The sequence below is a fragment of the Cibotium barometz genome, chromosome 21, assembly GCF_041138505.1.
Source record: "Cibotium barometz isolate CiBa-2024 chromosome 21, ASM4113850v1, whole genome shotgun sequence".
In the NCBI taxonomy this organism is placed as follows: Eukaryota; Viridiplantae; Streptophyta; class Polypodiopsida; order Cyatheales; family Cibotiaceae; genus Cibotium; species Cibotium barometz.
In genome coordinates, this window is record NC_141066.1 from 9,939,187 (window position 1) to 10,011,275 (window position 72,089).

The 72,089-nt window shown below is 43.1% G+C and overlaps 1 protein-coding gene across 2 annotated transcripts; it reads right to left on the reverse strand.

Annotated features, from left to right (window-relative positions):
- Positions 1-3,903: 3,903 nt before the first annotated feature.
- On the reverse strand, positions 3,904-54,959 carry LOC147626825 (protein RER1A-like). Of its 2 annotated transcripts, none has more exons than XM_086815368.1 (4): positions 54,328-54,917; positions 4,538-4,718; positions 4,389-4,421; positions 3,904-4,095 (listed from the first exon to the last, which is right to left on the reverse strand). In XM_086815368.1, the coding sequence occupies exons 1-4, from the start codon at positions 54,678-54,680 to the stop codon at positions 4,021-4,023; spliced, it is 642 nt and encodes a 213-aa protein (XP_086671494.1). In that variant the 5' UTR covers positions 54,681-54,917; the 3' UTR covers positions 3,904-4,020. The 2 variants fall into 2 exon arrangements, with proteins under 2 accessions (XP_086671494.1, XP_086671496.1); XM_086815370.1 differs by having other exon boundaries at positions 3,924-4,095; positions 4,310-4,421; positions 54,328-54,959.
- Between the last annotated feature and the right edge of the window lie 17,130 nt (positions 54,960-72,089).

The window sequence follows — 72,089 nt, forward strand, 5'->3', positions numbered from 1 at the left end:
ATGTAAGGCATTTCACTCCAAAGCATTAGAGAGAAGTGGGGATATATTTATTTACGAAGGAGTGCATTTCTAACACTGTCCATGGTATGAAGAGATATTTTGCCTCTTTTAAGAGATACTCTATACCAGAGACCTAGGTCTTATTCACTACATATAGAAGTTTCTCCTTTCAATATGAGTTCTTTTATGACACTTGCATAGCTTTTTTTGTCTTCGTTTGTGTTTAGTAAGATTAATTATAATAGATTTATAATAAATTTTTTAATTAATATTTTATCAAGAATTCTTTCTTTTGTGTGTGTAGGTCCATGAAAGAAGAAGACATCCTCACTTTATGGTCAATGTAGTGGAGAGGTGTCACTAGCGTACCATGTTGCGTAGCGACTTCATACATTGCCCATGATTGATGGCTCTTGAAGCGGAAGGTTCACTTTTCTACTCATCACTAGATCAATTGATTGATTCTCACTACTCTTACTATTTTGTTTTCTTTTTAATTGTTTTTTTTGTTGCTATATAATGAGGATGTTCTTTGCATGTTTATTTGGATATCGTTACTTATTTGATGATATTAGTAATACATACATGTGTTTGTGCTTATTTTTCATGGAGAGAGAGAGAGACAAAGAGACAGAGAGAGAAAGGTGTATGTACATGTATGTAACATAGAGAGAGATGCACACATTCGTGTAGGAATACTCATTGTACGTAACATAGAGAGAGAGAGAGAGAGAGAGAGAGAGAGAGAGAGAGACGCATACACATTCAAGAACATGTATTGTACGGTATAAGAACACGTGTGCAAGTCCACGACTTCTATATTTGTATCTTTTTCTATACTATCTATTAAGCACAGAGGAAAGAAGGGACACATGGCAAGACAAGGGAAGGGGGCACTTGGCGTCATTTGTTTTTTTGTGCAACTAGCAATGCACAGGTTAATGACTTGTATAAGTTTATACACCAATAAGAGAAAACTATTGAAACAAAGCAAAATTTTAAAAAATACCATAATTTTATCTACCTTAAGTTGCTCGGTTACATAGGCCAAACCAAAGAGGGGATGGAGTAAGAAGGGAGGTTGCTAGAGAAGCGAGCCCACAAATTCCATAAGGTTATACCTTATCAATTAATGGTTGAAACCTTATGTTCATCATCATTAATTCGGACGAGAGCCTTAATTACTGAAATAGACACTTTAAAAGTTTTATTTGAATAGGCACTTTAGAAGTACACATCAAATCTTTTATGAAATAGGCACTTTAGAAGTTTTATAGCCAATAGAGACATCAAATCTTTTGAAACCATAGGTATAGAAGAAACTCGTGAAAGTAAATATCCTTTTAGCTACACAAGATTGGACATTGCAGTAAATCCTCAACAACTCTAATGAACAAAGATACACCAATATCCTTAGCATAGGAGGAACCCTAGAATAAATATGATAATGTAGACTTAAAACATGAAAAAAGATTCGTGCATCTTTTACATTGTAAGCCATCTCAAGAAGGCTTCAAAGATGTGGTGATGATGGTGTAGTTGTTAGTGGAGTCGTATGAAGGCTGGAGAATAAAAGAAAAATAGAGATTTATTGTGGAGTGTTTGATCTATGTAAAGTATACAATGAAATAGTACATATTTCCATTGACAAGTATCACACCCTACACCAAATCATGGGTCAAGTATGACAAGCACAGCCAAAAAAAGACATGGTTCTACCTTTAGGCTATAGCCCAATGTTAGCACCATGCCTCTCCAACAAAAGATATTGGGTTCTAAAATAATGGCGTCTAAAACTAATTACCCTCTCTCGTAAGAAAGGCTATTACATATTTTAATAGTTTCTTGGTGATGTATCTTTAGTTATTTTTTTGAAGGAAACTATCCATCTCAAAAGAAGATAGTAGAATTTAAAGATGCCACAATCATGAATACTTTAACTCTATTCTCACATATGCATACCTAAGACACTTAAACATTTCAAATAGTGCTCTTACTTCTCTTGCTTCTTTTCCAAGGTGATACTTTTAATATTTGTACAGATTCCCAACAATTGATAAAGATAGTGGTAGAATTGTCACCAATGCTGAAACGTGAAGCCCATTTTAGCCCTCAAAAAAATCAGTGACAAAGTATGTTCATGGTTGGCTTGTTACCCAACATCACCATATAGGTGTACAATGAACAAAGCCAAATAACAGGAAGAGAGTATAAATGAGACTCTTTCAAACCCTACCTAAGACTAAATAGTGAAATGCCATATATTAAAATTAAAATCTCACATATTAAATAAACCATTGTCATGTCTTAGAACTTCTTGTATCAGAACAAAAAAATTCCAGTAGTTCATGCCAGGTACAAGTGAATGTATCAAGAGTCCTTAACATTGATAGAAAAGCTAAATGCACAACTTTTTGTGCTCAGCTCGTAGCTTGTAAATAAAGGGCCTGGCTAGAGATGGACGGACAATCATGGCAAAACCGGTCGCTACCGACACAAGCAACTAAGAAGACGTAGGGAAAGGCCATGGGAATACCTTTCCTAGGAGCTGGCTAGCTTTCCTAGGAGCTGGCGCTAGCCAATAACCCATTTTCCTAGGGAAAGGCCAACCCATGACCTTTCACGACCATCACGGTCTTGGGGAGTGGAACATTTTTTTAAAATTCTCCTCAGCATGTCTCCTGGCCATTACGGTTGTGGAGAGGCAGAAGAATCTGTCATGAAACCACTTTTTCTGGGTTGATGCTGGCAACCAGCTACAACGGGTTGTTACGTATCAGCTAATGAAGAATAGTTCGCTTATGTTAATAGGAGATTATTATTGCTCGCATTTTTGCATCCAAGCTATTTGCTAGTAGAGTTTGCAGTCACTAGAAACTTCACGATTGATCTTGCCTGGTGCTGTTAGGAGACAGCAATAGCAAGTTGGCACAGGTTGGTGACAAACGTCTATTTGACATACCCTGCTTGGTTCCAGTTGGAAACGCCCAAACTTGCCAGCAGAATGGAAACAACGTTCCAAATACAGCCAGGGCCAGAATCCGTGAAAAGAAATTACAAACACAAACCAAAAAGGGCTGATCATGGTGGGAGGTGCTCATTGAAAACTTCTCTGGGGTTTTAAGATAACTTCACCGGGTCGGGACCTGGGTAACCAAGCGTTCCATGGTTACCAAAATCCCTCCCCATGGCTGTGGCCACAGGTGTGCACAAGTCAGATCATTAAATTCAGTTATGGCTGAATTGAACATGAGAAAAGCTATCCTTCATTAAATGCACCAACTTGATCACGACCAATTTGAAAGGCCATTGAAACCCCACCTATGGAATAAAGCCATATTCCCAAAAATGCAGCAGAACTACTAAGATCACTAGCTAGCAATAGTCTTCCTTTCATTTTAGCTACTCAGCACACTGTTGGATTTACACTCTCAGGTCATAGTATTCTTTGGCTGCTGAATTTTCAAGTGCTAACTTCCAACAAACGTCCATAATCACTCAAGAAACCTGCTATATTCTTAACAAATACACGCTTCTTGCAACTGTGCCATTTCAGCCATTCATGAAACCATAATATACAAAAATCAAGGGGAAATAAAAATTGGCCAAGTTATGTGGCCACGTGTTAAGACACTCAGTGTAAAGGCGCTATTACATCCACGTTACACCCATATTATCTTCTGTGCGCATGTGCATATGAATATGCATGTGCAGCCTCTATCTTCTTTTAGTGGCAAGCTATCACGACACACAAGTCTTATAGCTTTTAATAATGAAAAAGCTACTTCCTTCAATCACATTTTAACCTCTTGCGAATATCAGCCTTGAAAAAAAGTGATTTTCTAGTGACTGCCCTCAAACATGTATGATGGTGCCACGATAGGATGTCCTGCGTTGCTAAGCATCACTCAATGCTTGTCAGCCCATTGACAAGGAACCCACGAAAAGCCAGCCTGACAATAGAATGCAGCTCTTCACCAATTCCACGGTTTTTGACAGACCAGAATCAAACCGAAACTCTCAAGCTGATGCCTCAACATCAGAAACGTTTTGGGCATTGGAGTTTGCTCTCTCCTCACCAAAATCCATGGCAACCTACACAAAACCAGACTGTGTCATGCTCTTAACTTTGTCCAGGATATGGGAATACAAACATGTGATGCCATGAAGTAAAAACACAAAATGGTCACAAATATAATAGAAAAGCCAGCACAACTGCCTAGAGTGAACCCCCCCCCCCCCCCCCCCCCCCAAAAAAGCAAGCCCTCTTTAGGTTCCAACAACTTGGATTAATGGGGACGGCACACACTTGGACGATTAAAAGAGAAGTGACCGCCACCCTTCTTCCTCAACTGTGCAGCAGCATTTTAATCTCTAGAAGTGCTTGCCTTATCAGATGAGGAGGCCTTCCCTGAATATCGCTGCAGAAAACCCACAAAAACAGAGAAACTCTTTCAAGAAACATTTTTCGGCATATATAATAAGATGACATTACAGATGTTTGCTAGCTGCATTGATATGCTCGTAAGAAGGCAACCTGTTTGCCAAAATTGAATGGGACATATTTGTATTTGATCATGTGTCGTAGTTGCCGCTTCATAGTGAGAACAAAGAGTACCACCCAGTAGAGCAGTAGAATAGGCCAGAAAACAGGCACGTCGAATACTGAGAAGAATGTCATTACAAATGCCACACAGAGTGCTTTTGTCAACGAGTACCTGTAAGTTGTAACACAAGCAAAACAATTAGAACAAAGAACAATGCAAGAGCATGCACCTGCACTTGAAAAAAAAAAAATATTAACATCTGCAAAAGACCCAGAGGGTCTATAAGACCAAGAAAGTGTTACAAAAAAAACCTACAAAGTGAATAGGTCATGTAAATAGAAGAAAACAAGCTAGTAGCCTATACAAAAGGACCCTGTGAGGATAGAGTTACAAGATAGCCATGTGGTTGAAACATAGCCTACATCTCAAATACAAAAGCCCATACAGGTACTGGGGGGAAGTCAGCCGGGGCTGCAAATTTCACCATATGCCTCATAGAAGGTGACCTGTGCATGGTGGGCCTTGGAAGTCTCTCACGATACAACTAGAAGGATCTATCCAATGTGACTCCTAGGGGTCGCCATGGCTTTGTGTAATGCGATGCAGGAGGCTTACACACTCAGCTATTGATGCTCATAGCAAATCAGGGCAAATCAGCTGAAAACAGTCCATACCTTAGGTACAGAAAGCAGTACAACTGGTACAGCAGATTCAATAAGCAGTACAGCTGGTACAACAGCAAATATGATGTACAGAGAGAAGGTGCAGGGTTTTACGGCTGACATATGCGTAGACAACAAGCGCTATTGTACAGGTAGAGTCCATGCGATTGTACAGAGATGTACGCCAGTTCAAGGCATGTATGGGAAGTGTACAGGACTGCCTAGAGTGATGCACAAGCTGTAAACATGATGATTCCCACAAAAGGCATGCTCACCCCCTCTTTAATCTGTGTCCAGTCTTATGAAAAGAGTGTCCAAATATAAATAGAGTGTCCAAACATTATTTAGTGACCCAACATAAACCGAGTTTCCATTGGACATGTAATATATAAAATTCGACACCATCGTGAGCAATCCCTTTCAAAATAAATGGTGCCCATGTTATAAGATCTCCAGCCCTTGATTCAAAGCGTCCACTGTTTTTGAAAGAGTGTGAACTCGTCACCTAAAAACACACACAAGTGTCCTCTTTATAACCTTGTTCACATGGCCCATGCCCAAGCTACTCCCAGTGGCCTACAAGAGTTGTGACACACCTACGACTATGAAGGACAAAGCCAGACATCAGATAGCAGCCAACGGGCAAGGTCAGGCAACGCAAGTGACACACAGCACTGCCACATGGCAATAATGATGTGGTAGTGGTGACGTGGCAGTCGGGTACAACTGGCCTGTTCATGTCATCCTTCCAGGAAAAGTCAATTAAACCAAAGGTGCTTTGCTCTCTATTATGGGATAATCCCCCCATTCCCAAAGCTTGTACACCTTAGCCTTTTGGGCACCCTCACGCCTTCCAAAGCCCATCCACATATGAAAAATACAAAATGTCCAGAACGGTGGCATCCTTCCTAGCTTCTTAAAAGTTTTCTTCAACTTTACAGGAGGATAGAATCCAAATCATATAAGCAAGAATACCTATAATCTGGTCACATTCGATGACAAATCATATGCAAATCGCATTCGTTGAAACAGCAAATGCAGCCATACTTGACATTCTGAAATTCTATGTGCATGACTGTGAATCAAGATAGGAAAAGTATTTGCCACTACTGCAGTTCGCCTATATCACTCGTCCATTGGCAAAACAGCCAAGAGAACAAGAAATGTATCCAAAGCTTCCCAACGGGCCATTCAGGATAGGTCAAAAGATCGATGATGCGGTCTTTAGACTTGCGTTGCTTGATCATTAGAAGATCCATGATGCTTTTCATGTGAGCTTCTTGAAGAGGTATGAGAAGCCCAAGCATACGTGTAAGGACTATGCCTAGTCTATTAAGCTAATTAATCATGATTGAAGACTTAATACTCAAATTGAAGACAAGTAGAGCGGAAAGCTATGTGCTTTGCATTGATAGTCAAGGCCTTCTTCAATAGAGCCTGAATTACCATACACGAGATGCTCTCACTTTAGGTAGCCAAGCTAGGTCAGAAATAGAAGCACTGATACCAATGTAGCATGCAACCGGTATAATCATGTAACGCCCAGCAAGGCCTTCTTTATACCTTTTCTTTAAGTGAGTTTAAGCAATCCACTTTAATCTTTGTACACAGGAGATAAGAGTTGTAGAGATGGAGAGTTGACACCAAATTGGCTCCCAACCACCAACTAAAGGGCCCCCTCCCGCAAGCACGAGTATTTGCTTTATTACTTTGGAGAACTTCTTTACAATGCAAATGTTACCAAGAAACTTGCTTAACGACGGTTGACTGTGGAAAGATGCCAAAGGCAAGGATGAAGTAGACCAAACATCGGCTGAATCATCAAGCGGTCTTTAGACAACTTAGAAGCTAATTCACGTGTCACGTGCACCCTGCACTGGGGTACACAGTGACAAACTGGCATATGATCAGTGCAACATTTGTACAGAAATAGTACCTTTTTAGGAGCATTTGTCATACATTGTGACCCCACTGTGAGCCCTCGGTCCAGGGGCAATCAGGCACGCGCTACATAGGTCAATCTCCAAGCCATAGAGGTCGGCCTGGAGTCGGTCCTCTTAACCCACTTGGAGAACCCCATCAGATAAGTGCATGTACCAGTCAGCCATAGATTAGGTCTTGCATCAAAAGCATCATTAGCATGTAGGCATACATGGGCAGGAGTAAAAATGTGTACTTACAGCTCTGCATTGTGCCATGGACAGCCCATGACTCATGGGCACTCTTGGGCAGCCCATACAACAGCCAAACCAAGCTGTAAAGCATAGTCGACAGCCCTAGCAGTACATGGGACTGGCTGACAGCAGCTTATAGGCAGCAACTATGGGCATTAAACCTGGCCGACAGCAGTATATGGGACAGCAGGACTATGTGCAACATTAAATGCTGACTGTGCAGCATCAAACGCTAAATTCAGTATTTCTGTCCATCAGATCTGGCCGACAGCCTTTCTGCTGGCCGACCAGCAGCCCAGGGCCTATAAAAGCATGCGCCCAGTTCACAGCCATAAATCATTCATCATAACTCAAGTGATCAAGCAAATTTCAGTCATCAGGGCTGCATTCAGCATCCTACCTCTCCAAGCAAATTCATTGAAGTTCTCTTCAGCATTCAGCCAGTGTATGTGCAGTCCTACAACTATCTTGGACTTGCATAAGTGGCCCAATAGAGTCTTCTACAGTGCCCTTGGATTGGTGGATTCTCAGCAGATGTACGGTCTTCCTCGTCCTTGCGTTGGGCAGTCTTAGATCTTGTTCTAAAGCATTGTACAGCAGTTCTCCAAAGAAGTAATATAAGCAAATACTCCTACTTGCAAGGGGGGGGGGAGGGGGGACCGGGGGGGAGGGGGGGCGCGCACGCGCTTCAATGGGTATTTGGGACCCAATTCTCTCTCTCTCTCTCTCTCTCTCTCTCTCTCTCTCTCTCTCTCTCTCTCTCCCCCATCTTGACTCTGCGGGCCATTATTGAGGAGGGTAGGTCGCATGGGCGACGGATTTATTGTAGCTTTGTGGGCTTCCGCAAAGCATTTGATACAGTGCCCAGAGCCAGATTGATGAGGCGATTACAGGAGATGGGGGTACCCACAGAGCTCATATGGGGGATTATGGCTTTATATAGATCAGTTGTGCAGGACAGGTACGCACCCCAGAGGGGGTCTCTACTTTGGTTCACTCCACTATAGGAGTGAAGCAAGGTTGCCCGTTATCTCCATTGTTTGGTATGTATGTGGATGAGGCTTCTGACTACATTGAGAGATTGGGGGACAAAGGAGCCCAGCTAGCAGGAACATGGATCCCACTATTGTTATATGCTGATGATATTGTGTTGATCTCCGACTCCCCTGAGGGTATGCAACGTCATCTGGATGCTTTACATGAGTTTGCACATGATAGTGGATTGTCTGTCAACCTTGGCAAAACCAAGGTTATGGTGTTTAACACCACGCCACATTGGGTTAGGCGATCAGCTCCCACATTTACATATGGGCAGGAGATTGTGGAGTATACAGATGCATATACATATCTTGGGGTAGTATTCAGTGGGCCAGTGTTTTCGATGAGGAGAGCAGCAGAGACTAGATTGACTAGAGCACATGCAGCCCTGGGTGGTTTGGAGAGGATGTGTTCGCAGGTTCAGTTTCAGGAACCTCGAACGAAACTTTGGCTTTTTGACACTCTAGTGACATCAGCTATGCTTTATGGAGTGCAGATATGGGGACCTTGAGTGGGCCATCACAGCGCAGGCGGATGGAGAGGTATGGAGAGGCCTTTGATATCTATGATTGCTAGGATGATTAAAGCTAAGGCCGTGGTACCTCATGAGATTATTCGAGCAGAGCTGGCGGCTGCCCCTCTGGTGATTGAGGCTCTTACGAGATCAGTCTCCTACAAACATGGCTTGTGGGATCTCCCCCGAGACATATATGCACGGCTCGCTCTTGAGTCCTCCCGACAGTTAGCTTTACAGGGAGACACGGCTTGTTGGTATGGACAGATGACATCTTGGTTCCAGGCACATGGTTTTAGCATGGACAGATTGCCTCCCTTCCAGTATTCTCTGGATGCACCCTCTCTCACTCTCACAGGGACAGAGATTACCAGACTCATCCGTCAGGATTTAGTTCAGCTGGACATTAGGAGGACATGGATACAGCCGACTGAGGAGCTGGGCACGAAGATGGCTTTCTACAGAGAGCATTTTCTTCAGCTCACAGCAGATGGTTTTGTGATCAGACCCAGTTACATGGATGTACACTTGTCTCATGCAGTACGATGTGCTATTGGTCAGATTCGCACATCCTCATGCCAGCTTGAGATTGAGATTGGCCGATATAGAGGTATACCAGCTGAGGCCAGGATATGCCGAGTATGCCATGGGGAGCCAGAGACAGAGCTGCATTATATATGCCATTGTACTGCATACTATGAGATACGTGGTCGTTTCCACAGTTTATTCAGAGAGGGTTTTGGACCACTTTCCAGAGTCATGGGATACCAGGACCAGAGGTGTTTGGGATTGTTCTTGCTTGAGCTGCGGAGATATAGAGATAGCCTGCTTAGGCGCACAGAGAGCCAGACTCAGAGGCACATCACAGACTTTTTTAGTCCAGCCATCACTGCGCCAGATGGACCACAGCAGCAACAGGACATGGATACCGCCCACACCAGCGGTACAGCCATCACTGCGCCAGATGGACCACAGCAGCAACAGGACATGATTGATCGTGCGATTGAGCTTGGGTGGTCCAGATGCCCACGACTACGGAGGAGGGCATCCCAGCATAGACGGAGGTTGCAACGGCGGATTCGGATTATTCTTGCGAGACATGCGGGACACCCAGTCAGGGTGCTGACCACAGAGGATATTGAGGAGATCCGCCAGCGTCCGATGCGGCACATATTATGAGATGGAGGCACCTCCATAGTGTACCCCCCGTCCCATATGATATTGTATCCCCTCACTGTACTCCACTCACCACCATAGCGTACCCCCCCCCCCCCTCACTATATTCACACCCTATAAGGGTTTCTGTTTACCTTCCAGTTCCAGTTTCATTTTCTAGGTGCCAGTAGTATCATCTTTATTTTTCATTTAAGGTTTTTTATCCAGACATTGTATCAGATCCACCATGATGTAACTTTTTGGTCTCATAGGTCATTATGGCCTTTTGAAGACGTTAATATAACATTTCATTTCATTTCTCTCTCTCTCTCTCTCTCTCTCTCTCTCTCTCTCTCTCTCTCTCTCTCAGTGAATGGATGCTAAAGATCTCACCAAAGAAAAGGTTTAAAGAAGGCTTTGTTGTGCGTTACCACGGTCAATCTCAGTGCATGCAACATTGGTATCAGGTTGGTTCCGGTAGATGGTAAATTGCGGTCCGAAAAAACCACCCAAGCCTCCATGTCGGGAGAGACATCTCATCAAGAAGAAAGGCAGTAGGAAGGTGTGGAGGCACAAAGCCTCCAAAGCAGCACACTCAAAGAAAGTACACTTCTGTTAGCAATCATCTCCTGTCTGTACACTATGTCAAGGCCTCTGTTGTGGGTGTGCCCGCCTGTTTTAGTGTTTTCCCATTTTTCCTCACTCTCCATGTATTTTTCCCATGTTACGGAGGTGTGGCAGGGCTGTCGGCTGCCCCCAGTTTCTGGCCGACTGCTTGCTCAGGCACCCAGACTTGCTTCAGATGGCTGAGAAGCACGTGAAGATCCCAACACTCCCCACGTTCCCAGTGGATCGATAGTTGGACGGGAACAGCTATGGCATATGTAACATAATGATGGAGTCCATTTTGGAGCCTTATAACTTGGCTGATTTCATTGTTGTTGGGGTTCCACGGCCGGAGTTGGAAGATGGGGAGTTACCCTCTATACGGAAGGAAAAGGAGGCACAGGCACAATTATGCGATCGTGTTAATGCCCGCATCCGTTCTTTCATCTTCCTAAATTGCACACCACATGTGATCAATCACATAAAGCATATGATGCTGTCCAGAGGGATTTGGCAACATTTGGCTTCTCTGTACAACACGGTATCACCCATGAAGAGGATCTCCTTGGAAGTTCAGATGCAGGTGATGAATCCTCGGAAGTCGTCGACGATGCGGGAGCACATCAACAAGTTGCAGGCTCTTCAATAGGAGGTTCCCCAGGCAAGGAAAGAGAGATCGTCAAAGGATATGGCCATCACGTTGTTGTCCCTCTCAGTACTCAGCATTTTACTCGTCTTTGATCACTAGTGGCAGGCTCAGCACCATCACGTGGGAGGAGCTTGTGCCAATGGTCTTGGACCAAGAAGAGCGATTCACAAACCCTCCACAGGGCGGAGGTTCTGAGGCCTTGACTGGCCAGCGGTCGAAAGGCCGTAACAACAACAACAAGGGCAAAGGGAAGTCTTCATCGAAGAAGTCTTTTGAGAAGAAGCCCGATTCAAACCGTGAGAGACTGAAGGCCGAGCAGACCTATAACGATTGTGGCGAGAAAGGCCACTATTGGAGGAAGTGTCCCAAACGGAATAATGGAAAGAGTGCTGATTCTTCAGCTTCAGCTACAAAGACTCCAGCCTTTGTGCACTTGGAGATTTTGTACACCGATGCTTCATCTTCTTCGAGCAAGGAGGCAGTTGGCTTCACCGCCAAGGATCCTCCGGAATGGATTCTTGATAGTGGTGCTCCCAGGCACACGACTCCTTCCCGTGATTTCTTATAGGATCTAAAACGGTAGTCATGTCACATTTTCATTGGCCACAACTCCACCATACCGATTCACAGTGACAGCCGATGGAGATCATTCCCGATGGCAGAGAGGGGAAGCATTCCTCTCATGTTCTTTATGTCCCCACACTTGGTTTTCATCTGTTGTTAGGACATGAGGTTTGCAAGACTAGCTTCCGGGTGGAGTTTGAGGAGCATTGTCTTGCTCTACAGGACAAAGAGAGACCAGGTTGTTTGGGAAGGCGGAGTGGAGAACGGTATATACAAACTCTCAGCACTGTCATGTGCACAGTGTGTGTATCTATTGTGTGCTACACGCACACAAGACTAGCTTCGAGGTTGGGGAAGCTTGGAGCTAGGCAAGCTGATTGGCGAGCTCAGTTAGGGATAGACTAACGGGCGGGCACCCAAGTATGGACGCCCGATGACCGGCCAAGAGCCTATAAAAGGGTGGCCAAGGTTAGTCATTAGTCATATAGAGTCTCGCGTGCCTTTGTGAGAGCTCTATGGTCAGGAGCCTGGATCTAGTGCAAACATGCACCTGCTTTATGCAGCCGAGGCCGGCAACAGTCTCGAGGCCCGCGAGGGTAGCTTCGTGGCGGTATGGGACGTCGAGGTTGAGATTGGACGGTGTGCCATCTAGTTAGCTCAGCTCGTGGCTCGGTGGGGACAGCCAAGACTTGTGGGCTTGCCCACGGCTATCAAGGTTGGGAGGTGACTCAAGCCTGCACCCCCTTCACGTTTGCTTGGTTTGTTTGCAGGTTTCGAGTCTTGTACCAGGAGCTTTCTATGAGGAGATCCTTTGGGGATTTAACAGTGGTATCAGAGCAAGCCTCGTGAATGAGCAAGTCGGTAGGTAGAGAAAAAGAGGTCGAAGAAAAGGTATGAGTTTGAGAAGCTTGCTGTTTTTCTGAGTATTCTGCTGTTTTTTCAAATTCAGCATGTTTCTTTGCATCGTAAGAACCCGTGATGGGGATTTTGGTCTTGTTAAAGGTTGTTTTGTTTGGCAAGAAGAAGGGCTGTTTTTTTTCAACTGTATGAACAGTTTGAGAGAGAGAGAGAGAGAAAAGTAGAAAAGCCAGTTGGCTGTATGTATGTAAGCAAGAGAGAGAGAGAGAGAGAGAGAGAGAAGTATCGACGACTGTTAGTCTTGGAGGGCTGGTCGGCGCTTGTGTGGCAATAGCGTTTATGAGGTTGTGGCACCTGTGTGGCTGCGCAGAGAGGCCAACCAAAAGAGCTCTTGCACCAGTCGTAGGTGGGTGGTACCAAAACCAGGCGCAGGCGTCACCGGCCTGCATAGGCAGGCACAGGTGCACAGACTATATGCAGGCGCACGTGCGCAAGTACGTGCGCAGGCAGGCGGTTACGGCAAGGTTCACATGCGCAGGCCACAGCTGATTGCAAGCCGCCCAGTTTCGTGCGCAGGCGGCAGCTTATGCAGGTGTACGTAAGCATGTGACCTCGTGGCATGAATTCCAACCAGGAGAAAAGCTAAAAATTGTTAGCAAAAATCATAAAAAAAACAAAGAGACCAAAACAAAAACTCAAGTCTCTTTGCTTTCGTTTTTTTTAACATGCGCCTACAGGTTTTATTAAACCCACACTTTAGTAAGGGGGGTTTTAAAAATCCATCCTTTGCTTATGAGTGTTTTTTTTTAAGAAAAAAAGAAAAGAAAAAAAAAGCTATATATATTTCCAAAAAAAAACACAAAAGCAAAAGCTAAGTTAGCTTTTGGGGAAGCCTATACATTCCCCTTAAGCGGGCTTCTTGCCACACATCTCTCAAGCTCTCAAGCTCTCTAGCACTCTCCTTGTGCAAGATAAATATTTTCTCTGCTCTTGCCCTCTTCAAGATGTCGACCCAAGAATCCAAGTTGGAGCCCATTCTCGAACGTGAAGACCTACCGGCTACTACGGAAGCCACCAATTCCGATCTTTTCGACGATTATGTTTCAAAATCAGATTTCCAAGAGTTTAAAGTTGCTCTCGAAGCTTCTTCCTCGGAACGTTAGCAACTCCATCTCTTTGTTGACCACTACCCTATTTACTCTTTCGGGTATGGATACCTTGGCATCTGCTTTAGGCCCCGATATTAATCCGGAACAGTTTGGGGGCGAGCAAAAGCAACGTACCAAGGAGATAGTGGACACTTGGCTACATAAGCGGCAAGTCCATTTTCAATTTCATCCATATGACGATGGAAAAAAGATCCAATTAGCAGCAAGTTTCCTCTCATGCAAAGCTTTGCTTTGGTGGAAGGAACTCAACCCTAAACCAACGACTTGGGCACAGTTCAAAGTGAGACAAGTGACCTCACACTTGTCACTTCAGCTATTGTGTGGCTCTCCACTTGTCATTGTAGCATTCTCTTGCCATTTTAGCTCATGGGAGGCCCAAATCTATAAATTGGAGCCCTCTGTCTTCATTAATGAAGGCTCTCTTGCTGCACACTAGCCTCTACCACCGTTACAGGCTACCCTAATGATGGCTACTCTCTTTCTCTCTCTCTTGAAGGCTGCCCATGAAGAATACCGGCTGTTGGGGACTATTTTGGAGGCTTCCATCGCGAAGAAATACTGAAGGCACGGGTATTTAATCATTTATTATGATTTCTAGGCAATGTACTTGTTGTACCAGCCTTTGTACCTATTGTACCAACCATTGTACTAGCTATACCAATCCTTGTACTTGTTGTACTTGCTGTACCACCCATTGTACTGACTGTACCAACTTCTGTACTTGTACCAGCCATTGTACCTGATGTACTAGTCACTGTACATGCTGTACCAACATTTGTACTTACTGTACATGCTGTACCAACCATTGTACCTACTGTACCAGCTGTACCAGCCACTGTACCAACCACTGTACCTGCTGTACCAGCTGAATGGAGAGTTGTACTTGCTGTACCAGCTCTATTGCATGAAGACCCGTGGTTTTTGGGAAAGAATCAGTACCCACACGTAGGTATATGGATTATGTTGTTGGCTCGGCATTTGGGAAAGAATCAGTACCCACACGGAGGTATATGGATTATGTTGTTGGCTCGGCATTTCTACAACCTATGTTCCAGCTTGGTTGCCTCATGTTGGGCTGTGTTATGGCATTTGTATATGGATAATCCGGCATCTCCCGTGGGGAGAGTAAGGCCCTCAAAGCTTGTACATGATATTATTCTCCTTGGGTAATTAAATACTCCAAGGGGGGGGGGGGTCGGCCCATTCCGGCCTCTATGTGGTGTCACACGTGCAAGCTCCATTTTTAGCATTTGTGGATGTTTTGTCCAGCTTTATGTTTTATGCAAAATGATGATGGATATGTGTTAAGGCTGTGGCCATGATTAAATGTTTTAATATGCATTGATGGTATCAACAAGTGTGTCAAAGGCCCTAGTCCCCCGGGCACCCGCCGCGAGTTGCACAAACAACTCGAAGATTATTTGAGGATGGGCCAGATCCGTCCAAGTAAATCACCTTGGGGTGCACCTGTGTTGCTTAGGAGAAAGAAGAAGAACACCTGGAGAATGTGTATAGATTACAAGAGATTGAACAAGCTGACAATTAAGAACCGTTATCCTCTCCCTAGATCAGATGACCTGATTGACCGGTTAGCCGAAGCGAAATATTTCACGAAGATAGATTTAAGTATTGGCTATCACTAAATACGTATTCATGAAAGGCATGTCGAAAGAACCGCCTTTCGGACTAGGTATGGCCATTACAAGTTTCTCGTATTACCTTTTGGGTTAACCAATGCTCCAGCCACTTTCCAGCAAATGATGAACGATCTTTTTCGTGAACATTTGGGAAAATTTGGGGTTGTGTTCCTAGATGATATTTTGATATATTGTCGTACTCTTGAGGATCACGTTAGACACCTCACGATTGTCTTAACTATTTTAAGACAGAATTGACTATATACTAAATTAAGTAAATGTGAGTTTTTCATGACAGACATCATTTACTTGGGACACAAGATCACTAGAGATGGATTGAGCATTGACTATGACCGAGTTCAAAAGGTTCTAGCCTAGCCTATACCGCGAACAGTGAAACAACTTTGTTCTTTTCTCGGTTTTGTTGTTTTTCTTCGGAAATCTGTGCGGGAGTCTCAACTCACACTACCGATGACCGACTTGTTGAAAGGTCGTGGACGTAAGTCAAATCAGCCTATCATTTGGAATAACGATCTGGATATGGCCTTCAGACTTTTGAAAGATAAAGTCAAGGAAGCACCTATCTTAGCATTACCCAATCCTAGTCGGCCTTATGTTCTTGAAACTGATACCAATGACTATGCCATCGAGGCTGCTCTATTTCAAGATGGTAGACCTGTTGCTTTTGAAAGTAAAAAACTAGACGACACTCAATCTCGTTGGCCAACCCTTGAGAAGGAGCTTTATGCTGTGATTCACGCTCTCAACGTTTGGAGACATTATTTATATGGCTCCAAGTTTGTGGTATTGACTGATCATCAATCAATCAAGTATGTGTGTGATGCGGATGATTTGAGAGGAAGGAAAGATTGATGGATTGAATTAATGCAAGATTTTGATTTTGAGATTCGTTATAGAAAAGGGTCCATGAATAGTGTCGCAGATGCGCTTAGTCGAATTAGAGAGATGAATACTTTGTCGTTCACCGAGATTTCTACTGATTTATTTCAGTCATTGAGAGGGCTTTGCAGGACTGATAGTTATTTTGGTCCATTTTGGCAAAAGATCCAGGACGGGAGCTCATTGATTGACCAAGACTCAATGACTGAGCAGCCTAACATTCAGGCTGCAGGAGGCTAGTGGATGATTTGGAATGGTTTACTATTCCGTAATGACAAAATTTGTGTACCCCAGATCCCGGACATTGGATCCAAGATTCTTAAGGAGTGTCATGACGACCCTTTTGCTGGCAACCTGAGTACACAGGACATTATCGTTAGTGAAACACACTTTTTATTGGCCAAAGATGAAAGGGTATGTAGAAGATTATGTTCTCAAGTGTCGAGTTTGTCAAGCAAATAAAGCTGAACGCTTTAGACAGGCTGGGTTGTTGCATCCTTTGCAAATCCCAGGTAATAAATGGGAAAGTATTTCCATGGATTTTATTACCGGATTGCCAAGAACGCATCAAGGCTACGATTCTATTTGGGTTGTGTTGACAAAAATGGCTAGATTTTTACCAACCCGAAAGACCATTACAGCTACGCAATTAGCAAGGCAGTTTATCGAGCAATTGTTTAGACTGTACCGGTTACCGCAGAACATAGTCAGTGATAGGGACTCTACGTTTACGAGTAATTTTTGGAAACTTGTTTTCAAGAAGTTGGAAACAACTTTGAATTTGAGTTCCTCAGAGGATTATCTTCCTATGTTAGAATTTGCATATAACAGTACTAAGCATACGACTACAGGTTTTACTCCTTTCATGCTTATGTATGGTTTTCAACCTAGATCACCTGTTAAAGTGGGATTCTCAAGACTTCAGCATGATGCAGCACGTAATTTTTTGCAAGATATGCAAGAAATGTTACACGTTGCGAAGAAATCTATTAGAAGTGCTCAAGACCGAGACAGATTTTATTCTAATAGACATCGATGGTGTATTTGCAAGTTCCGAAAGATTCCGAGACTTTACGGACAGGTCGATCTCCGAAATTATCTCCTAGATACTGGGGACCATTTCGTATTACACGACGGATTGGTTCAGTTACATATGAATTGGATTTTCCTTCTCATGTGAAAGTTCATCTTGTATTTCATGTCAATAGACTTAAGGAAGTACTGGGTGAAATAGACCAGTTAGTTACTCCTCAAGAAATCATAGATGTCGAGGACATGACATTTGTTCCACACGAACCTGAAAAGATTCTTGGATTTCGTGAAAGAAGATTGCGTAGTACGCTTATCACGGAGTACAAGATCAAGTGGAAGGATCGTGTTGAGGAGGACGCTACATGGGAGACATTGACTACTCTTCAGAGAGATTACCTTGGCTTTTTAGTGAGCTCACGAGTGAGCTCTTAGAGGAACGGGAGTATGTCATGTGCACAGTGTGTATGTACACGCACACAAGACTAGCTTCGAGGTTGGGGAAGCTTGCAGCTAGGCAGGCTGATTGGCGAGCTGCGTTAGGGATAGACTAACGGGCGAGCACCCAAGTATGGACGGGCAAGTATGGACGTCCGATGACCGGCCAAGAGCCTATAAAAGAGTGGCCAAGGTTAGTCATTAGTCATATAGAGTTTCGCGTGTCTTTGTGAGAGCTCTATGGTCAAGAGCCTGGATCTAGTGCAGACGTGCACCTGCTTTATGCAGCCGAGGCCGGCAGCAGTCTCGAGACCCGCGAGGGTAGCTTCGTGGCGGTATGGGACGTCACGAGGTTGAGATTGGTCGGTACGTCCATCTAGTTAGCTCAGCTCGTGGCTCGGTGGGGACAGCCAAGACTCGTGGGCTTGCCCACGGCTGTCAAGGTTGGGAGGTGAGTCAAGCTTGCACCCCCTTCAGTGTTCACGTTTGTTTGGTTTGTTTGCAGGTTTCGATTCTTGTACCAAGAGCTTTCTACAAGGAGATCCTTTGGGGATTTGACAAGCACTCTCCTCACTTACAGGCTCTCAGATTGGTGACTTGTGGCACTTTCGGTTTGGCCACTTGAATGTGGATGCGCTGCGGCGAGCTTTCTGGGACCAGATGGTGGTTGGCTTGCCAAATGTTGGCAGCAAGCACGGACGCTATAGTTCTTGCATTCGTGGTAAGCAGCACGGGGAATCTTTTCCAAAGCAGGCTTCCAAGCGGGCTTCGAAACCTTTGGAGTTGGTACACACTGACTTGTGTGGACCTATGCAGACGCCATCCTTGGGAGGTTCTTTGTATTTTATGCTACTGCTTGATGATTGTAGCAGATTCACTTGGGTTTATTTCCTTTCTCAGAAGGACCAAGCTTTTGCTTGGTTCAAGGAGTGGCTGTGATGGTGGAGAAAGAAACTGGCTTGCAAATAAAGACTCTTCGGGCTAACAAAGGAGGAGAGTTTTCTTCCAACGCATTTGTGCGATTTTGTGCAGAACATGGCATTAAGTGGGAGCTAGCCAATACAGGTTCGCCTTCAGAGAATGGAGTAGTTGAGCATAAGAACGGGACTGTGGTGGAGATGGTGAAGACGATGCTGGAGCATCGTGATCTTCCTCATCCACTTTGGGGAGAGGCTGTGGCTACAGCTGTCCATATCCTCAACCGTTCTCCGATGACTTCAGTACCGAACATGACTCCCTTTGAGGCCTATTTTGGAAGGAAACCAGATGTCTCCCATTTCCATGTGTTTGGGAGTGATGCATATGCTCACATTCCAAAGAAGCAGAGGAGGAAGCTTGACTCAAAGTCCCAGAAGCTTGTTTTAGTGGGATATAACTCTCTTTCCAAGGGATACAGGTTGTATGATCCAGAGAGGAACGAGGTCGTCATCAGCAAAGATCTGGTTTTTGATGAGCATGTTCCAGTTTCCACTGTTGATGAGCCACCACTTCTTGGAGACCCATATGATTCTGATGATGATTCCCAGTCGATTGTTCCAGCTGGACAGCCTCAATCAGTTGAGGAGGTTGAGCTCGCAGCTGGAGATGAGCCCCCGCAGCAGCAGGAGGCTCCGCGTTCTGTTCGAGTACCCAAGTGGTTGTTAGACACCCTTCGGGAGTCAAGTGTTACGGAGCTTCCCTCCGAATGGACCACAAAGGACAGACCTTGAAGATCGCATAGAGTTCGAGACAAAAGTCATTCAACGGAGCTCTTACAGGTAAACTATGCTTTGATGTCTTGTATCATGCGGGACACAGAGCCCACTTCCGTCAAGGAAGCCCTTGCACAGGATACTTGGAGGAAAGCCATGCATGTGGAACTGGATGCCATAGAGAAGAATAAAACTTGGGAGTTGGTTGCAAGGCCGTCGAAACGGTATGTCATTGGTGTCAAGTGTGTCTTTAAGACCAAGTATACGTCAGATGGGTCGGGGGACAAACACACAGCCAAACTTGTGGCTAAGGGTTATGCTCAGCGGCCTGGCATCGACTATGAGGATACCTTTGCACCAACAGCGAGGATGATCACGATTCGGACCGTTCTTGCCCTTGCTTCTTCTCAGCGGTGGCATGTATCTCAGATGGATGTGAAATCTGCCTTCCTTAATGGTGACCTGCAGGAGGGAGCAACCTCTAGGCTTTGAGGTTCCAGGATCAAAAGGGATGGTTTACAGGTTGCGGAAGGCCTTGTATGGTCTTAAGCAAGCTCTTAGGGCTTCGAATCAAAAGATTGATTCCTTCTTTCTACGGACTGGATTTCAAAGATCAGTTGCAAATCCTAACTTATATCTCTTTCGGGAATGCGGCATGGTCACATTGATCATCCTTTATGTGGATGACCTCATTCTCACTCGCACTCATGTGGAGCACATTGCAGTGACGAAGGCTGCCTTGTCAAAGGAGTTTGAGATGAAGGATTTAGGCTTACTCCACTTCTTCTTGGGATTGGAGATCTCGCAGACCCAGAGGGGGTTCTTTGTCTCTCAGCAACGGTATATCCATGAGTTGCTTGAGGCCTTTGGGATGGAGAACTGCAAGCCTATCACGTCACCGATGGACCTGAACACAAAGCTTACAATTAATGATCCTTGTGAGCCAGTTGATGCCTCTCTGTACCGGAAGCGGAAGCTGGTTGGTTCATTGATCTGGTTACTGAACACCAGATTGGACTTGAGCTTTCCTATGGGGCTGTTGAGCTCGTTTATGTAGATATTGTTGAAGTCTCATTGGGACGCAAGATTGCGGATCTTGGGGTATCTGCAGGGTACGAAGGATCTTGGACTCTTCTATGACACTAGAGGTGAAACGAAGGACCGAGTTCGACTCCAAGGTTGGAGTCACTCAGATTGGGGAGGAGATCCAGACACGAGGAGATCCACGTCAGGCTACAGTTTTACCCTCGGCTCAAGAGCTGTTTCATGGAGCAACAAGAGGCAACCAACTATTGCCTTGTCGTCTACAGAGGTAGAGTGCCGGGCTGCTTGTGGTGCTACTTGCGTGGTTGTGTGGCTGTAGAGGTTGCTTGGCGAGATTGGGTTTCCACAGAAGGAGCCCACGGTCATCCAGTGCAATAACCAGAGCTATATCGCTATTGCTTGAAACCCTGTCTTCCATGCCCGGACCAAGCACATAGAGATACAATCTCACTTTGTTCGTGAGAAGATCTTGGCTGGTGACATCTTGCTTCTTTATTGTTCGACGTAGGACAATGCGGCAGACCTCTTCAAGAAGCCTCTACCTCAAGCTATGCTCCAGCGGCACTCCAGCTCACTGGGGTTGGTTCCACATCCAAGAGCTGAGAGGGAGTGTTAGCAACCATCTCCTGTCTATACACTATGTCAGGGCCTCTGTTGTGGGTGTGCCCACCCGTTTTAGTGTTTTCCCATTTTTCCTCACTCTCCATGTATTTTTCCCATGTTACAGAGGTGTGGCAAAGCTGTCGGCTGCCCCCAGGTTTCTGGCCGACTGCTTGCTCAAGCACCCGACCTGTCCAGGTGACCTGGACGATTCCAGGCACCTGGCCAACTGGCTTTTTCTGGTCAGGGGGCTGCCCATGGCTGGTCGTGCTGCTGTCGGCCTGTTTAAGGCTGGCCGACCAGCAGCCTAGGGCCATATAAAATGGCCCCTTGCCCCCACACTCCACATAGTACTCTCTGGGATTTTCTTCAGTGTATATAGCAGGGTTACACATCTTCTCTCTCTCTCTCTCTTTCATCTATGTCTTGCTCTCTACAGCAATTGTCTTCATTTCTGCTGTGCATTCTAACAACTTCCGCCAAGCACAGAAGAGCTCCTCAGAATAATGATGGAGCAAATAAATTCATTGAAGATGCTGCTTGCAGCACAAAAAGAGAGGCCCAAAGAAGGCCTCTCAAATCTGGCAAAAATGTTCTTCGGTTTGGAGAAACAAAGAAGAAAAGACGACAAAAGATGTTGCCCACCCTTTTTTATGATATTTTACCTATTTTCAAGTCGTGTAGGAGCCTAGGAGGCAGTCGCCCAGCTCATATAGGAGTGTATATATATGCTGCCCTCTTCCTCACTTTTCATCATTCTTGATCATTCCTTCTTGATCACTTTGGTGAGCACCTTCAGCCCTCTACCTACAGAGTCCACTCTTCGCCTACGGGCTCGTTGCATCCACTCTTGTCTTGAGGATTAATGCATCAGCGTTTTGCTGTTTTCTCTCATCTCTCTCTTGGAGCTTCAGCGTTTTTGTCATTCGTCTACATCTTTCCGCTGCCCTCTAACATGGTATCAGGGCCTAGAGACGTTTAGACCTGGAATCATTGACTGGAGGCTGATTGCTGCTGATTTTCTGCGTTTTAACGCAAACTCAGTGGCTGTCCGCAGTGATTCATACCTGCGTTTTTTTCTCCGGAGGGGCAGATCTGCATTTTTCTCCTCTCTACTCTCTTTCTATCCCGCCGACCCTCCCTACAAGTGCAGAGAGAAGCTCTTGGGCTGTTTTGATGTCTGCATTTTTCAGGCACTCATCCAACCTCGGGTGGTTCAAATACCCACTCTTCTAACTTTTCCTTCACATGTCAAGTTGGATGGCACAAACTACGACATCTGGAAAGTCATGGTGGAAGCAATCTTGGAGACTTATGATCTTCTGGAGTTCATCACTCGACTGGTCCTCCGGCCCAACCTGGACACCGCACAGGATGAGCATACGAGGGATGCCCTTACGCATGAAGCCGATCAGCTTAATGCCCGTGCTCCATTCATTCTTCCGAACTCTCAACCCTCAGTCATCGCTCACATCAAACAAGATACACATGCACATGTTGCTTGGAAGAGACTCTCCGACATCTACGACCGGAAACCACCCATGAAGAGAGTTTCCTTGGAGCTTCAAATGTTGAAGCTTTCACCCACTGATTCTACTTCCATCCGGGATCACATCAACAAACTGGAGTCATTGCGATCTGAGATTTCTGGGTGCATGAAGGAGATTTCCACTAAGGATTTGGCCATCTGGCTACTTGCTTGGTTGCTCCCAAAATATGAGAGCTTCTATTCTTCAATTCTTACCTCAGGACGAACAGGAACCATCACTTGGGATGAGCTAGTGCCTACGGTCCTTGACCATGAGGGCAGATTCAAGGATTCTTCTTCAAAGAAAGGTAGCCAGGCTTTCATTGGACATAGAGGGCGGCAGCCTAACAAAGGCAAAGGTGGGGCACCTCCCTCTAAGAACTCTAAGGACTCCAAGGATGCAAAAAAAAGGGGTCTTCAACTTCTAATTCTTCTGGCAACGAGAAGGTTTGTGATTATTGCTCCAAACAGGGGCACTTATGGCGACAATGCCAGAGTCGCATGCGGGATTTTGAAGATAAGTCAAAGGACAAAGAAGCAAGCTCATTCGCTTTCGTCACCTTGATTGATCTCGAGTCCGAGACTCCCCCTCCAGTGGTTGAGCAAGCTTTTCCTTCTTGTTTCCACTCTCCTCAGTGGATTTTGGACAACAATGCCACCATAGAACCCAGGTACAGGACGGGACGTATAATATACGTACTGGACGTCTTTTATGCCAGATTGAAATATAATATGTCATATATACATATATACATATATACATATATATATATATATATATATATATATATATATACACATATATACATATATACATATATATATATACATATACATATATACATATACATATATACATACATATATACATATATACATATATACATATATATATATATATACATATATACATACATACATATATACATACATATATATATACATACATATATATATACATACATATATATATATATATATATATACATATATATATATATACATAAGGGCCTAAGTAGATCATAGATGATAAATATTAAAATCATAGATGAGTCTATCTTGACTTCTAAGGGGCAAAACAATACTAAAGATTTAAGAACTTCAATCTTCAAAGAAAAGTCATGTAACATTGACAATTGTATTTATGCACATTGCATGCAGCATAGACTATAGTGCAACAACATTCAAATTATGAATGGACATTTGAAAAATTGAATGACAAAATAAAAAAGCTTAGAATTACACTAAACACGTAACACCATTGATTTCAAGCAATCATGATCCATGGTTCATAAATAATGAATTATCATCAAGATTCGGGAATCACGATTCAACATTCAAGAATTAAAATACCAAGCCTCTAATTCAAATGACATAAATAATAGATCTATAAAGGTAGCTCTCGAGAAATTATGAAATATGATAAATATCTAGATTTCAAATCCAAAAACAAAATGAGTCAAAACTAGAAAAGTTGGAAAGATGCTCGAGCCTCAGAGTCTTGGGCTTCACTCCTCAGAGAGTCTGAGCTATCATCATGTCCTCGATCATCCATGGTCATGCTCATCCTCCTCACTGACACTCCAATCACTAGCTCCCTCTGGCTCTGGCCCTAGTGCCGATCCTCTACCTCTGACTATGGTGCTGATCCTCGACCTAGTCTAGTATTGAAGTTGTGCTCTCTCTGCTGCAAGAAAAGCCCACACTTCATCGTCTTCATTTGTAGGGTGCACCAATTCTTCCATACGAATCTCAACCTTGAAGGAATCAGGATTGATCTCATTTATGGATTTTGTACGTTCCCTCTTTCGAAGGAACCGTAGATTAGAATTCACAAACACTAGGCGTTTCAGTTGCGCAGGAGATAAACGGTTTCTTTTTTAGGTGTGTATGGCTGCAAACAAACTCCAATTTCTCTCACAAGCTCCAAATGAACAATCTTGTGAGAGTGCTGCAGCTCAACACAATCTCCACCATACTTTTCCCACCAATTGACGGGCTTCACATGTGCATCTCAAAGACTCGTGTTGAGCCAAAGTCTACATCATGTCTATCTCGAAACCGTAAAAGCTGAGTCTCAAGAAGATCTTGCTTCACAGGATCTGGTCCACCCTAGTAGTGTATTCTCTCCATCCTGCATTGAGCTCACAGTCATGTCTTTGACTATCTTGCTTCCAAGGCGGCTGCAAGATGTGGGCGACAGCATGAATAGGGCAATGAAACCAATCCCATCTTGTTTGCCATATCTCCTTGATTTCATCCATCCTAACAAAATTCAAAGCTTAAAGGAAAAATAGAGCTTTGTGCAGCAGCCCATGGGCTTGATTTTAAATTTCTCATGAATGGCACATAAAATAGATACTACAAACTCCATAGCTATGAGCATAAAACATACCTATTATCATGGAAGAGGTTGCATGCGTCAAAGGCAGCGCCCACCTTGTCCATGAACTCGTAGATGATACCCATGGTGCACCCCAGTCACTAAGCTGCAGTGCAGCAATCAAAGGCTCCATAAATCCAACAATGCTCTCAGCATCATGCCAAAACACAGCCTCATAAATGATGTCCTCAAACTTCTTTCCCTTTGGAGTCTGGCTGCCATCCCATGCAATCCACCTGTCATCTGTAATCATGCGGCATAAACCACGACGAAATTTCACCAACTTTTACAACACAATGAAGAGATAGGCAAAGCGAGTGCTTGAAGGCTTGGCTAGCTCTATCTCACAATCTGCCCTAAAAATGCCAAGAGCTTGTTGCTTTCTGCATACAAAATTGACCATATACTCTCGGTATATACAGGTAGTCATGATACTTGGAACTAAAAGATAGATACCATCATGTCTAGGCCTTAAGCAAGTCAGGGTTCCATACAATTGCAGTACTTCCATCTGAAAACCCAATTACTAAATTACGAATTTTTCAGTTTGAATATCAAATTGTATGAATTATATCACACAATTACAACCTTTTTGTGTTTCTTAATAAATTTTTGACATATTTGGCTTCTCAGTTGATCTTTATTAGCCAATTGCTCTGATGATTGTATCCTGTGACGTCAAAATACTCTTCCAAGGCTTCCACCCATTTCTCCACAGCCTCGCCCAGGTTCTCCCCTTCTCCTTTGAAGGGTCCTGGCTGAGTCCTATGAAGAGCCTTGCGAACATCAAGGTCAAGCTCGTCATCTTCAAAGACAAGGTCTGGCTGACGACCACGGTTTCCTCGTCTCATAACTCTGCCAAAATTTATATATTATCAAATTTTTATTTTGATATCTCTCCACAAGAGTACCACAATTGCTTGCATTGTCTGTGATGAGTGTGACCACATTTGCATTTCCCACCTCCTCAATTGCCGCCTTGAGCTGCTCATAAATGTATTGGCTAGTCAAGAAAGTAGCGCCTATGCAACAAGACACAAGGATGTTGATCAGAGGTCGTCATTTGGTGTCTGACCATCCATCGCATACCATGCAACCCTAATTGGAACCAGCTCCTTCTCAATCTCTTCTACCTTCGCCTTTTCAACTCCTTAGTGCGAAGAGTCTCATAGGATGGGGGCTTAAAAGAGGGCCCTGTGTCTACCACCACACTTAGCATATTCAAGAAGGCAAGCTTTCGTGCGTGGTCAAATGCCAAATATTGTCTCACTCTTCGTCTAGCATTTTCATGATTGAGCTTACTCCAACTTTGGAGCAACGGCCTCTTTGACACAGTTGGAATGCTTGGAGATTGACATGCATGTGTAACATTACCTCCATAAGCACTCTGTGGATGAGATGTGACACGAGCTCGAGAAGAAGTAGCAACCGATGGAGCTTCGTCTTGGGGCGAGGTTGGAGAGGAATCTCCAATGGAAGGTGGTGCCGCCTGAACCTCAATGTGGACTCTCTTTGCAGCACGGATGGTAGCTGGATCACCACCCATTCTCAAGATTACACATTTGGAATATCCGTCGCGCAACAAGCAACACCTCGCCCGAGAATGCTGAGAAGATGGGCTTTCACTCGCGGCGCAGTCCCTGTGTAAACATTGTTGCAATGCTTGCATCTCCAATTAATCACCTTGTTTCCCTCCTTGTTTTCAATCACCTCCGTCCATCCCGGGAATTTCTTTCTTTCCATGATGCTTAATTGGGGGAAATTAAGAAATTACAAAAAATTGGGTGAAATTAAGCAATTAGGGAAAATTGAAAAATTTGGAACAAATTGGTAAAATTTAAAAAATTAGGAAAAATTGGGACAATTGGGAAAACCGGGAGCAATTGGAAGAAATTGGGAGAAATTGGGCAATTAGGAAAAATTGAGGCAATTGCGGAAAATTAAAAAATTAGGAAAAATTGGGACAATTTAACAAATTAGGAAAATTGAAAGAAACAAAGAAATTGGGGGCAATTGGGGGAACTTAAGAAATTGGAGGAAATCAAGAAAATTAGGAGAATGTAAGAAAATTGAAAAACTTGGAGACAATTGGGGGGTCAAAAATTGGAGGGAAATGGGGCATTTCATAAAATTGGCAAAATTAAAGAAATTGGCAAAATTTGAAATTTGGGAAATTAAGAAATTGGGAAAATTGGGAGATTTTGAGGGAAATTAGAGAGAATCTAAGAAATTAAATAAGGAAAGAGAAATTGAAGAAAGAGGAGGAGAAAGGAAGGAGGAAAGTAGAGAAGGAGAAGGTAGAGAGAGAGAGTGAAACCGGCCTCTGGTAGAAACAAAAGTGCGGTAGACTAGCAGTCACCCAATCCAATTGTAGTCCAGACAATTAATCAAATAAACAAGAGCTAGAGTGCTCCAAAACGAGAAGGAGAACGACACCTGTTGGCCCCAAAGCTTGGCGCCCCTTTCCGTATTTCTTTATTCAAATTCAATGGAAAGATTTAGATGATTACAACATGGCCATCCATGGCTCGTATGTCTGCAAGTCCAATCTGCCAATCCTCAGGACCTCTTAGCATAGAGATTACACAGCCTTGTGTCCCAAGAACACCACATTGTTATCTCCTCTAATCTACTAAGTCTATACATCCATGAGGCCTGGAATATGCATCTGACTGAACCTGGAATATGCATCTGACTGAACCATGCACATAGCCATAAACTCAACCATGAAAACCAGTCCACAAACTCATCCAAAACAGCCCACAATCTTGTCCTGTTTCCACCCTCTAAACTGCCAAACTCTTCCTCTCACAAAGGGCTAGAGAGAACCACTCTAGAACAGTCTTGAGCCAGTGAAAAGAGAGACTCCAAAAGACATCACCTACAGTCCCACTTGCTCATAAAGAAAGAGAGACTTACAGTCTTTATGTCGCTTTCCACAAGAGAGAAAAGACTCGAGAAAAAGCCCCGAACTGTCCTGTCCTCTTGTCTTGCAACCGGGAGAGAGAAAAACAGTGAGAGAACCTGCTGTCCAGCCTTGTGTTCCCTTCTCACAATTCACACTTCCCAACTGACAACCATCTTCTTGCCAAAAGCAAAGGAGAGAGAAAAGAAAGAACCTGCTGGCGCCTGTACCTTCTGCAATTCAGCAACCGGCTTATTCTCCAAGAGCCAAAGGAAAAGAGAGAAGAAAGGTCCAAGTAGACTCACATGAAATGCATTGTGAATCCACCAATGCTCTGGTAGCTTCAAACGATAGGCCACCTCACCAATCTTTTCCAATACCTGAAAAGGTTCATAATAGCGCATGCTCAACTTAGGGAATAAGCGCTCTTTACCCTTCATCTTTTTGAGCCTAGCTTTCTCAAATCGCAAAAGAACACAATCACCCAATGCAAACTCTAATGCACGTCTGTGACGGTCTACTGCTTTCTTTTGCTTTTGCTGAGTTTTTTGGAGTGCCAACTTAACTCTCCTATAAGCTTCATCCATGTTCTCCACATACTGGTCAGCCTCAAAGATCTTATCCTTTGTGTGCAAAATGGGTGGTACCTTCTTCCCTCCTCGTACAATCTCAAAAGGCGCCTTGCCTGTCGAGGTATGGATGGCATTGTTATAAGCAAACTCCACCAAAGGAAGATACTTTTCCCATTGTTGCTTATGCTCTAACACATAACACTTGAGAAGATCTAACACTGTGGAATTAGCCTCTTCTGACTGCCCATCTGTCTGTGGATGAAATGATGATGAAAACTTGAGAGTTGTACCCATGTTATCAAACAACCCTCGAAAAATAAACTCGTCATCCGTGGATCACGGTCACTAATGATAGACGAAGGCATGCCATGATACTTGAAGATGTTCGCCATGAACAACTTCACCATGTGATCAACTTTGATCTTCTTACGCACGGGAATGAAATGAGCCTGCTTACTAAACCTGCATACGATAGTCCAAATGCCATCATTCCCAGTTTGTGTCCTCGGAAGATCAAATATAAAATCCATGGCAGTGCTCTCCCATGGTCTATCTAGAATAGGTAAAGGCTGAAGTAACCCTGGTGTCTTCTGACGGTCATACTTCACCTTCTGACATATGATGCATTGCCTAACAAAAGCATCAACATCTCTTCTCAAGGTCGGCCAATAAAAGAAAGCCTCAACTGCCTTTATCATGGCGTCAATACCTCTATGACCCACATACGGTGGAGCATGACGCCGTAACTACCTGGTAACACACAGTCTACCATGCATCGACAAAAAGCCATCCCTGAGAGTATAATGATCCTGCCGCTGACCCTCAGACATTTGATCATAGACCCTTCCAAAATCCTCATCCGGGGCATTGTAACTCGCGGCAGTGCCCGGGGGACTAGGGCATTTGACACACTTGTTGATACCATCAATTCATATTAAAACATTTAAACATGGCCACAGCAAACCCATCCAAAACAGCCCACAATCTTGTCCTGTTTCCACCCTCTGAACTGCCAAACCCTTCCTCTCACAAAGGGCTAGAGAGAACCACTCTAGAACAGTCTTGAGCCAGTGAAAAGAGAGACTCCAAAAGACATCACCTGCAGTCTCACTTGCTCATAAAGAAAGAGAGACTTACAGTCTTTATGTCGCTTTCCACAAGAGAGAAAAGACTCGAGAAAAAGCCCCGAACTATCCTGTCCTCTTGTCTTGCAGCCGGGAGAGAGAAAAACAGTGAGAGAACCTGCTGTCCAGCCTTGTGTTCCCTTCTCACAATTCACACTTCCCAACTGACAACCATCTTCTTGCCAAAAGCAAAGGAGAGAGAAAAGAAAGAACCTGCTGGCGCCTGTACCTTCTGCAATTCAGCAGCCAACTTATTCTCCAAGAGCCAAAGGGAAAGAGAGAGAAGAAAAGAGGCCTGTGTCTCTGTTATGTAGTACAGCACAGCAGCCAGCCTGTGACTCATAAAACCAGTCGCCTGTATCTCCTCTGTAGTACAGCAGCCAGTCAAGGAAGCGCAGCCCATACACAGTTTCTTCCAAAAACAGAGGTGCATTCAGATGCGCAGATCCCTGTGGCTGTGTTTCCAGGTCTGTACCCAGCGCTGCCCACCAGCCTCATCAAGGATTAAAGAGCCTCAGCGTAGTTCTGCAGCCCCTGCCTGTATGCGCCTCTTTTTCAGAAAATCTCCCTTCCACCCTTACGCTGCCCACCAGCCTCCTTTTCCAAAAGCAAGAGATAGATAAGAGAGAGGCATGTCCTTCCAAAAGTGAAGTAGCCCCTTCTCTCCATAAATATCCTAGGGCCCATAAAGTTTATTAAAACTTTCCCAGGGGCCACCCAACGTTATAAACTTTAAAAACTTAAATCCCTTGGTCCCCCTTCACACTTGGGGATGTCCACACATGTTACCATTTGTCCGGCCACCCAAGTATGAATCGTGAAATTTTTATCTTGCTCACCAACCACCATGCTCACACTTATGCTGCACCCATTTTCACAGGATCATGAGAGAGAGAGAGAGAGAGAGAGAGAGAGAGAAGCGAAGGTAGAGAAGAGGAGAGAGAGAACTCTTGGTTGCCAAGCTTGTGCGCAGAGAAGACAAGGAGTCCAGGTTAGCTCAGATGGCCAAATCGACAAACTCTAGAGAGAGAAACACACACACGAGCATTCGCTGCAGTTTTGAACGATAAAACATTCTCTCTTTTACAACCTCTTAAAATCAAATTATTTTTTTTAAAGACTACAAAGACTCACGTTTTTTATCATGTAGACGTTTTTTATTTAAAAAAACGTGATGATCAGTACTTTATATAAAATACACGTACTTTAGCTTCTATGAATGCCACACAGCACATGACTTATCGCAAGGATTGGCTTGATGCGCTACAGCAACGCCGGCGGCAGAGTTGCCATTGGAGATAACTCTATTGTCCCCATTCTTGGCGAAGGGACAATGCCCCTCATTCCGGATGGCAATGGAGGAAAGTACACCTTGAGAGTGCTATATGTGCCATATTTAGGATTCCATCTCCTTTATGTACATGAGATTTGCAAATTGGGCACTAAGGTGGAATTTATGGACGACTCTGTGATCATTCGGGACCCTCTCACTGACAAGATCCTTTGGCAAGGCATCAAGGACCATGGCCTCTACAAACTCACAGCTCTTTGCACATGTGAGGGCCGGAAACAACATCAGGAGGCCTTTCCAAAGAAGGCCACACGGCGAGCTACGACACCTTTGGAGTTGGTCCATGCGATTTGTGCGACCCGATGCACACTCCGTGAAACCGGCCTCTGGTAGAAACCAAAGTGCAGTAGACTAGCAGTCACCCTTCCACTTGTAGTCCGAATATGAAAACAAATTTGATTGGAGCTAGAATGCCCCAAATCTGAAAACAAACCGACACCTGTTGGCCCCAAAGCTTGGCGCCCCTTGCGGTATTTCTTTATTCAATTTCAAAAGTATGAAAGGCTGAGTACAACAAAATCAGCCAAGAGAGTACACCTGTATGTCCAATCTGACAGCCCACAATACCTCTTAGCACAGAGGATTCACACACACAGATCTGTGTCTCAAAGCAACACTCTGTGCCTCCCTCTGATCAGCCAAGACCATTTAGCAGGGCAGCCATGAGCATACATCTGGCATATCTCATGTACATGATTCAACTTCTCAGCACAAACATACATTCACTGTTCAATCTCTGTCTCCACCCTTTTCAATCTGCCATACCCCTCCTCTCACAAGGGGCCAGATAGCTCAAATCTGCAACAGACATAAGGCAACAGAAAGAGAGATAGATGAACAAACTCAAAGCTTACCAAAATCAGCTCGTGGATCTGCACCGGAGGAAATAGTGGTACCAATCTGTACTTGCACACTAGTTTCAACAACTCTGCTTCACACGTGTGGGTGTACCTGTCTGTACCTTCCTCCCTGCATCCACCTCAGTGTTGTATCTGCAACCCTTTGATGCTGCACCGACTGTACCACGAAAAACTCCGCCTGTACCAAGGAGAGCGCCACCTGCAGCTGTACGGCACTTTGCCAGAGAGTTGGGACACATTCAGGACAGCCACTAGCAATTCAAATGCTATGCTGTCATATGCAGATGTAGAGGGTGCTCTCCTTCAAGAGGAGATGAGTAGGAAGAAGAACTCTGTTGGAAAGTCCAATGCAATGAATGCACGTGGGAGATCCCAGCAAAGGGGTAAAAGCCAAGAACGGGGAAGGAGCAAGTCCCACTCTAAAAAGGACTTGGAATGTCATTATTGTGGCAAGAACGGACATTTCAAAAAGCAATGCTACAAATGGAAGAATGATCAAAAGGAAAAGGGCAAAGGAAAAGACAAAGACAAAGATGAAGCCAAAGATGCAAAGCCAAAGGGCAAAAGTAGAGTCAAGATTGAAGAAGTCAATGTGTCACATGCAGGTGACAGTGAGGATGAAGTCCTATTCACGTCTTCACTTGATGCCCATTCACTCCTTGCAGGAGATGGTCATGGTATGCACTCGTGGATCATTGATTCAGGTGCCTCCTTTCATGTCACAGGTTGCAGAGACTTGTTTGTCAGGTATACTGCTGGCAATGAAGGAGTAGTTTATTTGGGTGACAACCATGCATGCCAGATTCTTGGCAGAGGTGATGTGAGGCTTGTGTTTTCAGATGGCTCACAGCTTATGCTCCAGGATGTCAGGCATGTGCCTGAGATCAAGAAGAACCTGCTTTCTACCGGACAGCTTGATGATGCTGATTATGTTACCACATTTGGTCGTGGAAAGTGGAAGATTAGTAAGGGCTCACTGGTTGTTGCCAGAGGCTCTAAGGTGGACACTCTTTACTTCATGCATGCTGGTGTTTGTCACCATGTTAATGTAAATGCAACCGAGCTGCCGGAAATCTCTATGTGGCATAGCCGGTTGGGACACATGAGTGTCAAAGGAATGGAGCAATTGTCTCGTTTTGGTTACCTGCCTTCTCTAAAGTTCTCAAGTTTTCAGTTTTGTGAGCATTGTATATATGGCAGGCAACTCCAATGCCCCCACAAGAAAGCTCTTGGACAGAAAGATGCTCAGTTAGAGCTTGTGCATACAGATGTATGTGAGATGCCTCAGCTTTCTTTGGGAGGGGCAAAATATTGTGTGTCTTTTATTGATGATGCCACACGCAAGGTGTGGGTTTATCCTCTTCGTTTAAAGAGTGATACATTCTCAGTGTTTGAGAAGTTTGTTGCTCATGTTGAGAATCAAACTGGCAAAACACTGAAGGCTTTGCGTTCCGACAATGGTGGAGAGTATATGTCCAAACAGTTTCAGGACTTTTGTGATGCTAAAGGCATCAAGAGGGAGCTCTCTACTCCTTATGATCCTCCACAAAACGGGACAGCAGAGAGGATGAACAGGACCATTCAGGAGAAGGTCCGTTCTATGTTGTCACATGCTGCGTTACCTCATGGTTTTTGGGCTGAAGCTGTTATGACAGCCGTTCATCTTATAAACAGGTCACCTAACACGAGGCTTGGTGGGAAAGTGCCAGAGGAAGTATGGCCAGGGAAGCCTCCGTCCTACAAGCACTTGAGAGTGTTTGGTTATGTTGCGTACGTGCACATACGCAGGGAAATACGCACCAAACTTGATTCTAAGTCTCACAAATGCATATTCCTAGTGAAACTCGCGGCGGTGCCCGGGGGACTAGGGCCTTTGACACACTTGTTGATACCATCAATGCATATTAAAACACTTAAACATGGCCATAGCCTCAACACATATCCATCATCACTTTGCATAAAACATAAAAGCTGGACAAAACATCCACAAATGCTGAAAATGGATGCACGTGTGGACCGCATAGAGGCCGGAATGGGCCGACCCCCCCCCCCCTTGGAGTATTTTATTACCCAAGGAGAATAATATCATGTACAAGCTTTGAGGGCCTTACTCTCCCCACGGGAGATGCCGGATTATCCATATACAAATGCCATAACACAGCCCAACACGAGGCAACCAAGCCGGAACATAGGCTATAGAAATGCCGAGCCAACAATATAATCCATATACCTCCGTGTGGGTACTGATTCTTCCCCAAAAACCACGGGTCTTCATGCAATAGAGTTGGTACAGCAAGTACAACTCTCCATTCAGTTGGTACAGCAGGTACGGTGGCTGGTATGGTGGCTGTACAGCAGGTACAGCAAGTACAAATGCTGGTACAACAAGTATAGTGGCAAGTACAGCAAGTACAGTGGTTGGTACAGCCGGTGCGGTGGCTGGTACAGCAGGTACAGCAAGTACAAATGCTGGTACAGCCGGTACGGTGGCTGGTACAGCCGGTACGGTGGCTGGTACAAATGCTGGTACAACAGGTACAATGGCTAGAAATCATAATAAATGATTGAATACCCTTGCCTTCAGTATTTCTTCGCGATGGAAGCCTCCAAAACAGTCCCCAACAGCCGGTATTCTTCATGGGCAGCCTTCAAGAGAGATAGAAAGAGAGTAGCCATCATTAGGGAAGCCTTCAACGGTGGTAGAGGCTAGTGTGCAGCAAGAGAGCCTCCATTAATGAAGAGAGAGAGCTCCAATTTATAGATTTGGGCCTCCCATGAGCTAAAATGGCAAGAGAAGGTTACGATGACAAGTGGAGAGCCACACAATAGCTGAAGTGACAAGTGTGAGGCCACTTGTCTCACTTTGATCCTTTTTCTAACAAGTGTCAGGCCACTTGTCTCACTTTGGTCCACTTTCTTGCCACATGTCCCAATCTAAGAGATGGGTCCTTCCATAATCTTTACCTCTAAAAATATCCCAACTGGTAGACATTCTGTCATAGGCACTTTGCCAACTCTTGGTATCTGCTCAATTCCAGATGTAATGACGCGAACAGAATTTCCATCAGAGTCAGGCCAAAAATAGCAACTCTCCTAAATTTTAGAAGTGTGGTCCTTTGTATTCTAGGATAATCCCCCATTCCCAAAGCTTGTACTTTCCAAATATTTAAACATCTTGGAGTCCACCAGACCCCTTTCAGACTGGGAAATGTCTAGGCTGGTGACATCTGTTAAATATAGTATCTCATGTGACATTGAGTCGTAACAAAGGAGTCGGCCATTTCACTTGTGAGGGTATATATACCCATGCCCACCCATTGTATTATTCAATCTATTCATTGCTAAAGTTAGCTGTTCGTCAATCTCTCTCTCTCTCTCTCTCTCTCTCTCTCTCTCTCTCTCTCTCTCTCTCTCTCTCTGCGTCAACTTCTCTCTCCTTCTCTCTACGTGTGTAGAACTGTGGCTTCCGCATGCACTAACTTTGACATGGTATCAGAGCTAAGTGCTCGTTGATTCCTGGGCACACGGAGGAGTTGGAGAAGGTGGCTGCTGCAGCGACTGAGGTGGCGCAGGAAGTGAGGCTGGTGCAGTGACGTGGCGCACGTGTCAACAGCACATTGCGTGTTGAGCAGCAGCAGAACTGTGGCTTAAGAGCTCAGGCGCAGAGGGCGGCCTGGAGATCGTGTACAAGGTAGTGCTGGGCAGTGGACTGCCGGTGGCCGTTCGACGGCTGGGCGAAGGCTGGTGTTGATTGACACGGGCAGCATCAAGCCCCTGCACCACGTTCTGCTGGGCGTCGGGGTCTTCTCCTACCTCATCGCCCTTCCGCACGAGCGCCGACACCTCGCTCACCTTGAAGAGCAGGCCAAGCACGGCAAAGGCCACGGGCATTGATCCAATTCCAGGAGTCTCAACAAAGGCGATGCCTAGCGCTTCAAGGAGTTCGAGACGGAAGTTCAAGCCATCGCCCGCGTCCGGCACCCTAACGTCGTCAGGCGACAGAGCAAGAGGAGGCCAGTGGCACCGCTCGTGCAGCAGGAGTGCAGCCACAAGAGAACCGCCGGCTGGGAGAAGAGAAGGCGAAGGGAGGAGACGTGCGTTATCGAAGACCGGGTCGACTGAGAAGAGGTGGACGGAGTTTTCGAGATGGGACTCCCGTGTTCGAGCAAGGATGACAAACTGAATGGCGACAATTATGCGCATTGGAACTTGATCATGAGGCTGTGGTTTAGCAGAAAAGGCTTATGGGACATTGTTGATGGCTCGGAGGAACGTCCCCGAAGGGATAGCAATCGGTTCACACGTCTTCAGGAGGAGGAGTTTCTCAAATCTCTTGTGGATTGGGATGCTCACAATGCGAAGGCGATGTCGGCGATTGCAGAATCTCTCACCAAGGAAATTTCCCCTGCCATTCAGACTTTAAAGACTGCCAAGGAAATGTGGTCAAAGCTTGCAGGAATGTTTGATCGAGACTCAACAATGCGAGCAGTAACCCTTCTCGGCCAGTTGTTTTCCATCAAGTTTGAAACCGGGACCTCTATGCAGTCACTTCTAATGAAGGCAAAGGTTATCCATGATCAGTTATCGGCTATGAATAGTGCATTAACTAGTACCCAGTTAGCTGCCTTGGTTCTTACGAAGTTGCCTGAGGAGTACGAGATGGTCTCGAGGGCATTACGCTTACAAGTCACGAAGGAAAAGCTGGAATTTGATGATCTCAGCTCTTTTCTCATTGAGGAGGAAGCAGTGCTCATTTCCCAAGGCAAGATTCGGGTTCCGAAGGATGTAGAATCGGCACATGCTGCATCGGAATCCAATAAGAAGTCTAGGAGCCGTTGTTATAAGTGCGGAAAGCGAGGGCATTTGGCTCGGGATTGCAAATCCAAAGCTAAAGCTCAAGGCTCGACGAATGACAAAGGCAAAGGCAAAGCTGACGAGGATGACAGTGACAGTGATTCTACTAGGGATGCTACGGCATTTGCCGGTGTGGCGAGGACTTCACTGGCACATACTCCAGCATTCTAGCTTGGTGGATGGATGCTACCACGTGCTTCAGCCAGAGAGAGGCATGTGAGTGGCAGAGAGGGGCAGTCTGTGCTCCCGTTTTGGTGATTTGGACCCGTGTGTCGGAGTTCAAGGCACATGCATCTGGCATGGAACAGCTTGACAAATCTATGGACGTGATGTGTTCGTAGTTCATTGGTAGTAGACTATGGATGGGATGAGTTCCTGGTTCATTGTGTAGCAGAATTTTGGGCGTCGTGTGTGACAGTTCAAGCATTCAGAGATTTTTGGACGTGATGTGTTCGCAGTTCAACGAATGGGGGATCATGAATGTGGAGTTGTCTGCAATTCATTATTCTATGTGGCAGCTAAAGCTCAAGATGGCATTTTCTTGTGGAGACAGGTTGATTGGTGCATTATCCGAGGTGTACCTAGCAAAGGCCATGCTAGGGTGTCCATGGTTGCATCTGCATCGACTTGGTTTCTTCATCTATGCCCACTATGAGCTACAGAGAGGGTGTTAAATATAGTATCTCATGTGACATTGAGTCGTAACAAAGGAGTCGGCCATTTCACTTGTGAGGGTATATATACCCATGCCCACCCATTGTATTATTCAATCTATTCATTGCTAAAGTTAGCTGTTCGTCAATCTCTCTCTCTCTCTCTGCGTCAACTTCTCTCTCCTTCTCTCTACGTGTGTAGAACTGTGGCTTCCGCATGCACTAACTTTGACAACATCCTCCCCAACTTCTTAAAAGTTGTCCGCGACTTTAAGCTTCAAGCCATATATTCAAGATATAATCATGTCCCATTGATTGGGCGAGACAAGACAGTCTCAAAAATCCAATATAACTGAAGAATCCATGTCCCAAAGAAATGGGCAAGACTAAATAAGTCTCCATAATACCAATATCAAAATCATGTCCCAAGATAAATGGGCGAGACAAAAACAGTCCCATAAGTCCAGATATCATAATCATGTCCCAAGTAAATGGGCGAGACAAAACAGTCCCATAAGTCCAGATATCATAATCCATGTGCCAAGTAAATGGGCGAGACAAAATAAGTCTCCTGCCAACAAGACATCGGTCCACATGACCCTTGGCATAGACATAAGTCCCGTCATGTCCACTTTACCACTTGCACTCCGTGTTGGTACTTTGACCACACACCTTGGATGAGAGATGGGCTCAAGTAACAAGATAAAACAATCACTCGCACGCATAGATAACCTGGAGTTCCATAAGCATTTCTGCTACTTGAAAATATTCCGCCTGCCATCATAACACACCATGTGTGCATGGCCGGAATCCACACGGGCACTGCCCGAAAGTCCACAAATGTCCTGCCATGTCCTTGGACTCATATGATCCATACACATGCCCAGGTATAATACATACATGCATCCGCATGTTTCTAGGCCTGACACCCATCCGCATGTCCCTAGAATATATGTCCACAAATGTCGTGCCATGTCCTTGGACTCATATGCATCCACTCATATGATCCATACACATGCCCAGGTATAATACATACATGCATCCGCATGTTTCTAGGCCTGACACGCATCCGCATGTCCCTAGAATATAGAGGTTTGTGACATTCCCCCCGGCTTCTAATCAGTTGACCGCAACTGAAAAGCCTCCAGATAGGCCTCATCCATTCTGTGCTAACCACACACCTTGGAGTAGAGGTGGACTTTATCCATAAAAGCATCATATCCATGAGATATCCAAAGATTTCTTCTCTATAAACTCAGACAGATTCGTCCATAGAAATTGCCCAATATCCATATAAATCTCGTCCAAGAAAGAAATCTCCATAGATATAATCCATCCCAATAAAAGGAGCCATGAAAAGAATTTATCCCATTAAAGGGAACCATAAACAATGTTTCCCTGAAACCATCTCAAGGCAAACAACAACACCTTTCTCCTTGCATAGCTATACAAGGGTTAGTGAACATCAAAAACACTTCATAGCAAAAGCACTAACTTTGCAAACTCAAAGTATACTTAGCTTTTCTTTGCCAAGTTGGTCATAAAGCCAAAAGAAATATCTCGCCACTATATCCCGAGATATATCTCCATATAGCTTGCCTGTAAGCTTGATAATATAATCCACAATATCCATATGGAAAGAGTGCTAAACGTGTGCACATTAAGCCAACTCCATACTTCCAAGATAAAATTTTGTGAATTCAAAAATCCTTAGATCAACAAGCTGTCTACTGCTCATACTCTTGCTTCATAAGCTATGAAGCAGCTGGCCATGCTTAACAGCAATCATGGTAAGTGTGGTCCCCACTCGAGATCTTTTCTCTTCCTTATTGATAAAAGGAAGCCTCCGCTTCCAAGAAAGCCTATGCTCTAATACCAATGAAACTCGCGGCGGTGCCCGGGGGACTAGGGCCTTTGACACACTTGTTGATACCATCAATGCATATTAAAACACTTAAACATGGCCATAGCCTCAACACATATCCATCATCACTTTGCATAAAACATAAAAGCTGGACAAAACATCCACAAATGCTGAAAATGGAGCTTGCACGTGTGAGACCGCATAGAGGCCGGAATGGGCCGACCCCCCCCCCCCCCTTGGAGTATTTTATTACCCAAGGAGAATAATATCATGTACAAGCTTTGAGGGCCTTACTCTCCCCACGGGAGATGCCGGATTATCCATATACAAATGCCATAACACAGCCTCGTGTCTCACTTTGGTCCACTTTCTTGCCACATGTCCCAATCTAAGAGATGGGTCCTTCCATAATCTTTACCTCTAAAAATATCCCAACTGGTAGACATTCTGTCATAGGCACTTTGCCAACTCTTGGCATCTGCTGAATTCCAGATGTAATGACGCGAACAGAATTTCCATCAGAGTCGGGCCAAAAATAGCAACTCTCCTAAATTTTAGGAGTGTGGTCCTTTGTATTCTAGGATAATCCCCCATTCCCAAAGCTTGTACTTTCCAAATATTTAAACATCCTGGAGTCCACCAGACCCCTTTCAGACTGGGAAATGTCCAGGCTGGTGACATCCTCCCCAACTTCTTAAAAGTTGTCCGCAACTTTAAGCTTCAAGCCATATATTCAAGATATAATAAAGTCCCATTGATTGGGCGAGACAAGACAATCTCAAAAATCCAATATAACTGAAGAATCCATGTCCCAAAGAAATGGGGGAGACTAAATAAGTCTCCATAATACCAATATCAAAATCATGTCCCAAGATAAATGGGCGAGACAAAAATAGTCCCATAAGTCCAAATATATCATAATCATGTCCCAAGTAAATGGGCGAGACAAAACAGTCCCATAAGTCCAGATATCATAATCCATGTCCTAAGTAAATGGGCGAGACAAAATAAGTCTCCTCCCAACAAGACATCGGTCCACATGACCCTTGGCATAGACATAAGTCCCGTCATGTCCACTTTACCACTTGCACTCCGTGTTGGTACTTTGACCACACACCTTGGATGAGAGGTGGGCTCAAGTAACAAGATAAAACAATCACTCACAGGCATAGATAACCTGGAGTTCCATAAGCATTGCTGCTACTTGAAAATATTCCGCCTGCCATCATAACACACCATGTGTGCGGCCGGAATCCACACGGGCACCGCCCGAAAGTCACAAATGTCCTGCCATGTCCTTGGACTCATATGCATCCACTCATATGATCCATACACATGCCCAGGTATAATACATACATGCATCCGCATGTTTCTAGGCCTGACACGCATCCGCATGTCCCTAGAATATATGTCCACAAATGTCGTGCCATGTCCTTGGACTCATATGCATCCACTCATATGATCCATACACATGCCCAGGTATAAGACATACATGCATCCGCATGTTTCTAGGCCTGACACGCATCCGCATGTCCCTAGAATATAGGGGTTTGTGACACCTAGGATATGGTGACAGAGGTGAAATGGGGTATAGACTTTGGGATCCAGTGAATAGAAAGATTATACGCAGCAATGATGTCATTTTTGATGAAACATGCATGTATAAGGAGCCTGCAAGGCAACAGGAGCCTGGCAAAGTCAGCTTTGATGATGATGGACATCATGGACAACAACCAAGGGCTGTAAATCAGCCATTACAGCAACAAAACCAGCCCTTAAATGGTGCTGAAAATGGTCCAAATGGACAGCCAGAGATGGCAGAAGATATCCCTATGGCTATCCCACAGTTAGAGGAGATACCGGGCATGATCTTTCAACCTTATGGCATGGAACAAGAGCCACCAATAGGTGATATGCAGGCTGGACAGCAACCTGCAAATGATGGTCATTGGGTACGGAGGTCCACAAGACACTCCAGACCCCCTGACAGGTTTGTTCCAAGGGTTGACTACTTGATGCTTACTGACTGTGGGGAGCCCTCATGTTATAAGGAGGCTTTACAGAGGGCAGACAAGGCTCTTTGGGAGCGTGCTATAAAGTCACAGATGGATTCTCTGCACAAAAATGGAACATGGAAGTTGGTGCATTTGCCTACAGGCAAGAAGGTTTTGCCATGCAAGTGGGTTTACAGGCTCAAAGTTGCACCTGATGCAAAGCCAAGATACAAAGCCAGGTTAGTGGCTAAGGGCTTCAAGCAGGAATATGGTGTGGACTTTGATGAGATCTTCTCTCCAGTGGTCAAAATGACCACACTTAGAGCTGTATTAGCTTTGGTTGCTCATGATGGTCTGGATTTGATTCAGATGGATGTGAAGACTGCTTTTCTTCATGGTGATCTCCATGAGGAGATATATATGCAACAGCCAGAGGGTTATGCAGTGAATGGAAAGGAGAAGCTTGTATGTAAGCTGAAAAAGAGTCTTTATGGGCTCAAACAGGCACCAAGGGAATGGTATCATAAATTTGATACATTCATGAAATCCCAGGATTTCAGGAGAAGTGACATAGATCACTGTTTATACACCAAGAAAGCTTTGGATGGCAGTCTATTGATCCTCATCTTGAATGTTGATGATATGTTGATTACCGGGAAATCTCGTAAAGAGATGGATGCCTTGAAGAAGAGGCTACATCAGACCTTTGATATGAAGGATTTGGGTGATGCAAATCACATTTTGGGTATGCGGATACTTCGGGACAGAAATCAGCATGTGTTGTATTTGTCTCAGAAGGAATACATTGGCAAAGTTTTGCAGAGGTTCAATATGGATGGGGGGAAGAAGACTAGTACTCCTTTGCCTCCATATGTGAAACTCAGTGCTATGGACAGCCCACAGTCGGATAGTGACAGGGCTGATATGGCCAAGATTCCGTATGCTTCAGCTTGTGGCAGTCTCATGTATGCCATGGTTGCTTCCAGGCCGGACATTGCATTTGCAGTGGGAGTGGTTTCTAGATACATGGCCAACCTTGGCAAGAAGCATTGGGAAGCAGTGAAAGGTGTCATGAGATACCTGAAGGGCACACAGGATATGTGCATCTGCTTTGGCAAACAGGATGCATTAGTTCATGGTTACACGGATTTGGATTATGCCGGTCATCCAGATAACCGGAAGTCTACTACCGGTTATGTGTTTACATTCACAGGAGGTGCTGTGTCATGGATATCCAGGATGCAAAAGTGCACTGCCTTATCTACTACAGAGGCCGAGTATATTGCAGCCACAGAGGCTTGCAAGGAGGCATTATGGCTTTCTCGGTTAGTGGTTGATTTGGGTTGTACAGGGGATATTCCATTGTTGCATTGTGACAGTCAGAGTGCCATCCAGTTGGCAAAGAACCCTGTCTTTCATGCAAAGACGAAGCATGTGGATGTAAAGTATCACTTCATCAGAGAGGTGATAGAGAACAAGCAAATTCAGCTTGTCAAGATTCATACGGATGACAACCCAGCTGATCTGTTGACAAAGAGTTTGCCTCCAGAGCGATTTGCTCATTGCAGACACTTGATGGGCATTGGATGAGGCCAGTTTCAGCCTTGATATGGCCTTGTATATTATCATGTACATGCTGATTTTTTCTTTTCCTTCATTTAAGGGCACTTTGCCTTTAAGTGGGAGGTTGTTGGGGTAAAGGCATTATGCCCACCCTTATAGTGTGTACTAGCCCATAAGTTTTATAGTACATAGTACACTTAGTACTTTTAATGTACTAAGTGCACTATGTGTACTAGAGCAAATATACATGTGTGATAGGAGAGTCACACACTCATACTGTGAGTTGACTTATCCCCATATGTCTCTCTCTCTCTCTCTCTCCCCCTTCTTCTCTGTGTATGTCTCCCACATAAATCCCTAACTCTCTCCCATCATTGCAAAGCTGCTAGAGGCTTTCAAGATGATAGATTGTAAGCCCATCACTTCCCCCATGTATCCCAGCATCAAACTTCCCTCTTCTGGATCCAATCCAACGACAGATACACTTCTGTGCAAGAAACTGGTTGGTTCCTTGATTTGGTTGCTCAACACATGGCCTGATTGTGCATTTGTGGTGGGAACTCTCAGTGCACTTTTGGACACTCATTAGCAAGCAGCACTCTGCATGTTGCGGTACTTGAAAGGTACCAAGGATTTTGGCATTTTCTATGGAGGGAGGCATTTTACGTGGCTGGAGCGATGCAGACCAGGCTCAAGACGTGGATTCCCGACGATCTACAACAAGGTATTGCTTTACTCTTGGATCTGGAGCAATTTCATGGACAAGTAAAAAGCAACATGCAGTGGCGCTTTCATCCACTAAGGCGAAGTATTGAGCAGCTTGTTCGGTTGCTTGTGAGGTGATTTGGTTGCGACGGCTACTTGAGGAGATCGGTTTTCGAGAGCAACAGCCTACCCTTATCTCATGCGACAACCAAAGTTGCTTGGCTATTGCTAAGAACCAATATTTCATGCACAGACCAAGCACCTAGAGATCCAGTACCACTTTGTGCAAGAGCAGATCTTGGAGGGAAACATTATCCTTGAATATTGTCCTACCCAAGACAACGCTGCAAACTTATTCACCAAAGGATTATCTCAACCAGCTATCGACGTTCATGGCCGTTCCTTGGGTCTTGGGCCAACCCCAAGACCTGAGAGGGGGTGTTAGCATATATCATCTCCTATTGATGGCTTTTCTGGTGTCTACGGGGGCCATTGCATTCCCCTCTCTCTTGGAACTTCAACGTTTTTGTCATTCATCTACGTCTTTTCGCTGCCCTCTGACACCTTTGCCTACATGCCCACATACAACTGTATGCATGCAACAAGGTTCCTGATAACTTAAATTGGTGTCCTAGGCAAAGCCCGATACACCTCTACATCATTCCAAAGGGTGACACCTCAATTCAGGACATACACTACATTCATGTGCGGGACACGCACACCTCACCATGACCGTGTACAAGACTTGTACACCTGACCATGGACTCTAAAGTGGATCCCTGCCTAACTCATCTTGGACTAGGGGTCACAAGGGACCAATTACCACTCTAGATCTTGCACCTACAAATTACTTCATGCGTCCCTGGATCCCAAAACTTCACGAGAAATTGACGCTCTTTGCGGCCAGAGCCATGCTCGAAGCTAGGCAAAGGGATCTGTTCTGAAACCATCACTTCGGCTTCATGATGATATCCGGTTCCAGTTCATCTTAGACATCTGTGCGAGGACGTCCGACATAGTGCTTCAACCAAGCAACATGAAACATTTCATACATGGTCCAACCAGAAGGTAGCTTCAGCTTCATGGACACCTCCTTGATCTTCTTCACAATGGGAAAAGATCAGAAACTCCAAAATGCTAACTTTGGGCATCACTTGCCCAATTGTTTCAATCTTTGTTTCATAATCCTAAGATAAACCCAATCTCCTTCCGAGAATTTCACATCCCTTCTGTCCCTGTTGGAATAGGTCTCTTGTGCTTTGGCCAACCTGTCTTTCAGAGACTCCATGTAACACGCAGAAGCTCTGGGGGGTCTTCTTTCAGCCCTAAACACTCCTGGAAACATGCTGATGCAAAACGCAGACATGAAGAGAGTAGAGAGAGAGAGAGAGAGAGATGCTGGGAATTCAATATATATCATATAGTACAAAAAGGTACTCTTCTACAGCCCTAGGCTATCTTCATAAAAAGGGTGATAAACACCAAAATTTGGTCCCTACTTGGACCCTAAGGACCCATCCCCATAAAGGAATGAATGAATAAGATGATGAGCCTTTATGCCTATTTATAGGCCTTCAACAGGACTTGGCAAACTGGCCGACCAGCCAGTATGCGGTTCATTAAATACCCAAGGTACTGCCCGACTGGGCCTCTTCATGCGCCTGCAGGCCGACAGTCTCCTAAAGTGCAGCCGCCGCCTCCTGATCAGGTACAGCCGACAATCACCTGTAGCCGACTGTCCTCTTTTGTATCTGACAGGACCTCCTTCCACCTATCTCGAAGTCCATACTGCCAAAAGTGCTCTGTGCTCCATCATCCTGCTTCTAATACTCTTTTTCTCGACTGCCCCTTCTGGATTTAGCCCTGACAATGTCCATGGCATTTATCATGCACATGACATCCCCCTCTGCTAAACTTGATGACGGGATTCCAACCTACTCTTGGATGACTGTCATCATCCCAAATCTTTTCCCAAAGTCCCTCCGTCATCCATCCATCCCTGGCAACCCTTTTCTCTAAAAGCCCGGCCCAGTCTCCAAACCACTCTGTCACAGACTAAGATCTATGCATCTGATTCCCTCTAGTCCACAATCCATTCCTACCCTGACTCTGAACACTGTTTTGGTCTTCATTCCTGAGAAATGAGTCTGGCACTCTCACATCACCCTTGGAGGATAAACCTTCCTTGGGACCATTGCCCGAGAACCTATCTGGCTCACAGGACTGCCATCCCCTCTGGCTTTGTGGAACACCATCAACAAACCTCCTAGGAGCTCTTCCCGATTTTATTCCCTGCCTTGGGCTTCGTATCTGTATACTTTCCTATACCTTGGACCTGTACACCATCATATGGGACTGATTCAGTGTTTAGCTTTGTTGAGCCTGATGCTCTGATCCAATGTAACACGCGGAAGCTCTAAGGGGTCTTCTTTCAACCCTAAACACTCCTGGAAACATGCTGATGCAAAACGCACACATGAAGAGAGAGTAGAGAGAGAGAGAGAGAGAGATATGCTGGAAATTCAGTATATATCATATAGTACAAAAAGGCACTCTTCTACAGCCCTAGGCTATCTTCATAAAAACGGTGATAAACACCAAAATCTGGTCCCTACTTGGACCCTAAGGACCCACCCCCATAAAGGAATGAATGAATAAGATGATGAGCCTTTATGCCTATTTATAGGCCTTCAAAACAGGACTTGGCAAATCAACAATTCATTAAATACCCAAGGTACTGTCCGACTGTGCCTCTTCATGCACCTGCAGCCGACAGTCTCCTGAAGTGTAGCCGCCACCTCCTAATCAGGTACAGCCGACAATCACCTGCAGCCGATTGTCCTCTTTTGTATCTCCTTCCACCTATCTCGAAGTCCATCCTACCAAATGTGCTCTGTGCTCCATCATCCTGGTTCTAATACTCTTTTTCTCGACTGCACCTTCTGGATTTAGCCCTGACAATGTCCATGGCATTTATCATGCACATGACACTCCAAAATCTCCTAGTAAGTCTCCGTCACACGGCTATTGTCGAGCACCAAAGACAATGTCCTTGTCAGTAAAGAGTAGAACGGTCTTACAAATGCTACCTCATATGGAGTCCTGCCAATAGCTGAAGAAAAAGAGTCATTACTTACCATGTTGATCATGGACATAGCATTTAGGCACATAGAACACCAATTGATTGTAAATCTATGTCTAGCCGTTCGTCAATGGGTGGAATGCACTAGAAAAATTCAACTTAGTCCCAAAATTAACAAACAATGCCCTCCAAAAATGACTGGTAAACTTGGCATTGGGATCTAGCAAAGCTCTGATACTGCTGTGACATGCGGAAGCTTACAGAAAAAAGATTATACTTGGATAAATACTTTCAGCCCTTTGTTCTTGACGATGAATAGCACAATGTAAAGAAGATAAGAAAGCAGAGAGAAAGGACAGACAGATACATAGGATTGGGTCCCAAATACCCTCTGAATGCCCCCCACCACGTTGAATGAGTAGACTAACACACGGCTGGCTGTACATAACCAAGACTCAATTGACTTGAATACCTTCCCTTGGCTGAGATAGCATTCAGCTTTAAGATAGTCCCTTGATATGCACTTTCCACCTTACTTGGCCCCTTCTTGGCTTTTTCTAGCCCTTGGACTTCAGCACTTCAAGAATGAATAAGATGATTTATGCTTGGGGCAGACCATCGCTTATATATGACCCATTTATGCTAGTCGGTTTACTGTAGGAGCTATAACTCGCTCGGGAAGCACGAGAGTGAGTGTGCATTGCTTGAACATGAGCACAATTAAACATTTCGCCATTTAATCACAGCCATTAAACAATCCACAAAGCTGACAATAAAAGTTGCACAACTGACACCACATAGAGGCCGGAATGGGCCAACCCCCCTCCCCCCCTCTAGAGTATTTCATTATCCAAGGAGAAATATAACACATACAAGCTTTGAGGGCCTTACTCTCCCCATGGGAGATGCCGGATTATCCATATACAACCATAAACATGTCCTTTATCCAATATGGCTTTCCAACATGTCCTTCCATAGGCGCACAAACATGTATAACATCCATATGGCTCATCCACAAGCACATAAACCTGTAAACCAGCCCCATCCATGAACTCATAAAATTGTATACTAGCCCATGTGGCTCATTCATGAGCTCATAAACCTGTAGACCAGCCCATGTGGCTCATCCATATATCATAGACCAGTATAGCAACTTGTACCATGTGGCTCATCCATGAGTGCATAAACCAATATAGCAACCTGTATATCACATAAAACCAAAAATTTCAACAAGCTTTAGGAGTGTTTTGCTGAAAAACAGCCATCTGGGATATGCAAGATGATGCAGAGCAGTGAAAATCATCTTCCCCAAGCTAGATATGGCTATGGTGGGCTTAGAAATGAAGAGAAATGGTGAGAAATCAGAGTTTTCAGCCTCCAAAAACCTGCTTGAAGTTCAAACTCGCCCAAGATATGACTCATGTTCAAATAAGCAAGAACATGCTACAATGCCATGTGTAGAGCTGAATTGACAAGTGTGAGGACACTTGTGTCAAAGTTGACAATGCGGAAGTAGTATTGCGTTAGTGAGAAAACGCTAAGGGAGAGAGGATGAGAGAAAACGCTGGCAGAAAAAGGGAGAGAGGATGCACAAACGCTAGAGAGAGGTAGAGAGAGAGAGAGAGAGAGAGAGAGAGAGAGTATTCGAACCAACACAACAGCAATGAATTAGATGAGTTTTTACAATGGAGCTAGGGTGCTTATATATCCACAAATGGACTTGGCCGACCTCACTTGAGATGCATGCAAAAAAGAAATTTTAACACCCTCTGCAGCTCATAGTGGTCATAAGTAGGAATACCAAGTCGATGAAGAAGCTACCATGGACACCCCAACAGTGGCCAACCACTAGGTACACCTCGGATTTGCAACCACCAGCTTGTCACCAGCAAAAATGCCATCCTGAGCACCAACTGCCTCAAAGAACATTGAACTGTAGACCACACTACGTCCAAGAATCCCCATTCATGAACTGTGAACACATCACGTCCAAAAAACTCCACAAGATAATGAACTTTGGTACACACCCTGTCCATAATCCCGAAAACAACAATGAATGACTGCAGCACATCCATAGTGTTTTATACGCCATGTTGGTTCCTTGCCAGATGCCTAGTGCTTTGAATTCCGACACACGGATCCAAACACCCAAAAATTGAACTCCGACACACGGGTCCAAGTCATTAAAACGAGAGCACAGACTGCCCCTCTGTGCCACTCACATGCCTCTCTCTGGCTGAAGCACGTGGTAGCATCCATCCACCAAGCTAGAATGCTGGAGCATGTGCCAGTGTAGTCCTTGCCACACCGGCAGAAGCCGTATCATCCCTAGTAGTATCACTGTCACTGTCATCCTCGTCAGCTTTGCCTTTGCCTTTGTCATTCGTCGAGCCTTGAGCTTTAGCTTTGGATTTGCAATCCCAAGCCAAATGCCCTCGCTTTCCGCACTTATAACAACGGCTCCTAGACTTCTTATTGGATTCCGATGCAGCATGTGCCGATTCTACATCCTTCGGAACTCGAATCTTGCCTTGGGAAATGAGCATTGCTTCCTCCTCAATGAGAAAAGAGCTGAGATCATCAAATTCCAGCTTTTCCTTCATGACTTGTAAGCATAATGCCCTCGAGACCATCTCGTACTCCTCAGGCAACTTCATAAGAACCAAGGCAGCTAACTGGGTACTAGTTAACGCACTATTCATAGCCGATAACTGATCATGGATAACCTTTGCCTTCATTAGAAATGACTGCATAGAGGTCCGAGCTTTAAACTTGATGGAAAACAACTGGCCGAGAAGGGTTACTGCTCGCATTGTTGAGTCTCGATCAAACATTCCTGCAAGCTTTGACCACATTTCCTTGGCAGTCTTCAAAGTCTGTATGGCAGGGGAAATTCCCTTGGTGAGAGATTCTGCAATCGCCGACATCGCCTTCGCATTGTGAGCATCCCAATCCACAAGAGATTTGAGAAACTCCTCCTCCTGAAGACGTGTGAACCGATTGCTATCCCTTCGAGGACGTTCCTCCGAGCCATCAACAATGTCCCATAAACCTTTTCTGCTAAACCATAGCCTCATGATCAAGTTCCAATGCGCATAATTGTCGCCATTCAGTTTGTCATCCTTGCTCGAACACGGGAGACCCATCTCCTTCGTCAATCCGATCCACCTCTCCAAAAAACGCAGCCCAAATCTCGTCCAACTTCACGCTGCAAATCAACAGCACTCCTCCGTCGAAAAAACGCAGATTTGAAGGGGTTCTCCGCGATGAAAACGCTGCTAGATCCGATCAGCCCCCGTCTTATAGCAAAAACACTGGTCCAAGGGTGCTTCTCGCGATGAAAACGCAGCAAATCAATCGCTCTCCTGCTGGCTGAGAAACGCAGCCGAGATCTGCCTTCTCCTCGCGCTCCAGTCCCCTAGGCGTTGACGTGCCTTGGCTCTGTTACCATGTCAAAGTTGACAATGCGGAAGTAGTATTGCATTAGTGAGAAAACGCTAAGGGAGAGAGGTTGAGAGAAAACGCTGGCAGAGAAAGGGAGAGAGAGGGTGCACAAACACTAGAGAGAGGTAGAGAGAGAGAGAGAGAGAGAGTATTCGAACCAACACAACAGCAATGAATTAGATGAGTTTTTACAATGGAGCTAGGATGCTTATATATCCACAAATGGACTTGGCCGACCTCACTTGAGATGCATGCAAAAAAGAAATTTTGACGACTTGTCTCACTTTTACCCTCTTATTTGCCACATGTCCCAAATCCAAAGGCCAAAAATTCCACAATCTTCAGCTCTAAAAATATCCCAAATGATAGGTAATTTCACAATGGCGCTTCAGCAATACTCGATCTCTATCGAATTCTAGAGATAATGACGCGAACGGAAATTCCATTGGAGATTGCTAAAAATAGCAACTTCTCCTAAAATTTAGGAGATGAACTCTTTGTGTTCCACCACATGAGAAAAACATGTAAGCACCATGTAGAAGCCTGTTTCATTGCTCGATCTCTCCTAAATCCTCAAGAGTTCACCATACATACTTTCCACTTGTTACTTGATCTCCAAAGCCCATTTCTGTGTCCAAAAAACCGTCTCGAGCGCCTGGACCATGCCACGAACACTTGTTCCTCTATACTATACACCTCTACATCATTCCATACGGTTACAAACGTGTTGGACATGCACGGACTTCATGTGCGGAATATGCACACTTGACCATGATCCTCTACAGGGGATCCCTAGCTGACTTGTCTCGGAAAACGACTCACAAAGACTTGCACTTGTTGTACATATATGGCCACATGACATCCAAGCATGGGATGCACATGACAATTGCCTAGAGAGAAGTTTGAAGCTTTCCATGAAGCTCCAAGCTTACTCCCATTTGGAGAGTGATCGGCTATCTATACATATTCACACTGTCACTACATTGGGGATTTGTAGGAAAACTCAAGTCTCATAGTGGTAGTGCTAGGTGTGAGCATGGGCTTATAAGGGCCACTTTTTACCTTCTATATTGAAGTGTTCTTTCTCGTGACCACCCAGTGTGAGAGGACACCATATGGACAACATTTTATTATTATGCCTTGTACTTCTTGTGGTTGTGTACACATAATCTTATCATTTTAATACATTCAACATCATGTTGCTCTCTCTCTCTCTCTCTCTCTCTCTCTCTCTCTCTCTCTCTCTCTCCTATTTTCTGCCCCCATTTCCTGCACATTAGGGTTAACCCTAGCCCAACATTGAAGTTGTGCCTAGGAAGCCCTATTATCGAGTTGCTCCAAAGCTTCCCAGTGGCTGTCCAAGACCTTGGGACAGATTTGAGAGCTGATTAAGAAGGACAAATGTGCAACCAATCTCTACTAAGACTTCTAGAAAGTATGAGGATCATTAGCAAGGAGAATTTTGCTGCCTCGAGGCTCTAGGGGCTACCTTGGAAGGCTCTCAAAGAGAGGTTTGAAACCTATGGATCTTCAATGACAACAAAGTATTTGTTGCACTGCCCGTACCTATGCAAGGATGGTCCCTTAGTCATAAACACTACACTAGGAGACCTTTGGCATCGCATTACCCATGCAAGCTCTTTTTTGGAGACAATTGGGAGATCCAACTAGTGCAAGAATGTTTGGTATGTAGCATGAAGCTGTGAATCAGCAAGATCATTTATATGCCTAGATAAATCTAGGAACATGCCCAAATTCACCTTTTAGGAACGTGCATGTTATATACTCATGGTAGTCAACCCACAAGACTATATAACTATCAACTCCATTATGCATAGTATGGACTAGATACACTATGACATCCCCACTATCATCATCAGTGCCCAATAGTGGTTGAAGAACTCTGTATCAAGATATGTTCACACGCACTCCACACACACACATAAGAGCATATATTCACACAAAGGCCTTCGTACTAAGTTTCTGTCAAACCTCCGGAGATGCAAGATCATTGTATATATAGCATGTTTTGGCAATATGCGGCAGATTAGGTCTATCTCTCCTTCTCTTCCTGGTCTTTGCTAAACATAGGATTGGCATTAATCTTCTTTGCTTAACGTTAATCATGAACACGCTTCCGCAACTCATGTTACAATGATTGAGCCCTTGGTCAGCCCCAAAGGGGTTGACCTATGGCTCCTTACATGACTTCTACTGAAGCTACAATGCTGAAATGATGAATGATTGCTTGAATGACTTGATTTATGGCTTCATGCTTATATAGGCTGCTGAGGTTCAGGTCGGCTAGCTGCAGAGGCTGTCAGCGTGTTCTGTGGACAAATAATCATGATAAACTTTCCTTTACTGCTGTGCTTGACTTAGTGCTGCCCACTGCCTATCACCTGGCTGCTTGCTGCTTGGGCATCTCTGCTGGCTACCGACAGCAACCTGTTGGCTGCCGAGACAGGGTGCCAAGCCCTCCTATGGTATGTATGGTAATGATGCTGATGTTGTTGATGCTATAGCTGATGACGATGTTGCTGATGGTGCTGATGATGATATTGTTGCTGACGCTGATGCTACTGATGTTAATGATGCTAAATGCTGACTTTATCAAGGATTAAGGCTGTTCGTACCGAGGATTATGCCATGGCACGGGCGTGTACGTGACAAATCTAAAGGTCAGGCTTGTACAAGCTCATACTCCTTTAGTAACAAAATCCCCTTTTTTAATTGGAAAAGGGGAGAGAGGGCTGGTTCACCCATCTCCAACCCTTAGTGCTATGTTGTATTATTGTGCCATGTTTAATTATCTCAAGTTAAGTTAATAGTCAAGCATCTTGAAATCTATGCTCCCCATTTCATGTTACTATGCCTAAGACCTGCCAAATATTTCTCACATAATACATGGGTGTAGTCACACGAGTTGATATGATTATACCACAGCCAAAAAAAGGCACCTTTGGCACATCAAGACAACTAGAAGGTAATAGCCATGTGAAAAAAACTCAAAAACCATATCCACAGATTTTTTTTTATTTGTATTTTTTTGACTGGCCTTAGGCCCAAGATTATTTTTCACTGCTTGTAGGTGCTTTTTTTATACGCCCGTAGGCGATGCGGTCGAGGAAGCACCTAGTGGTGTTTTGAACCCAAGTCCTTCTCGTCCTAGACAAACACCTTCACCACTCAAATTATCACCTCATTGGCTACCATATCCGCAGATTTATACATGCAATCCTCAGCAAATGCACTTACTAATGTGGAATTCATTCAAAATACTAGAGTCTCCCCTAAATTCCTTGGAGATATTGGTTGCCTTGTTAAAAATCAAGCTCTTCAAGCCAAAGATAATGCCTGATTTATTATCCTATGTGGATTTATGGTCTCTAAACTATGTAACATACACTCTTGCTAGTGCTGAAATACAGGTGGAAAAATTGCGATGATGCAGAAAACAGAGTAGCATTACTTCCTTAGTGCTTCCAGATACAACACGCATGCATGCATGCCTGTATGTAGTGTATGTATAAATGAGTCTTATGTATTTACATAAGTTTGTGTGTGTGTGTGTGTGTGTGTGTGTGTGTGTGTGTGTGTGTTGTATGTATGTATGTATGTAGAAATGCAGAAACAAGGGTTTCATTGCAGAGACAAGCTAATTGAAGCTGTTGTACATCACGAAACGAAGAAACAAGGGAACAAAACAGAAGAAAGAGAAAGGATGTTGCAATCTTCCCAGAATACCAATGGAACGTCCAAGTTATTTCCCAAACTTATCAAAAATGTAAGTGCAATCTTGTCTACTCACAAAGCTTCAAATCATCAACTCCATCGCGTGCATAACATACACTACATGCTATGGCATGTCAACAGCACCCAGTAGAGGCAATGTGAAGGTTCATGCATAAAGATTACTACACAAATCTTCATTAACCACCATACTAAGCAGACTCAGCCATGACTAAACGCTAGCACTACAGACACACACACACACACACGATAGCTGGTCCAGCAAATGCACCACTGAAGATAGAAAGAATTAGCATAAACCAGCTGGCCACAACTTGGACGAAGGAATTTGCACGTCTGCTAATTTGGCAGAAAGTTATATCAATGAAAAATTCACGTTATTCCCCAAACTTAACAAAAACCAATGTGCAGTCTTACCAGAACTTGAACTCTGGAAGCCGGCGGAGGAAAGGCCTGAAATCATCCGTGCCTTTGGACGGCAGGGTAGGGCCTTCGCTCTCAGGGTCAATTTGCGGAGAGAGGAAGCCGATCAGCAGGCTGAGTAGGTAGATCCCGAGTCCATATGTGACAATGTAGAAGCCTTGCAGGTAGTAAACCCTAACGCAGTAGATGAGGGCCATAACAACAGCCCCTAGCCATCGCCACAAGGTGTGCGGCGTCGACTTGTCCAGGTAATGCTGGAACTTGCTGGACAGATTGCTCCGCCATTGAAGAAGAGAGCTCGACCCGCCATTGCCGCCTAATGCATCCTCTGTGTGGGCCGCTTCCATGACTTCCTTGCAGAGATGAAGCTCAAGGTTGCCGTCTTCACAGTTAGGCAAGAATTAAGGAACAAATAGGGCGACGGGCGAAATTAGGGAAAACCTAGGGTAAAGTCAGAGATTGAGGTTAACGATCCGTTTGATATCAGCGTCCCCTGGCCATCTGAGTTAGGGTTACGTCTCACCGTTCCATGGCCATCTGTCTAGGGGTTTCTTGCGATCTTCTCCGTCGTCATTTTAGTCATGAAAAAATACCCACTCAAAAAACCTTATTAGTCAATTTCTGCCCTGCATTTCAAACACAAGCCGCAAGCCATTTAACCCAGACAAGATACTGCAAACCCTGGTTATAACTTTGCATCCACGTTACCCTTATCCTTCAAGCTAGTTTGTTTTATAATCTATTGAATAGAAAACCCTTATGAATTGGAGTAAAACCCAGATTTTCCTCCCTTCCTCTGCTTTGGCATTGAAAGTACATGAAGTTTGCTATGTGTTCACATAAGCTATCTTGTAGGTCTCCCAGCATGGCTTCCGTTGGTGGTTGGGACTTGAATATAATGTGGAGTCAAGTTACGGAGAATTCATTTGTGCCTTTTTCTTTGGGAGGGATCCTGACAATGGCCAATACTAAACCCTTTGTTGGGAGAGATCGTGATAGTAGCTAATACCTTGGCTGGTCTTTCAACCCATTGGAGAGGTCATGACAGTAGCTAATACCTTGGCGAGTCTTTCAAGCCACTCTATTGGTAGAACAACTCACTATTCTTTCCCGCTAAAGGCTTTCAAATCGCCCTCTAGATGTAACACCCACATAGGATTGCTCAATTACAAATATAGGGATGTTTTTCTCCTTAATAAGAGAGCACGTAATCAATAGGTACATCCAAGGGTCTATTCTCCAATTGTAGGACAACATGTTTATCAATTCACTCCCAAGAATCTAGACCAATCATGGGACATGGTGGAGAATCAACAAGTATAAATAATGCAAATGGCATCCACACCTAGAAGAAGTGCAAGAAACTATAACCAACAAGTATAGATGGTGCAAATGGGCATCCACAACTAGGAGAAGTGCAAGAAACTGCAACCAACAAATCTGTGTGAGCTAATGGTGCACACTCACAACTAGTGGTTGTCAGTGAACCAAATGGTAGCAATTGGGACAACTATGAGATAAGTATGAGATCAAAGTCCTTGTCTCTTCAAAGATGGGCCTTGAAGAGCTTAACGAGAAGACCCGACTGAGAAGAAGAAGCTTCCTAGTGATGTACACACTAAGAGATATAAGTGGGAGTTTGTGTTAGGAAATGCTTCAAGAACCGGGGGGAGTGTACTCAAGCTCAGTGCATGTATCATTGGAATTACATATCTAAACAATGGAAGTAGATTTATGACTTAGAACAAAAGATTCGGTTTGGGGGTTATGCATTGCAATGAATGAGGTGATAAATAGTTGTGAAAATGATTTGAGAAGAAAATATTTAATGCATAGGTTTGGTAAGTCCAAAGCTATAAATCTTGGGGACATATTGCTTGACACCTCAAAGAGGCCTATGATGATTTTTTTTAAAGGCATCCTGACTATTTTTTAATATGAGTGTATATGGATTGATATTGGGTTCTAAGCTTACAGATGATGAATAGACATCAATTAAGATCGATGAAATGGAAGGTGGACAAGTCAATGGACTACCCATCAAAGAGCAACAAAATGACTTAAAAGAGGAAGAGACAATAGTAAACATTCAAGATGGAGAAGCTTTGAAAGAAGAGATCTCTTATCACAAGAAGCGTAAGGTAATTCAAATCACTCTCTACCAAGGCGAAAGCAAAACCCACTAGTGGACACTCGTGTGTCATAACATCCAGCCCAATCTAAATCACTAAAAGCATGTAGCTGTGACTCACCCCCCTTTGGATAAAATAATCCAAAATACTGAGTGCCCTGCAAATAGCGGAAACCCGCTTGACAGCCTGCCAATGCTTCATACTACGTGGGCTATGCATAAATATGCTCAACTGTGAGATCGCATACTGTATATCTGGCCTCATGTTGCATACATAAAGAAGGGATCCAATAGCCAGCGTGTAAGATTCCTCCCCAGCCTCTCAGGATGTCCAGTATCTTCCCCTGTAGTCAAATCCCTCTTCAGAAATATAAAAGATCTTGTTTCTACCAGTTTTAGCCTAGAGAGAGAAAATCTTCTAGAGAGTGGTAATTCAGTTTTTAAATATTTTTGGATGGAAAAATATCTCTTCTTATTAAAATAAGTTCCCCCGAAACAGAAGTTCAAAAAGATTTTCAGAAGGTGCATTAGAAATCAAGTATAATCTGTTCAAGAGGCCTTATCCTGAGGGTCAAGATTTTTTCCAAATTTTAAATTAAGGTTCCTATGGGCCAATAAGATTCATCCAAATGTGTGGAGGAGATAAATGGAAGAAATAAAGAAAATCCCCCCAAAAATGAGTAAATACTCACATAAGATGAAGAGTTGACTAAGGACAAGGTTATTAGTTAAAAAAGAGAGATATTTAAAAGAAATGATGCATTTTTGACACCTCAGTATGGGGGAATTCCCCTCATGAAGGAGGCACCTATTTCACATGTGGGGGAGAGTTTTAAACTCCCAAATAATGAGATATTTTTATCTCTCCTCTCTCATGTTTCAACTAGATCCAAAAAGTGAGCTAAATTGACCTAAAAATGGTCAAAAATTGACCAAACTGATCTGGAAAATTCTAGAATCAGTTCGCTTGGTTAGAGGCTCACTTTTTCCTATAAATAGAAGCCTTCCCCTTTGTTGAATCTTAATAGTGTTTTTTGCACTTTTACCCTGCTTCTCCCAAGAGCCAAAAACTGTGAATTTACTCTTAATTTATTAGTTTTTGACCTTCCCTCTTCTAAAGATTGGTGGCCACTCTTGTTTCAAACAAGAGTAGATCCCTCAAACCATCAAGCCAAAGGAAAGCTCCCAAATTCTCCTTGTAAGTTGGAGATTCTTCTCTTTTTTATTTCATTTTATGGTTTTTATGATTTTTGTCTTCTCTAAAATGATTATGATGTTATGCCTCATTAAAAAAAGGCATTCCCCTCTCTTCTTTAGTAAATCCAACCATTCTTTATCCTAGATGAATGATTAATGGATAAAATCAAGTTTTTCATAATGTTTCGCTTTGATAAGTAGAAAATGTTTACATTAGAATGATTTAAATACTCTTGGTGAACTTCCAATTAATTTTAGATAATTAAAAATTGAAAAATGGTCAGCCATACAAAGGAGGTTATGGCAAAATTTTCTAAAATTATGGAAAATAAATTTTAATTTTTTCATTCAAAAAGAGTAATTCCCATCGTATATGTATTCTTAAAGTGTTAATTTTCATCCTAGGTATAAGAAAATGCATACTAAAAATATTTTATTAAAAAAGTGTTACTTTCTTTAGAATTAAATTCCATGCATAGAAGGAAGTATATTGAAATTGTTATTTTGATTATAAAAGCGTGATTTTCATCATAAATAATTTTTATGCATAAATAGATGCATAAAAGAAATTCTTTTATATTAAAAAAGTGATTTTCCTCATAAATGATTTGTATGCATAAACATATGCATAAAAGATATTTTTTTATATTAAAAGTGTGATTTTCATCATAAATGATTTTTATGCATAAATAGATGCATAAAAGAAATTCTTTTATATTAAAAGAGTGGTTTTCATCATAAATGATTTGTATGCATAAACATATGCATAAAAAATATTTTTTTATATTAAAAGTGTGATTTTTATCATAAATGATTTTTATGCATAAATAGATGCATAAAAGAAATTCTTTTATATTAAAAGAGTGATTTTCATCCATAAATAATTTGTATGCATAAAAGATATATTTTTTATATTAAAAGTGTGATTTTTATCATGAATGATTTTTATTCATAAATAGATGCATAAAAGAAATTCTTTTATATTAAAAGAGTGATTTTCATCATAAATGATTTGTATGCATAAACATATGCATAAAAGATATTTTTTTATATTGAAAGTGTGATTTTCATCATCATAAATGAAATTTATGCATAAATTAGATGCATAAGAGAAATTCTTTTATTCTAAAAGTGTAATTCCTACTAAATTGGATTTATGCATGGAAAGATGCATAAAGAATTTATTTTAATCCAAAAGTGTTATTCTCATCAATTTTGATTTTATGCATAAATAGATGCATAAAGAATTTTATTTTTCATTCAAAAGAGTTATTTTCATCAATTTTGATTTTATGCATAAATAGATGCATAAAGAATTTTATTTTTATTTCGAAAGAGTTATTTCCATCAATTTTGATTTTATGCATAAATAGATGCATAAAGAATTTTATTTTTATTCCAAAAGAGTTATTCTTATCAATTTTGATTCTATGCATAGAAAGATGCATAAAGAATTTTATTTTTAATTCAAAAGAGTTATTCTCATCAATTTTGATTCTATGCATAAATAGATGCATAAAGAATTTTATTTTTAATTCAAAAGAGTTATTTTCATCAATTTTGATTCTATGCATAAATAGATGCATAAAGAATTTTATTTTTATTTCCAAAGAGTTATTTCCATCAATTTTGATTTTATGCATAAATAGATGCATAAAGAATTTTATTTTTATTCCAAAAGAGTTATTCTTATCAATTTTGATTTTATGCATAAAAAGATGCATAAAGAATTTTATTTTTAATTCAAAAGAGTTATTTTCATCAATTTTGATTTTATGCATAGAAAGATGCATAAAGAATTTTATTTTTAATTCAAAAGAGTTATTCCTGTCAATATTAATTTTATGCATAGAAGATTTATTTTTATTTCGAAAGTATTATTTTTCATTGAAATTAAATTTATGCATAGAAAGATGCATAAAAGATTTATTTTTATTTCAAAAGTATTATTTTCATTGAAATTAAATTTATGCATAGAAAGATGCATAAAAGATTTATTTTTATTTTGAAAGTGTTATTCTCATTAAAATAGAATTTATGCATAGTTAGATGCATAAAAGATTTATTTTTATTTTGAAAGTGTTATTCTCATTAAAATAGAATTTATGCATAGTAAAATGCATAAAAGATTTATTTTTATTTTGAATTTATGCATAGTAAAATGCATAAAAGGTTTATTTTTAATTCGAAAGTGTTATTTTCCTTAAAATTGAACTTATGCCTAAATAGATGCATAAAAGGATTTTTATAAAAGTGTTATTCCTACTAAAGTTGTCTTTATGCCTAATTAGATGCGTAAAGAATCTTTATATCAAAAAGGTCTTGACTAGCCTCGGTTCGATTTAAATGGTGAGCTTTCGGTACGGTGGATGAGGGACCAAGGAAGCGGCCTATGAGTGAAGCGCTAGGTGACCTGCGAAGGATCCTTGAGGGTGCTGACCATACGACGGTGCTCGGGCTCTGGGTCGCCGAAGATACCCACCGTGCGTCGTGGAAGATATTGGAATAAGGAGTAAGAGTTGTTTTCTGAAACCGAGTATGGATCTGGTTGATTGACCTTGCTGGTTCTCAACTGATGAGTCCATAGCTCTCTTATATGGATCTGTTGGTTGATCTTGATGATCTTCAACGAGGATTCCATCTTGATTTTTATAAGTGATTATCTGTCGGGTACTATGAGCTAGGAACTATAGAAAAGGCCCCTGAGTGAATGATGCCATAGATATTCCGATGAAGGAATGATTGGAAATTAAGATTCAACCGGATACTTGGAAGTTTATGATCAGTAACACTATGATTTCATTAAATGACTAAATTAAATACATTTGAATCTAGGAAAAAGGCAATTTCATATTGGGTGTGTAAGTGGTGTGACTGGAGTTAAATTTGCTTGAAAATCTGGCTAGGGGACCTGGAAACTCTTTTCCCTGGTACCCGGGACAAAACCTAACCAAATTCCTAATTGGATCCCATCACTACAGTGGGGTTGGGCGGTTGGCTAACCCATGGGATTGGATGGGGTTAGGTTGGACTGATGGATCCGTAAATCGAGACTCAATTTTTGTTTAGTTCGATAGATGAAGTAAATCCCGGACAAAAATTGTTCTATGGAAAAGAATCAACGGCTGTGCCTCTCAATGAGGAAAAAAGCGTTGGTCTCTATGATCCACGTACAGTCTTTTTCCCTGATCTGACTATGGGACTTACGGGTTCGGTCAGATAAGCTCAGTTAGTTAAGGCTTTTAACTACGTTAGGAAAAAGTTATCCTGGTGGAATCGCCCGTGCTTTCCGGGCAAAGAAAGTTTTTTCGGGTTCGATTTTGGAAAAACCGATGGATTAGTCTCTTGTCCGGATATCCGTGGGCGAGGCCCCGAGTGTGGGACCCTGCCCCGCGCAAGAAGTACTACTTCCGCTGCTAGCACCCCTGAAATTGTTGCGCGGCGGGGACAGGGATCTTACACAGCGGATACAAACTAACATCAAAAGAGTCTTCTTCATCTTGAAGACTAAGTCAAGTCCCTGTCTCCATAGGTGTAGCCAAAGGTTTACAGTCTTCAAGATTAAACCTCTTCAATAGCTTCTGTATATATTTAGACTGCAGCATAACAATGCCATCATTGCGCTGCATAAACTGAATCCCCAAATAATAACGTAAGGGCCCAAAATCTGACATCTCAAACGATGATTGTAAATCAGCCTTAAAGGCTGAAATCTGATCTATATCGGGTCCCGTGAGCAGTGTGTCATCAACGTATGGAACGATGACCAAAAATGTGCCCTTACTTCTCTTTACATAGAGGGTACTCTCCATTGGACCGTTGTAAAAATAATTTGCAACCAAGTATGCATGAATCTTCTCATACCATGCTCTAGGAGCTTGCTTAAGCCATAAAGAGCCTTTTTCAACCTACATACTTTAGACTCTTCTCCTTTCGCATCAAAACCAGGAGGCTGCGATACATACATCTCCTCATGTAAATCACCATTCAAGAATGCAATCTTAATGTCCAACTGATGTACATTCCACCCATGATGTGCTGCCAAAGCAATGAGACACCTAATGGTAGTCATACGAGATGTGGGTGCAAAGGTCTCATCCATAATCAATGCCCTTTTGCTGGGCATACCCCTTTGTAACAAGTCTGGCCTTGTAGCGATCAATGCTACCATCTATTTTGCGTTTTAACTTGTAAACCCACTTAGTACCAATGGCCTTCTTGCCATGAGGTAGATTGTCAAATACCAGGTGTCATTCTTGAGTATAGAGTTATACTCATCCTACATAGAATGCATCCCAATGGATCATTATCATGTGCTTCCTCAAAGGAAACAGGTTCCTCCTCATTACATAAAGTAGAAATGAGAACATGATTCACATGAGAATAATTTGCATGATGAGAACTTGCACGAGTTCTGCCAGGTAAAGGAGCTGCCAACTTGCTATCCCTCAATGTCTGCACAAGCCATTTTGGCATACGCCTAGATTCTTCTATGGTTGCTCTCTCCCCATCCACTACATCCTCAATAATTGCCTCATTAAAAGGCTGATTTTGCACCTGCAAAGGCTGAATTTTAGCACTTGGTTGAGCATTCAATTGCTCTACATATGGCTGTCCTCCATTAAACAAAGGTAGAAGTGAATCAAACATGTCCTGTGAGCATACATTCTGTTGTTTTTTGCATGAAAGCATGGGCTGAACTCAGTTTTTGACAAAAACAACATCTCTACTTACCAAAATCCGCTTTGATGCCGGATGGTAGAGCCTATATCCCTTGCTTTCTGAACTGTATCCCACAAATATGCATTTAACTGCCTTATCATCAAGCTTACTATGTTGTTGCTCAGGCACAAGAGCATAAGCAAGACAACCAAAAACACGCAAATGAGCCACAGAAGGCTTCCTGCCATGCCAAGCTTTATAAGGAGTTTAAGACTGCAAGGCCTTGGTATGGCATTTATTCAACACATAGTTTGCGCACATAGTTGCCTCTAACCAAAAACCATGAGGTAAATCTTGGGCTTTCACCATACATCGTGCCATCTCCATGATAGACCTGTTCTTCCTCTCAGCCACACCATTTTGTTGAGGTGTGTATGGCATTGTACATTAATGCCTTATACCTTTTTCAGCCATACATGCATGAAATTCCTTGGACATATACTCCCTCCCTCGATCTGAACGAAGGGTGCCAACTTTACATTCACATGCATTTTCAGCCATGGATACAAGGTGCTTAAAGCACATAAAAACCTCTAACTTCTACTTTAATTGATATACCCAGCTGTATCTGGAGTAATCATCAATAAAAGTGACGAAGTAGAGATATCCCCCAATAGATGGTGTCCTCATAGGACCACATATATCACTATGTATAAGCTGTAATTTCTTAACAGCTCTCACAGATCCATCCTTTGGAAATGATGCCCGATGCATTTTACCAAGAATACACCCCTCACATACATGTCTAGTAGGGGTCTCAAGACTTGGCAACTCAGACACCATATCGTGCCTTTGAAGGTATAACAAACTGCCATAATTCAGATGGCCAAATTGTGCATGCCATAATTTTGCATCACTCATAGCACTAGTCGTAGAGACTGAGCAAGCATCATGTTGCAACTTCTCAAATACATCCATCTTATATATGCCATGAAACAAGATACCTGAGGCAATGATAGAATAACCATCACTTTTATCCTGAACTGTACATCTGTCATCCATAAATTTCACCGTCAAGCCTGACAAGGCTAAGGCTGAAACTGACAGCAAGTTCTTCTTAATGCCTGGCACATATAAAACTTTCGAAAGAGTAAATGCACCCCCATTTGCAGTAGTTATGATGAGCACAACTCTACCAACTCCTTTGACAGGATATGAGGAACCATTTGCACATGTGACAGTTCTTGCACTTGGGACAGATTCTAGAGATAACAAACTTTTTTGTGAAGTAATGTGCTTACTAGCACCACTGTCAAAGTACCAAGCATCCGATTCTGCCACCACTGACATCATGAACAGAAGGGTCATAACTGCAATGTACAGTCTATGCCCAATCATCTTGAGAAAAACTTGCAAATTCCTTCTTCTTTGCACTTGGTGCAGATGCATCAGCCACAACCATGCCCGATTCTTTCTTTTTCTCCTTCTCTAGCCTTTTCTTGCACTCATGTATGTAGTGCCCTGGTTTCCTGCAATAGTGACACTTGCCCTTCTTTTTAGCCTTATCACCTTCTTTCTCTACATCCTTACATGAGGATTATGATTTTGGCTTATAGCCACCATGCGAAGAAGCTTTACCTTTGCCTTTCTGATTGGCAACAAAAGCTTGGCCACCAACTCGCATATTATATCTGTTTTGCCTAGACTACTCTTCTTGTAAGAGTACTGAAACTAGCTCATCAAATGTAAGGGCATTTGGATTTCCCTTCATCATGAATCTAAGGGTAGAGGAGGCAAAACTCTGATAAGAATCCAGCAATGCATTGAGAACTGTGGGCACCAATGTACTATCAGGATATATCTCATCCACACTAGCAAGTTGCTCCTTAAAATCTTTGATCTTGGTCAAGAAGTTGTCCATTGAGTCTCCCTCATTCATGTGCTCAGACTCCAACTGTTTGCACACATATGCAACACGTGCTTCATTGCACACTTGGTATAATGCAGCAAGGGAATCCCATGCCTGTTTTGAAGTCTTACATAACTGAATATGAGGAATAATGCTTCGCTTCACAGAAAGTGCAAGCAATGCATGTGCCTGTGCATCTCTTTCATCCCATCTCGTTTGAGCAGCAGTGGGAGGTACTGGTGGTGCATGTGGAGGAGCCACATCTGTATCAGATTCTACTTCAGATGTACCTGCAACACCTAGTTGCAGTGGTAGTTGTGAAATAGGACGCGTTTCACTACCACTGACCACATTCCAAAGGCCTTTAGCAACCAGTACATGCCTCATCATATAGAACCACTGACCACATTTCAAAGGCCTTTAGCAACAACCAATGTACATGCCTCATCATATAGAACCACAATGGGTAGTTAATCCCATCAAGTTTGTCCTTAGCAGGCAGACAAGATATTGAATACATCACTACTGCCAGCCATGACTTTCTACCAAATGCAAAATCTTTCAACAGACTGTAAGTACTCACTATTCACTGAATGCAACCCTCGATGGCTACTAACTGATTGAATCACCTGCAAAGTGTATGAAAAATAACACAGAGTAGAGTATAGAGTGTTACTGGCAAAAGTATGATGGTCAATATTGTCGGAGACACTGTAGATACTGCTACACACCAAATCTTTGCTGCTACACAGCCCAAACACCCAAAAATCGAGCAGAGCCAATCCAAAATGACGCCTCTCCAAAATGTATGTATAAACCTTGCGGTGCCCAAAACACGCCCGAATCGCGCCGCAGACCCCGAAAATTTCTATAAACAGCACACTACAGTATGTTGAGATATTGAGCTCATCTAGTGAGACGGTGGACACTGATGCCCGCCTGGGGGATAGGCCCCACACTTACACCACTGGCATGGTTGGTGAGATCATGGGTGATATGCGGCCAGTGGGATGACAGGCTGTGTGACAGCCATTCTAGAGACTGGCCTAGTTATAGCGCCAGCTCATTTAGTTGGGTTCACACTATAGGGAACCCTAGTATGCATTTGGTTGAGTACCTTTTCATATTGTGTGTACTCTTATCTTTGTATATGGTGTGTTGAGTGTTGTGTGAAGAAGAAGAAGATTTTCAGCCTCTCACCTTGTGTGTTCTCTTTTAGGGTTTTGTGAGAGTGTGTGTGTGCTTGCAAGAGCTCAAGCTCTCTTCTCCCCTGCATCTTTTCACAGTATACAACTTCTTCTCCTAAGAGGGTATCTCAATCGGAGACAGAAAAATAGGTTCGTGAGAAGGGAGGCAGACTACTAAATCAAGTGTTAAGGAAGCTAGCTCTAATACCAATTGTTAGAATTAGGGTTAGGGTTTCAACAATGCACACACACAAGATAGAGAAGCTTGAGAGCACATAAACTCACTAGAATAGAATAATCAAATGTGTGCCATATACAAAAGATAAGTACACACCCCAAAATGAGTAGATAAGAGGGTGTACATACGCACGGGGGAAAAAAACCTCCTAGTGAGGGAAAAAAGTGCCCCGGCGGTCCTAAGTGTGTTCACACACATCACTACCATATAATGCTACAATTAGTTCCCTTTCATGGATGTCTTTTCCTTGGGAGCTTTTTATGGAATGTTTGATGAGTGATTAAATATTGCATATTTGATGGATAAAATAGGTTCAAAGAGCTCATTTGTTGATGGAGAGTGGAAAAGGTTTGAGCACACACGAAATGTTTAGAGCATATAAGGAATGCTAGAAACAAACCTTGACTTGTTTTACCCATGCTAGCACACAACCACGTTGCTCCCATGCATGAAGCCATGTGACTTTGACACGTGACATCATGTGCATCTTGAGTTGGGACATCCATGTGTATGTTGAGTTGGGTAACTGAAAAGTAAAAATGAAAATTAAAACATGGACACGTCAGAATTGAAGAGATTACACCAAATTAAGATCACACCAAAGTAATGAGACAAAATTCAAAATATGAGATTTATAACACTTGGCACTTGTAGAAACACCTTCAAGGGAGAGCTCTCACCTAAAAACATCCAAAATCCATAGTCATATTAGTAAGAATTTGACTATTTGGGAAAAGGGTCGCCCAATTATTGTTGTTATCCATGTCAAAATGTAGATATCACAAGTGCTACCTTATTGTGGTCATCCATAGTGTTTGGTAAAGGATCAGATGAGACCACTTAACTTTCGGCATAGGGGCTTGTGAAGTATAGTGGAAAATTGGGACATTATGTCCAATAGTTTACCTTAATTCTCGAGTTGGCCTATGGCTAAGGCCTATGGCTAAGCATGAATCCCAGATATCTAGAGGAGGTTAATTACCTACCTATTGATAAATGCACATCATATTCAATTAATCAATGAACTTGTTACATGTATACATGCTTTGAAGTCACCTATATATTGCCAACCCACATACTTCATGCTCACTTTGGTGAACCGTACAAGCTGCCAACTCATCTATAAGCCAACTTACCTCTTAGTAACCCTTTTTTATTGCAAACCCACTAATGTCAGCACCTTGCAAATCATTCATTCTAAATACATACCTCCTAGCCCTTGTATCTTGCAAACCCATGGTAGCCCACTCATGCTTCAAATCATCATCTTGTAACCACATCACACCTTAATAATAATCACATCTTGCATCACAACTTAATAATAATCACATCTTGCATTCACATCCATTATACCGAAACATACATATGGATTTCTTTTGATAATCTCTAATGAAATTGTTATAAACATGATCTCTTTATGATTCAATTTATACCCTAAGCTATATGTAATGCAAATACTCAAAGAAGTAACACACACAGACAAGGGTTATGCTATACCTTCATCTATGCACGATTACAAGATGGATTATGAGATCGCTTTTTAAACACTTTTGTTTATCTAGTAACATTAGACCCCTCCCTTCAAAGGCCTTGCAACTCACTTACACTAAAAAGGAATGTCATGTGGTGCCCCCAAGTTACACCCCAATAATTGCTACATGCCAACCTTAACCTACTAGTTTGGTTATAGGACACTTTAATCATAGGTGAAAGACATTTGGCACAATTTGGAATTACAAGCAATGCTCTTCACACTTCTCTCTCACTCATAGTGAGTCCTAGAGCACACACTATCCCGCAACGGGCAACACGTATCTATGCACACAATTATAACCATTTCATACCACAAATCTGGGCAAGGCTCCCAAAAATTTTGCTTCCTCCCTTTGGCCGCACCATACAAAGCTTTTAGCACGTGCACTTAAGATTTATTAGAGCTGCTATATTTTCACTAGCAACATTTTGTTTAAAAAATTATGTAATCCAACCGTAGAGTCAAAGTCCAAGTCGCCTCCAATCTTGTTGGGCTAAGGCCATAGGCTTGTCACTGCATAACACGTGTATCTTATATAACCATAAAAAAATATTGTGTAATGGTATTTCTAACCATTGGTTTAGTCTTGTGTAACTGGCATATGATTGCTTCTGTCTGAAAACAACAAAACATTTGCACTTCTACACAACTGCATTGCATCCTAGAGACTTGCTAGTCTAGAAACTAGAATAAGTGTCAATGTCGCCTGAGACTTTTAGGTCAATGACATAGTCTTGCTTTTAAGTCCTACACATCATATTATGTACAAAGGCATCTTTTAATAACAAATACCTTTAAAAACATTGTCCTCACTTTGGCTTCTACATACACACACAGAGAGTGCATAATATTTCTAGGATAGAAGCCTCAACAATAGAAACCCTCTAGGAACATTCTTGGATGGGGGGGTCTTGGTGGTGGCAACATTGACCCAAGGTACAACCCATTGCCTTTGAAGAACCTAGTACTGTGTCCATTCTCATTAGTTGAATTATCTTTTATACAACTTACTAAGTGCTTGGGCACCTAAACTTACCAAGTGCCTAGGACACACATATACACAGTTTAGACTAAGGCTAACCACCCAAGTCTAGGTGCTACACCTAGACTTGGGCAGCTAGCCTTAGTCTAAAATGTGTATATGTGTGTCATAGGCTAAGTAATGTACATCTCATTGATGCCGACATTACAATTAGTTTGGTCATCTCTTGTTTACATAGTTATGTGTGTCCTAGGTTAACTAATGTGCATCTCACTAATGTTGACATTACAGTTAGTTCAGTTTGCTGTTAATAAACCACCATATCCAAATCATAAGCTTGATAAATAGACAAGAAGAAGATAAATAAAGCAACTATGCATGACAAAAAGAGTGGGTTCAATCTCTCCCCATGCATGAGTGAGCATGCTTCCTCATGCATGTATTTATGTATTGGCAAAAAGCAAGTGCTCACAAATATAGCTTGATACATTCCACTTTGGGCCATTAATATCAAAAAGTAACTTGGTCCCCAAGCTACTCTATTTACATTAAAATTGTAGCAATTTAATTAAATGAAACTATGGGTGGGCGACCATCGTCGCACATCAAAATACGACGGCCACGCACTGGCCAAAATCCATCGCACCCACGCTACTCCGTGCACTGATTTGCTCACCAAAAACACAAAACACATTAAATCTCGCTTATCCGCCCTAACACGATGTGACCACTACTCCACGCTCTCGCGTGTAGCTAGTCACGACCAGGTGGCAAATGAGCGTACCATAAATATCAAATAATTCCACAATTCTCATTTCCATAATATACCATGAGGTAAAAAAGCAACTGTCCTCAGTTGTGTGAAATAAACAAAAGCAAGGGTGGCCAACCTCATGCTAACATGCTGCCTTAGTCGACGAATCGGCACTAAATCAATGTGCTGTCTTAATCGACGAATCGGCACTAAATCAACATGCTGCCTCAGTTGACGAATCGGCAATGAATGTGCTGCCTCAGTTGGTGAATCAGCACTAAATCAACGTGCTGCCTCAGTCGGCAAATCGGCACTAAATGAATGTGATGCCTCAGTCGGCGAATCGGCACCAATACATGTGGAGGAACTATGACACTGCCTCAGTCGGCAAATCGGTGTCCATAAAAGAATCAATGTGGATGTGAGTGGTAGGCCAGAATCAAGTCTCGGTAGTGCAGGGTAAGCGTTGTTTTAGGAATCCACTGTGATTCCTCTCAATAGAATGATTCTTCTACTTTCGATCTTGTTTTACCTTTTGGTCAATAGATTGATAAAGATTTATTATCCAATGGTTAACAACAAGCCTTCTTTCAACTATATAACCAAAATCACTTTTAATTTGAAAATTACCAAAATCAAGTGTGCCTTTGTATCTTTCACCTCTTCTACAAGTCTTTTCACCTCTTTGTCTACAAGTCTTGAACGGCCAAAGCTCTAATACTAATGCTATTAATAAACCACTATATCCAAATCATAGCTTGATAAATAGACAAGAAGAAGATAAATAAAGCAACTATGCATGACAAAAAGAGTGGGTTCAATTCCCCTCCATGCATGTATTTATGTATTAGCAAAAAGCAAGTGCTCACAAATATAGCTTGATACATTCCACTTTGGGCCATTAATATCAAAAAGTAACTTAGTCCCCAAGCTAGTCTATTTACATTAAAATTGTAGCAATTTAATTAAATGAAACTATGGGCGGGCGACCATCATCGCACATCAAAATACAACGGCCGCACACTGGCCAAAATCCATTGCACCCACGTTACTCCGAGCATGGATTTGCTCACTAAAAACACAAGACACATTAAATCTCGCTTATCCACTCAACACGATGCGACCACTGCTCCACGCTCTCACGTGTAGCCCTCATGACCATGTGGCAAATGAGCGTACCATAAATATCACATAAAATATCAAATAATTTCATAATTCTCATTTCCATAACATGTCATCCCTTGTTGTTGACACAATTATGATCGTATTAGAACAAAAATTTTAGAAGATAGAACTAAAAAACCGCTCGAACGAGAAAATTTACAAAGTGATGTTAAATGAATAAATTAATGATGCTCATCACTCATAAATACTCTGTTTGTCGGTGCAGCCCATCGAAGTTTTTTTTTTCAAAAAACTGGCTGTTTATATTAAGAAGTTAGAAAGAGACAGGTTACAACATGTTGAGAACTCTAATGAGACCAGTGACTATGCACATGACATACAGTTTCGTAAGCCCTGAGCTTGCCTTTGACTTAATTGAGCAGTTTCTCTAGCTGTGAAACCAGTTTTTCCCTCTTTTCGTGAGTGTGACTTTCAAAAGGCATAGAGTGCTTTGATGAGCAGCACATCCTTGGAGATGACGGCCTCTCTCATCTTCCACAATTCCTGAATTTGCGTGTTATCTGATCCACTTACTTTCCTTTAGCTTTTTCCTGCAGCAGCAGCAGCAGCAGCCGATGAAGCTTGGAGTCCATGTCTTTCAACCTTCTTTGTATGCATCTTTCACCTAACTACATGAATCAAGTTCTCTTTCGACCTCAAATTGTTAGTATGCATACTATTAAAAATGGAATCAAGTCTATTTAACCATAAGCACCATAACATTTCGGTTCTCAGGATAGCCCATAGTTCCAAGGTGCACCCGATGCCTTCTCCAAGTAACAAGTTTTTCCAGCCAAGGGTGTAGCCATTCCATAGCTGAATGCATTTGGCCAATGACTCGAAACATTTCTTTGCAATAGGGCAATGCATGAAAATGTGCAGGTCATCCTCCACCTCCTTGCATCTGTGGCACTTCCCATCCCCTATGTTAAGTCTGAAGGCTTTAAGCTGGGTCCAAATAGCTTTGCACATGACCAACCAAGCTAGGCATGCTTTTTTTGGTTCCACATACTTATTCCATAGCTTGTCAAACAGAAAATACCATTGCACTCTGTCCAAAAGGATTCCCCATCTCTTGTTTAGTGTGCAATGGATAGGATCCATCCTCTGTTTGGGGGGAATAGGGGAGAAGTCCTTTTTGATTCTTCCATTGGAAAGCTTTGTGCACTGGCATATCTTTAATCAAAAGCAGCCATGGTGCCATAATCTGATTCTTATCCCAATAAGGTCTAATTCTGCATATGATACATTATATTCTCTGATCGGATCAGCTCTGGACATCCAAGCATTGATGTCTCTATCCCAAATATCCCACCAATAGAATATTCCTTTCCTGTGCATTCTCAAAGCCGCTTCAACTTGGGCATTATCAATTGGGGGGAGGGGAATGCTTGGCCACCAGGTAGAGTCTCTCCCGTGTACCCCCCATGTGTAGCTAGGCTTCTCAGACAGGATAAGGTCAGTCTTGATAGCATTCCAGGCGGACCAAAGCGAATGGACCAATTGGCTGCCAACCGGTTTCACCAAGTATTTGCTCGCCATAATTGTGAGCGGGGGGGGCTTCTTCCACTTGGGGAATTGTTTAAGTTGGAATTGTTCGAGCTTCCTAGTGGTCAACCAGGCCCAGTCTTCAGAGGGGTAGAAAAAGCTTCTCAGCAACCACTTGGCAGCGATTCTATTAGCTAGATTGGACACGTCTTTGATTCCAAGCCCCCCTTTACCTGTATCCAAACAGCACCATTCCCACCTGGCTTTAGGGATTTTCCTAATCCAGGGGTCCCCCCCCATAGATAGTTCCTGCAAAGCCTTATGAATTGCAGTAGATCAGAGTCTGGCGGTCTCCAGCAGCTAAGAAAGTAGATGATAAAAGGGATAATGAAGTGGTTAATTACCATCTTTCTACCCCCCAAGTTTAGATGCATTTTCTGCCATCTGTCAAGTTTCTCTTCCACCTTGTTTAGCACCCACATCTATCTTTGCTCAGGGTGACCTTGAATC

Excerpts from the sequence above, each read along its gene's own strand:
- LOC147626825 (XM_086815368.1), bottom strand. The coding sequence starts at position 54,680 with ATGGAAGCGGCCCACACAGAGGATGCATTAGGCGGCAATGGCGGGTCG. Across the intron at positions 4,422-4,537 it reads CATTCAATTTTGGCAAACAG|CGATATTCAGGGAAGGCCTC; the intron begins GTTGCCTTCTTA and ends GGTTTTCTGCAG. Across the intron at positions 4,096-4,388 it reads AGGCCTCCTCATCTGATAAG|GTTGCCATGGATTTTGGTGA; the intron begins GCAAGCACTTCT and ends GGTTTTGTGTAG.